Genomic DNA, 70,935 nt, shown 5'->3' on the forward strand with positions numbered 1-70,935 from the left:
AATGGTAAGTTTTTTTAAAAGATTTATTTTTTTAATTTTATTTATTTATTTATTTATTTTGACAGGCAGAGTGGACAGTGAGAGAGAGAGATAGAGAGAAAGATCTTCCTTTTTGCCGTTGGTTCATCCTCCAATGGCCGCCGCGGTAGGTGCACTGCGCTGATCCGATGGCAGGAGCCAGGTGCTTCTCCTGGTCTCCCATGGGGTGCAGGGCCCAAGAACTTGGGCCATCCTCCACTGCACTCCCGGGCCATAGCAGAGAGCTGGCCTGGAAGAGGGGCAACCGGGACAGGATCGGTGCCCCGACCGGGATTAGAACCCGGTGTGCCGGCGCTGCAAGGCGGAGGATTAGCCTATTGAGCCGCGGTGCAGGCCTTTAAAGATTTATTTTATTTATTTGAAAGACAGAGTTACAGAAAGAGGCAGAGATAGACAGAGAGGTCTTCCATCCGCTGGTTCACTCCCCAGATGGCCACAATGGCTGGAGCTGTGCTGATCCGAAGCCAGGAGCCTGGAGCTTCCTCCAGGTCTCCCGCTGGTGTAGGGGCCCAAGAACTTGGGCCATCTTGTACTGCTTTCCCAGGCCAGAGCAGAGAGCTGGATCGTAAGTGGAGTAGCCAGAACTCGAACTGCTGCCTATATGGGATGCAGGCACTTGCAGGCGGTGGCTTTACCCGCTATGCCACAGTGTCGGCCCCCAGACTACTACACTTCTGATCCAGCTTCCTGCTAATGCACACTTTGGGAGGTAGCTCAAGTTCTTAGGTTCTTGCCACTCACATAGGAGACCTGGATGAAGTTCTAGCCTCCTTGCTTTGGCCTGCCCAAGCCCTGGCTGCTGTGGGCATTTGAGGAGCGAACCAGTGGATAGAAGAATTCTCTGTCTCTGCCTTTCAAATAAAATGAAGTAAATAAAAATTTAAAAATCAATAGGGATTCATGGAATTATCAACAAAACCCTTTGTTCTCCTGTCACATGACCTGTGTATTCCTTAACCAGGATTTGAAGAGTAAAAATTCACACAGAATGGGTCTGGTCATTGTGTGATGGTGTGATAGTCACAATGCAGCCAGCCGGTAATCTAGGCTAGTTTCTACTATTCTGTCTGACAAATATACTGACTAGACATCTGAAAGCAGGTTCAGGTAAATAACTTACTAGCACCTATTCCAAGGGGAATGATAGTAGTGGCAGGAAATACTTCAGTATTTTAGTTCTTCAGTATTTATGCCTAGGGTAAATAAGCCTACTTTGTTTATTTGCAATGTGCACTTAAAAAGATGTTTATTTTCAAAGTCAGAGTTACAGAGATGGAGAGACAGAGAGCGGGATCTTCAATCTGCTGGTTCACTCTCCCAGATGGCTGCAGTGGGCTAGCACTGGGCCAGGAGCCAGGAGCCAGGAGCTTCATCCTGGTCTTCCGCTGGTTTTCCTAGGCTATTAGCAGGGAGCTGGACTGGAAGTGGAGCAGCTGGTACTTGAGGTACTTGAATCGGACCCCATATGGGATGCTGATGTTACATGTAGTGGCTTTACCCGCTATGCCACGTGGGCCCTAATGTGTACTTTTAAAAATCAGCCCATTTGTATCTGTGGCCCACTTCTTTAGTTTTATATGACTTGTAAACAAATGGGGTGGACATTTGCTGTAGTGGTAAGATGGTACTTAGGATGCTCACAAGCCATATCAGAGTGCTTAGATTCAAGTTCTGGCACCACTCCCAATTTCAGCTTCCTGCTCATGCACATTCTGGGGGGGCAACAGGTGAAGGTTAAGTAATTGAGTTCCTGCCATCCGCATGGGGAGACACGGATTGAGTTCCAGCCATCTTCTGCTTTGCCAGGCATGTTAGCAGGGAGCTGGAGGGGAAGCAGAACAGCTGGGACTCGAACCAGCACCCATATGGGATGCCAGCACTATAGATGGAGGCTTAACCTGTTGTGCCACGGTGCCAGCCCCAAGAGTATTATTTTTTAAGATTTATTGTTTATTCGAAAGGCAGAGTGACACAGAGAGGGAAAGAGATCTTTTTCATCTGCTGGTTCACTCCTCAAATGCCAACAAGAGCCAGGGCTGGACTAGGGCAAAGCCAGGAGCCAGGAACTCCATCTGGGTCTCCCACCTGGGCATCATCCACTGCCCACCCAGATGCACCAGAAAGAAGCTGGATTGGAAGTTGTGCAGCTGGGACTTGACTGGACTCTAGTATGGAATGCCAGGGTTGTAAGTGGTAACTAACCTCACTGCGCCACAATGCTGGCGCTGAAAGGGTACCATCTAAATAACAAATTTTATTATGTGGCAACTCCTTAATTCTCTTTTTCAAAATTTTCCTATTTTCACTGTCATTTAAATGTAAGCTTGTTTTTATTAAGTTTGAACTTCCTTTGACAGTCTGGAGAGAGAACTAGAGAACTGTATATGTAATCTGATTTCAATTTGTAAAAAATAAAGTGTGATAGGGGCTGCCACTGTGGTGTAGCAGGTTAAAGCCCTGGCCTGAAGCGCCGGCATCCCATATGGACACCGGTTCTAGTCCCGGCTCCTCTTCTGGTCTAGATCTCTGCTATGGCCTGGGAAAGCAGTAGAGGATGGCCCAAGTCGTTGGGCCCCTGCACTCACATGTGAGACCTGGAGGAAGCTCCTGGCTTTGGATCGGCGCAGCTCCAGCCATTGTGGCCATCTGGGGAGTGAACCAGCAGATGGAAAACCTCTGTCTCTACCTCTCTTTCAAATAAAAATAAATATTAAAAAAATAAAGTGTGATCTTCACCACAAATGTGTAAACATATACTTAACCCTAAAATACATGGCCAAATATTAACTGGTTATTTCACGTATGTGTATGCTAGATACCTCCCAGGAACTTTACTCTCTGCTCTGTCCCGCAGATTTACCCCGAATAGACTACCTTGCAGGTCTTCCTTGTTCTCTGCCTTCCAGTTTGGTCAAAGGGAAATGCCCAGCAGGAGATAGAAGACTCAGGTACCTACTCCCCCTCATCCTGGCTTCTTTTTCAGGCCTTTGTGAGGCAACTCCATCTTGAAGATCACAGCTGCTGTGAAGTAACCCTTTCCACATAGCCATAGACCATTGCAGGACAGCCCCCCCCCGTCCCTTCCCCTCCCCAGCTCTCCACACCTTTCCCCTTCCCTCACCCCTCCTCTTCCCCCACCCTTTTGCTTCCTCTGCCATGCCTAAGGGTAATGACACCATTATAGCTTGATTATGTTCCTCTCACAAGGCCCTGAGTAGAATGCCTAACTCCCAGTACCTCAGAATGTGGTTGTATCTGGAAATAGGGTCTTTACAGAGATAACAGCTAAGTTAAAAATGAGGTCACTGGGGTGGGCCTGTACCTAATGATTTGTGTCCTTATATTGGTAATTTGGGGGGAAAAATCCTTTATTAATAAACTCTTCAAACCACCCATTCTGAGTCTTTATTTTTTTGGGTGGGGGGGCTGGGACTTGAATTGATAGGATTTTATGTGATTCTTATTTCCATATTTGTTCTTAATGTATTTTCTAAAATTTTTACAATAGCTATGGTTACTTTTCTAGTTGATCTGAAAAATAGTCATAAAAAATATGTAGTTTGACTAGGAAATCCCCATGTTTAGATGAACTTACAAGTACAGCTATGCAATACCATGGCACATCTCCATATATTCCCTATGCTAGGATTAAAGAGAAGGAACTTGACTTCTGCTGGGGAATCAGGGAAGTCTAGGTCAACGATCTAGGAGTCACAAATCTGTGATACCACCAAGATCTTTCCTGAGCAAGGTGAGTCTGTCAGCTTTGGTGACATTAAAGGCACAGCCCATATTTCTTGCTTTGAAACTTAGAAACAATTTTTATTTGAGATCTGAAATACAATTCCTAAAATATCAACTTCTCCAGAAAACCGTGGCTACACAATAATGCATTGCCTCTATCATGTTAGAACGTGCATTAGACTCAAATACAAAAACCATGAAACAAATCACCATCCTTCAACAATTTGAGCAAAGATAGGATGCCTAAGGAACAACATAGATGGATTTGCAGAGGATGGGCGGTTTTTACTTCAAGCACCATAAAAAAAAAAGAGCACAAATGCATGGGTTTTCGGGTATATACATTAAGTTGAACCTTTGGCACTAGGAATCAGGGCATTTTTTTTTATCACATAGCATTAACACAGATTAGAAAATTGTGTAGTGTCAAAGGGATGGAACCACCAGCGTTCAAGCAATGTTGTCAACTATGCAATAAAATGTTCTACTGAATTTTTCTTCTTTTTCTAATTACTGCATACACTGGCAGCAACTCTGAAATGAGAAAAGGAGCTTGTACTCCTTTTATTTTCTGTTTAATATAGAACAGAAAACAAATTGAAACATAAGCCCTGTTATACATTAACAATTTTAAAGAACATCAATTATACAAGAAAAAGACTAAGAACAAAAAAAAAGTGTTTTACAGATACCAGACATTAATGGTGAGTGGTCAGTAGACCCTCACAGGGCTTTGCGGTGGTACTCAGCAGAAGCCACTTTGTAATCACTGGCAGTAAACAGAGAAGCAGAATTCTTTGCCAGATATTTTAGGAAATCATGCAAATAGCCCAACAACAGAGCAAGGCTCTTCTCATCAAGGGGCGTATAAGCCAACATTGCTCCAATTCTCACAAATAATCTCAGTAGGTGTGGTGCTCCATAAACCTGGGACATCGGCGCATCAGGGTGAGCCAACAGGATTTCAGCATACTGGGGCCTCTCAAACTTATAGAGCAGCTGAGTGCCCAACATCACATTGAAATACTCTTTTATACCTCCCACAACTTCATTGACGGCATATTCCTTGTTGTCGATGTTTCCCTGTGACTTCTTGCAATTGGCGTACTCTTCCAGAATAGCATCTACATTCTTCTTGGCAGGGAGCTGAAAGAGCTGTTTCTGCCTGGTTACTAAGTCCCAGTCCTCAACAAGCCATGGTTTTAATTCTTCAGGGATCTTCACCTTCACTTCCATCCTATTCTTGAACGCATCCTCACTTTCGACAGTGGGATCAGCCCGGGCCCTCTTCTTCCGAGGGGGCTGGGGTGCTTCGCTGGTACTGCCACCATCTCCGTTCCCAGGAGTCTTCTGCTTGTTCTTCCTTGTCTTCCTCACAGATCCTGAAGGGGGGTTCTCAGCCGAGCGACCCCCCCATCTTCCTGGGAGAGCTTGTTCAACATTCTTCGGTTGTTGGCCAGCTGTCTTCTTTCCTGAGGAGGCGCCTCTCATCTTACTTCTCTGCATGTTGCCTCTAGTTGGCTTTTTGAAGTTGTCTTCTTCCGCAGATTGTTGTCCACGAGTTTGAGAACCCTGCTTTCTGGAACTCATTCAACCCTGTTTTTATTCCAACCACTGTAATACATAAAGTATTTTACATGTTTGTTTTCTACAGCGATCTTAAACTATGGTTCATAAAGGCCCATTAGGCCACAACATATGCTAACTCCTACTACCCACTACTGTCATCCCACCCAGGCTTCCTCAGACTGCCTTACAGTTTATGTCACTAACAAGTATAGATGTGCAATTTTAGAGAAAGAAGGAACTAAAATGAGAAAGTAATGATAAAAGGCAGTGGAGTTGAAATGCAAGACTTTGGAACAGAACAGAAGGAATGACAATGTGAAAGAAATCAGGAACATCAATTTAGCCAAAGAGAGGCAAAATGAGCAACAGTAAAACAAGTAACCGGAAAGGTTCTTGTCTCTGTCCAGGTAGGTCGGAAATAGGGTGAGGACAGTAAAGAGAAACTGAGCGACATGCTGAAGGAGACCAGGAGTCAAAGGGGCTCTGAAATGTCAAACGTGGGGAGCTAATGAGTTAACAGAAGTAACTTTTTAAGGGTTACTTTGGAATCAGCAATAAAAATGAACGAATGGAGGTAAATCATCCATCTATTTGGTTTGTCATCATCTATTGCTGTATTTTTGCTTCCAGATAGGCACTATGGTAGGTGTTAGGGATTCAAACATCTAAAGTGACAATTATAAAACAAGGTTAGTATGTGATGGTTTACAGGCACAGAATACTTTGGTAGCAGACAAGAAATGGCATGGAACAAAATCTCCAATTATCATTGGTTGGGGGGGCGTAAAAAGTTGGTGAGGGAGGAGTCAGTGAGGACTCCCAGTTTGAGGAGTGATTAGGTCATTAGTATTATCACAAAATAATACTGCATCTACAGGAGAAGAAATTGTTGTTCAGTATCAGCCTTCTTGCATGTGTGGTGTGCATTTCAACATAGCATTTTAGAGTTTAGGTGAGAGAAGTCAGAACTAGAAATGAAATCTGAGAGTAATCATCATATAGCTGGCAATGGACACTATGAGGGAGACCAGAGGAAGAATTTCCAGCATTAAAATCTGGGAAACCTGAGGAAGAGATATATAAGGGGTGAGCAGAAAGGCCAAATGAAACAAATAGCCAGAGCAGTCATAGGAAAATTAGGAGACTATTAATTTGGAAGCCCAAGTTGAGAATTTCAAGAAGCGACAGGAATAATCGACAGTAAGGGAGGGCTAGAAAGGATGCAAAAATAATCCTATGGTGTGAGAGGTCAAACAATTCTTTTCACTTACACAATCTTCCTTCTTTCCTTTCCAAGAATGCCTAGTGAGTTCCCAGATTTTACAGATCTTCTGAGTTGGTCTGTAAGAATGGAGTAGGAAACACAGCCTAGAAAATAAAGCAGGTATCTACAATCAAAGTGAACTTCGGTAAAGTCACCTAGGAAAAAATAATTTATAGACATGTATTTCACAACTGCTGTGAGAAAATACTTGGGGTCTCACATGATAAAGATCTTTACTTTGAACAGGACCTAGCATTTATGAGCTGTGCATCCCTGGGCCTCTCTTTTTCTTGTCTATATAACGTGGCAAGTTATTCCCAGCCTTCACAAGCTCCTTAAAGAATTTCTGAAATGTGATGTGGCTCAGTAGCTTGCAGGAACACCTGTACATGTGAATGCAAAGATGTTCACTGTAGTTTTTGTAGTGTTTGTAATACTGAGGAACTGGAAACTACATATTCTTCACCAGGGAAATGTATACATCTTAAACATAAATTATATAAGCACAGAACAGAAGAGCATTCAAATGAACTAAACAGAATCCCAGGTACTGACATGGGAAGTTTTCAATATGGTTAGATAAATAAGCAGGTTGCAAAATACTAGGTACAACACAATCCCAAAGGAACAGACAGCCCAGGCAGAGAAATAAGCATCAATCTCAGTTCTCTTGAGTGTGATCTTGTTTCTGTGTATTTTGAACAGGTACCTATCAATGCATAGGGAAATATAAACACCAGCCTGGTAAAGTCAGTGGTAAGCTCTGAGAAAGGGGCAAGGGTAGATCAGTTTCACAGCAGGTTTCCATAGTAACTGTAACTTGCATATACAGCGATGTTCTACCAGTCAATTCCTAACCCTTAAGTATATGTGGACAGATGCCTAGGAAGCCCCAAGGCAGAATTCAGAGGTTACCAAGCAGACAATATCCTCTAACTGAAAGGTCCGAAGCTCTGAGCAAGAATTAAAAAGCAAAGCTAATCTTCAGAACATCAAAAGCTGTGACTAAGATGACTGATCCTAAGGGAACCAGAAAGCTGCTGGCGCAGAGGGTTACAGATACATCCTGTGAAAACAGTGGCTATCATGCTTACAAAATCTCTTAAAAAAAAAAAAAGGAATTCATTGTGTCTGGGACAGAAGGAATTAAGTAAAATCCAGAAAGCCTATCTTAAGGCTTGCTCATATAGTGCACAAATGCAAAACAAGGCAATGCTAGTAAAAAATACTAAAGAATGCAAGATGGCTTAGTGCCAACTAGACCACAAAACATATAGAGCCAGCCTGGGCAAGAGCTATTCTGAAAGACACATTTGGGGAAGCCAGTGCTGTGGTATAGCGGGGTAAAGCTGCTGCCTGCAGTGCCAGCATCCCATATGGGCACTGGTTCCAGTCCCGGCTGCTCTACTTCCAATCCAGTTCTCTGGTATAGCCTGGGAAAATAGTGGAAGAGGCCCAAGTCCTTGGGCCCTTGCACCTGCGTGGGAGACCCAGAAGCTCCTGGCTCCAGATCGGTGCAGCTCTGGCCATTGCAGCCATTTGTGGGAGTGAACCAGCGGATGGAAGACCTCTCTCTCTGCTTCCCTGTAACTCTGCTTTTCAAATTAATCAATAAATCTTTAAAAGACACATCTGGGTTATCAGCAATTTGCTAGTGTTCCTCTCTAGGGGAACTCCAGAGTGATAGCTGAACCTCTTGTATATCCCTTGGTAGCAGATGCCTGCCTAAGAAAATTGCAAAGAATTCAACCTGGTTCCCATTACAGTGGATGAATTTAGTTATTCTGCAAATTCTTTAGTTCCAAGTCAATGGAATATCTAACATTGCTATAGAATACCTGCACCATTAGTCAAGGCTTATGTAGCCAGTGTGGGTACAGCCAGGATGAAACCTTTTATTTTCATCTGGGTGCCCTACACAACAAACAAGTAACCACTACTTGGGAGTCAGGAACCAGACATCATCCACTCAACCTTTGGCTCCTCCTTTATGGTATGGTGTCTCTACCACATAGCCCCTTTCCCAGCAGCTTAACAGTGCTGTAAGGATGCACCGACTAATGTGCTTTGCACATTCTTTGCCAAAAACAAAGCTCTTACATATTGCTGAGCTGTTTTAATCTGCTACTTTCCACTAACACATACCCACTGCTTCTGATAGCCTTTCTCCAATCTCACAGTGAAAGGTCCCTAAACCCTCTTTGATCTTTAAGCCTTTCCTAGCTATTCTAGGCCACGTTTCTGATACTAGTACCCCAGAGCTGCTTAACAAGTGGTGGTGGTGGGGAGGGGGTGTTTTCAGCACACGGAGAAAATGAAAGCACCATTAGGGATAGCAGCTTCTATTTTCCTACTGGTTTTCTACAAGTCAGCTTTAAGGCAAAGCAGAAATTAAGGAAACACACTTATATGTCTTAGCTTTCTATCTTTAACGTTGCCAAGTTTATTTAAAATATCTAAATATACATTTAAACAGAAAGAAGCTCACTCTGGCTATCAAATCTTGAAAACTACAACTTATTACTGTTATTTGAGAGCTATAAGTATGACCCATCAAGTGGCCTACCTTAGACTTAACCACTCCCTCTAGAAACATCTGGTACATTCCCTCACTGCTTGTCTTCTCTAATAACCAATTATTAAACATTCTGTGTAAATTTTTTTTGCCCTCATTTCCTCCTACTTTGGTACCTCCAAGAAGTAGATTTAGTGGCAAAGAGGCTTTTAACACTTCTACAGCCAAGTTACCCCCACTCCCCAAGTTTTAACAATCCCAGAAGTAGTGTGGAAAAGTGCTGATCACTCATACTCTGGTCAGCACTGGGAATCTTTAAAAATATTTGTGAATTTGTTAAGGAGATAGGTTGTTTTAGTTTCCAGTTTGTATTTGTTAGTGATGGTTTAACACTGAAAAAATGTGCCCACTGCCCATTCATTTTGAATTGGTCTTTAGCGCTTTTAATATCCAATGAGCTCTTTATACTGTCATTTTCCACAAATATTTCTCCTAAGGTGTTCTTTTAGTGTATGACATCAATATTTTTCAAGTCTTGTGATCAAATGTATAATTTTCCCTTCCATTTTTAAGTTTAAAAACTAAGAACAAATGATGACATCTTTCTATACATTTAATGCCTTAACCCACCTAGGATTTACTTGTAAATTATGAACTGAAAATCTATATGTATTTTCCACCAATAAACTAAATTTTTACTACCACTTACAGTTCCTTTGTAAACCTATACATATTATACTATATAAAAATGTGAAGTTGCTACCTTATCTCCCTACCCCCAGGAATAACCGCTGAAGGACTATGTATGCCTTCGAATATTTTTATGTATACATTCAAATAAAGCATAATTTAAAAGGTCAATATGTACACTATACATAGCATGCATTTACTCAGTTCTAAAAAAGCTGAGCTGCATACTGCTCTGCCCCTTGCTCCCCGCCCCCTTATCATGGGTATCCTTCCATGTCAGTACATACCTACCTCTTTAGTATCCACACCACATTCTGTAATCTGTTATGTACCAGAATTTACCCAGCTTCATATTAATGAATATTTAGGTTCGTTCTAGTATTTCATCATCACAAAAACAATGTTATAGACATTGATTCATAGATATATTAGAACATAAGTATTTCTGAAGGGCATGTTCCAAGGGAAACTACTCAGTGGAAGGATTTGTCTATTTACAACCCTGCTAAGAGCCAAATTAACTTCATCAAGAACTGGTTTTAATTTGTACTCAGCAAATATGCCCAAGTTCATTCTTCTACACCTTCAGCAACACTAGATAAACATCTTTTTGAAAAAGTAGCTTTTTTTGTGCCAATTTAACATGTAATGATGTAGTTCCATTTGAATTTGTGTGATATCAAGCATCTTTTTGTACATTCATTGGTCAGGTATCTGTTTCTTACAAAGATATTTTCGTTTGCTTTTCTACTAGGTTTGCTGCTTTTTATTGATTTCTAGTGAATTTTTTCCAAAATGTCACCTTTACTAAAGTGTATCTAATGGTATGTCACTATAAGATAACATGTATTTGTGTAGATCTCAGTATCACAAATATGTCAATCTTTATCTTTGTGACTTTTGGTCTTTATGTCATGCTTGGGAAGGATGCCCCCAGACCATTATGGTAAAAATGATTTAATGCATCATTTCTTGGTGTTTTCAATTTTTTCCATCGTAACTAACTTTTCCAAATATTCATTGATGAATATTTATTAATAATAATGAAGGATATACCCTTTCCCCACTGATTTGAAATGCTATAACATTCTAAATTCCCAGGTATATGGGTCCCTTAAGGTACTGTACCCTCAATTATTTAGGATTACTTCATTTTTACAGTTATCACTGTCCCTAGGCCATCTGTTCTGTCAGAGTGGTATGTCTGTCCTACCACCTTCACACTGGTCTAATTATTAGTTTAGCAGCTTAAACAACGCCCTTGACTAACATTTGTAAGCAGGCATTAAGGATGTTTGATGCAGCACTATCTGAAACAGCAAAACACTGGAGTCAACCTAAAAGGCTGTCAATGGTGATTTGGCAAAATAAACCGTGGTGCATAACCTAACAAGGAGTACGTTGCTAATTAAAGGACTGCAACTTTGCAAGGGGTAAGATAGAACTTTTAGACATTAAGGAAGCCAAGACAATTTGTTGAATAAAATTAAAAATAGTCAGTTGCAAAACAATATCAAGAGTATAACACCATATTTGCATAAAGAAAAACACAAAATATTATATATATATATCTCCATATACATTTTAGACAGGTACATAACTTAGCGATCTAGAAGGAAATAGGGCAAACTGGTAAGAGTGATTAACTCCAGGGAGGGAAAGAGAATTGGGAGTGGCAAGAAAAGGGAACCAGAACCTATTCTAATGTTTAAACATTTTACAAGGACATTATTCTTATTTCAATTATGTGATTAAAAATTTATTAAAAACAACACATGTATTTAAAAATACACACTTACTTTCTGATCCATTCTTGTCCATGGAAACCTTATATAACCTGATTTTTAAGTTCACCTCACCACATATTTTATACTTCGCAGCCATACCATTCAGACTAGATCCCCTCCCTCTTAGGGTCTACCCATCCTTGAAAGGACAGGTCAAGGTCCTTTCCCTTTTCCAGGTCACCCTGACCCTTGCTTTCTCTGAACATGTACTGGCCCGATACTCTACCTCCCTACTTTTGTTCTTAATCATTTTCTAAATGGTCTCATGTAACGGTGTTTTGTGCCTATCCATCTAATGTATCTCTTTCATGGCAGTGCCCTCTTCTAAAGTCTGGATTTCAGCAGGGAGAATACGACTCCATGAGAAATACAGCTTTGAAGAGACTGAAAAATCTTCTTTCAACTCTTTATGCAAGCAATAGGCCATCTGGGAAGCAAGACTCCAAATGCTAACATTTTTTGTGTATGTATGTGTCGCAAACAAGGCTGAAAACATCTCCTCCAGTTTGTTTAGAATAAACCTTAAAGTGCACATATATCATGTCAGTTACATTTATATCAATTTCCTGTTTGGATCTTGGAACATTTTCTTTATGCTTAACAGGTTTTGTGTGTGTGTGTGTGTGTGTTAGTCTGAACAAAGGAGGAATGATATAAAATTTGTTAGCAGGCTGAATATGGTAAGATGTTAAAATTACAGCACCCGGAAATTTCCCCATAGAAAATATGACCAATGTACTTAAAACCTTTTGAGATTGTTAGAATTAGCCAGAAATCCTAATTTCAGTCCTAGTGGTAACTGCTGCTTCTGGAAAATGAGGAGAGAAATCAATAGCATTAATTTTTCCCCTTATAACTGCAAAAAGGGGATCCACTGCTTTCAGAAGTGTGTGCTAGATGTACATGTGTAAAACAGGATGCATCAAGACTAGCAGAGCAACAATTATTATTAAAGCAAACACTTATTTGGGCTAGGCATTGTCCTGAAGCAAGAACTGCTATGTTAGAATCTCCATTTTTACAGATAAGGACACTTGGGCACAAAGTGAATTAAGTATCTTACCCAAGATCACACAGTGGCAGAGTTAGGATTTCAATTCAGAAAGTTGCTATTTGCTCCTCCACATTGAATTATACTGCATGTGGGATGCCATCCCCCCCAAATAAAATCTGGATTTGTGGATCTAACATAGGGAATCAGTCTTAGCAGTATACTTTACTAACGCACAGAAGACTGTAAAGCCCTCTGTCACCTATCCTTTTTCTCTACTGGAAGCATGAGTGGACTCAGCATTGAAGAGTACTTTCTCAGATAGGAGCTTACTAATTCTGCAAACATTCCTGTAAGCTTAGGTAGTAGTATGTTGTGTGAGAACTAAGGTCAGAAGGGAGGCACTTACCCAAGATTCTGTAAACAGGGATGGTTCTGCTATCAGGATCAGACCTCCTGACCCTTTACTGTACAGTAAACTTAAGCTTTTCAGACGGTGACCTAGAAGGTCAAACAAAGGGACAAGAAAGGACATTAAAAAAAGGTATGAGAGGATGATTTTCTTCTCCACCAGTATAAGCAATTTTACTACACACAAAGGACACCAAAGCTGATAAATAATGTACAAGTGCTTCATTTTCCTTTCTTGTGGTTATATTTTCAAATTTACTTTATTGTATGTTTATCCAACCTTTGACAAATTAATTTGTTTCCCCCCCTACTTTTTATTAAGGATAGTAGCAAATGGATAAAAATGTAGAAGGAATCCATCATGCAGCTTCAACAATTACTAACTGAAGGCCATCTTGTTTCATCTATAACCCCACCCACTGCTCCCTCCCCCCTCCCCCGAGTTTTTAAAGCTCACCGAATAGCTGACTTGTGTATTTTATTATGGAAAATTTCAAGTATATATCAAGAGAAAGAGATTAACAGAAGAAACCCACATGCCTATAATTCAGCTTAAACAATTAATAATTTACGGTTAATTTTCTCCCCTCTGTTCCCCTCCCCCTTCTCCCCTACCGCTGAGATTATTTTGAAGGAAATGCTAGTCACCAACGTGTTTTGAAGACAATCCCGGACATTATATTATTTAACCCACAAATATTTTTGTAAAAATTCGTATGAAATAAAGACAATCTGAGAACATAACCACAATAGGACTACAACGGCTAAAAAAATCGCTATCAATTCCTTGAAAACCTCCAAATATCGAAATCTGTGACCAAATTTTTCTGACGCATCTTAAATAGATTTTTACAGTCGGCGTGCTTTTGAATCAGGATCCAAACAAGGCCTACGCATCGCATGTGGCTCATCGTTCTCCATCCCCCTCCTCTTTAACTTTTTAATAGGGGAAAATTCCAATCCCCGCTATTTTGAGGCAATTCCCAGATAGTAAAATTATTTAATTGGTAAAAATTCACGTTATCTTGTTTTATCTTTAATTTCTCCCAGGGAGGAGGCTGAGGCGCAGAAAAGCCACTGTGACGAGCGAATTTACGTAATTTGTATTTTTCTCTCATTCTGCTACGTGGATATTTATCTCCGTAACAATAGTGAACCTCTCGAGAAAGCCGGTTTCCTCTCCAGTGCCTTATACGCAGTACTAGAGCACACATCTCTGAACACACGTCTCTGAGGTAGATACTATTATTATCACCATTTTACAAACATGGAAACCGAGACACAGAAAGAACAGGAGCCTTGCCCAAGCGGGGCGTTGGCGAGCAGGAATCAGAATCCGGCTCTGCCCGACTGTGAAGCAATTAGCTAATCCTATCTATAAAAACGCCGAAAAGGGGAAATCATCGACCCTTTTTCCCCACCCCCCACCCCGAAACCTGAAACGAGAATCCAGTTCTTCCCAGCAGCCGACGTGTGATCACTGCCGTTCCTCCAACCGCCATAGTAAAGCCAGGTTTCTCTGGCAACTGATATCCATACGCAGACACGTCACCCGGGAGGCGGGCTTAAGCCGTTCAACCAATCACGATCGTCTTGTCTAAGTTTTAGAATGTTCCATAACCAAATGATTGGACAACGACTCCGACGTCAGTAATGACACTCCGCCGCAGTAAAGGCGGGCGTAGCAACCTGCTTCTTCATGGTTAGAGCCTAAAAGGAACCAATCGGCTTCCTCCTTTCGCGCGGCTTCTGGCCAATGACGCTCGCGCTCTTAGATTCTGAACCCGCCCTCCAAAAGCGCGACAGCCGTTGGGTCATAAGTCTATAGGGCAGAGTGCTCACGTGGCCTATTTTCACGACCCAGAGTTCCTCTGACCAGAGAATTTTTTTCCTTTCTGCAGGGAGGCATTATGGGTTTGTGGTTTTTTTTTTTTTTTCCACTGGGAAAGGAAGTGTCTACGTGGCCTGCGGAAATAGGATAGGCGGAAATGAGCTAAGGTTCCCGCGAGTGGGGAAGCGCGAGGTCAAATCCAGGGCCACGCCCCCGAGCCTGTTGCGCAACTCTCGGAGCAGGGGGAAAAAAAAGGCGCAGTGAGAGGGTTTGGATGTGCGCGCAAGTTGGCGTGGTGAGTGGCGCCAGCGCAGGGCGTTAGGGGTAGCGTGTGTGTGTGTGTGTGTGTGTGTGCGCTCGCGCGCGCGTTTGCGCGCGCACGCGTTAACTAGTTGGCCTTGGGGCGTGAGCGCGCGCAAGCCCTCGTGGCGCCGGCAGTGGTGGGTGTGCGCAGGCGCGCACCCTTGGCCTGGAGGGGAGGGGGCAGAGGGTGTGGAGCTGAGGCGCTCTATACAGGTTCTTTACTTCTGTGTATGGTTTGAAGAGCCGTTTTACTGAAAAAGAAAATAATAACCAAGAATACGCGCTGCAACCAAAGGCGTCTGTTAAGAAATATTTGTTTTCTTTACCGATTTCATTTTAGACCCCCCCCCCCAACACTTTCTTCCCACGTTTACTACCGTTCTTCTAATCCGTGAACGGTCTTTTAATGGTTAAGAGCCAAATCCTCCCACTCCCTTATTAGCAACTCCAAGGGGCAGCTTCTGTTAACTTCCTTAATTATCCTCCTCCCTTCTTCCCCCTTCCCCGCCCCGCGCCCCTTTTCGCAGTTCTCCTGGCACAAATTAAATTTTCTCATAAAAATATCTACATAGGACAGCCTTCCCCTCCGCTAGCGACTCTGAATTTCTGTGAAGGATGAAGCCCTCTTACCTGTTTGTCAGGATCTCCAAGTACAGCGCCCTTCTTAAGGCAAATGCGCATTCAATTAATTTTCCAGAAAGTTCTCTGGCTGAGGTTGCTACCTCTGGAGCCTGCCGCTAGATGCCGCCAAATCCCAGTAAAGGATCGGTCCCTGGGATTATGGGATAGTATTCCCCCTTTTCTTGTTTGCTGAACTCTCCACACAAGCTATAGGGATCATATAGGCACTATATCTTTAATCTTTAGGGAGAAATAAAATCAACTTTCATAAATAGCCCTGTTATGACACTATGACCCATGAGCCAGATGTTTTTGCTGATTTTGTATTTTCTCCATGGGAAAAAAGTCACCTTCTCCGTTCTTGTAACCCTAGGTGCTGAAGCTGATGCAAACCCTTACCCCTCTTACTCACCAATGCTCTCGATTCCCCTAAATGCATAATGCAGTTGACTGTTTATTCAGTCAGTAAAGAAAGATAAGAACTTCGAGATAAAACTTGGACATTGGTATTGAAAACCAATCTTTCCCCTTTGAATTTTTTAAATGTTATGTATATTCCTCCCCACCTCCTTCTGCACTGATTCCGCTTAACTTTGTTGTGCCTTTGACGTCAGAGACTTAATTTTAAACCCTGTTTCACCACTCAGTAGCCCTGTGACCCTGGGCAAATGATTTCTGTCCTGTGATCCTCAGTTTGTTGCATGCTTTCTTATGTTTTAGATGCTGTGTTAAATGTTTCACATATATATCTTATTGTTCCCTAAATCCTTATTAGATGGCTACTGCCAAAGCAAAATCCTAACTAACCTATAGTTATCCATCACATATATCTGTACATACACGGAAGGGATTTTGAGGGCAGTGGTTCTCAAAATGTGTTTCCCACAAGTCTCAGCATCCTCTGGGGAGTTGTCAGCATTTCGCATTCTCAGGTTTCACCTTGAACCTAATGAGTTAGAAATTCTCTGTGTGTGGTTTAGCAATCTGTTATTGCAAACTTCAATGATTCAGTGCACCCTGAAGTTTGAGGACCAGGGCTTTGTAGGGCTGAAATACAGTGCTTGCTTTTGCAGGCACCACTAGAGGGTGCTACAGAATAGAAAGCCAAACAGTAAATGATGAGTATGTTTTGAAGCGAGCTGTATTATCAGACACATTTTACACATTAAAATCAAATATGAAGAGGTGTGGAATTATTTTCCTTGTGCACTCAATTAGTATGGAACCAGGATTTGAACTTTACTTGCCTCTCCAGTCCAACTTCTTAATGGTGCTGTGTTGTGCAACCACATCAACTTGTCTCAAAAAAAAAAAAGTATCTTTTTTCCTCTGATTTGGATAATGTTGACTGGAGTATGAGGGAGAGGGCAGTAAAGCAAAAACAATTAAGTGGAAGTATTTTGATGATTTTCATACCCTTCCCCAGCTCCATTCTGCAATAGGAGGTCACAGAAAAGCCCATGAGCGTCCTTTCTGTTTTTTCTTTCTCTAGTGTTCAATGTACTCTGCACTTGTCTTCTGTGTGTGATGAAATAATTAGGGTGGTGAAGAAACACAGTTGCTGAAGACCTATTATGGGCCACACTGTAAGACCGTATACCCATGTATCCCAACAATAAGGCCTATAGATTAGGTGATAGTTATCATGATTGCATAGATTTTGGAAGTGAGTTGCAGAGTCTGTAATTCTTTTTCTTTGGTCATGTAACTTATAAATCGTGAAGCCCAGATAATCCCTGGAATATCTGATCCTATTACTCTCCTAAGCCTCCTACTCTCAGATTTGAATCTGATTTACTTCCTATTTAAGTGATTTCAAACAAGTTCTTTTTTTTTTTTTATTTGACAGGTAGAGTTATAGACAGAGAGAGAGAGAGAGAGAGAGAGAGACAGAGAGAAAGGTCTTCCCTCCACCGGTTCACTCCCCAAATGGCTGCTATGGCCAGCACTGCGCCAATCCGAAGCCAGGAGCCAGGTACTTCTTCCTGGTTCTCCATGCGGGTGCAGGGGCCCAAGCACTTGGGCCATCCTCCACTGCCCTCCTGGGCCACAGCAGAGAGCTGGACTGGAAGAGGAACAACTGGGACTAGAACCAGCGCCCACATGGGATGCTAGTGCTGCAGGCAGAGGATTAACCAAGTGAGCCTCGGCGCTGGTCCCTTAACTTGTTTAAGCATCAGTGTCACAATATATTAAATGAGAGCAAATATTTCTGCTTCATAACCTTACAGCCACACTTCCTAATATAGTGTCCAGCCTAACATGTGGCTATTTAAATTAAGATGAACAAAAATTAGAAATTCAGTTCCTCAGTTGCACTAGCCACATTTCCAGGGCTCAGTAGGTACTTATGGCTAGCAACTCTCATATTAGCACAGATACACAACAGTCCCCTGACCTCTGAAAGTTCTTCTGGACTGTGCTGATTCAGAGAATGTAAGGTATGAAAAAGGACCTAGTATAGCCCATGTCTCATGGCAGATGCCCAAGAAAAGTCATTTCTTGTGCTCTCTCAGCATCAGGTCTCAGGTTCTCCCATTTTCTATATGGGGTCAGGGCAGGAAACAACTAAGGTACTATTGTAACAAGAGTCATTGCGATCTACGTCTCCTGACTCTTGCTTCAATATTCTGTCTTGTGGACCTGTGGATACACTTGATTGAATGAGGTTTCAAGGACAAGCGTGTGAAGAATGTGAATTAGCTTTGCAGTCTGGGTGGTAGCAGAAAAAGGCATAGGAAGTGAATACCTCTGATGTGCAGGGCAGCACAATGCCCAGCTCTTTTACATCTGTTATCTTAGTAAATCCTCACTGAGGCCCAGAGAAGTCAAACTCTCTCCCCAATTTACTCAGCAAGTAAATGGTAGAGTGAGGATTGAGGCTTTTCTCTTACTCTGAAGCCCAACCTTTCCCCCGGTTATGTCATACTACCCTCCAAAATATGAAAGACCCTCTGCTGCCTTCACTTACTGGTGAGATTAGGCTTCAGAAGATTTCTGATGGGTAGTGGGTCCTTGGAAAATGCAAGTTACTCTTCATTCAGATTCACAGATGAATTGCTGTCTTCACAATCTGTTTCAACTGGAAGGGAAAGATAGCTTAGGTTTGTTTGGCTCCAAGGCCCAAGGCCAGACAGAGACTATTTATGGTCCTAGCCTTCACAGGACATAGAATAGCTCTGACAACCCTGTGTTAATTCGCAAGGGCACCATTAGCTCATAAATGCCTTTGTGCAGATTAGAAACCTGTGCCACCTGGAGGCAGACACATTGCACCACAGAAGTGTCCACATCAGTGGAACAATGAGAAAAATTTTCATTCTCTAGGCTGCTACAGTTTCACCAGGGTAGTTGAAGAATGAATTTCAGCCCAGATTTGTGCTCCCTTGGTTGGGCACCCTTAGGCAAATTGCCCAGGGTGGTCTTCTGTCCTTGCTTGTCTCACCCTGTGGCTAAGGGAGCCTTCCTAGGTCTGGAAGGTAGTGATCAGTCTGTTCGGGAGGGTGTCCTATGGCTTCTGGGTAGTAGATGAAATGGCTGTATCCTAGGGTTAATTTTGGCACTAAAAATTTTGTTCTGACTAGCTTGTTGAATGTCTTGTAAAGGAATACTTGGTTACTGTAAAAGATGAAAAACAAAACCAAGTATTTAGCAAAAATGGTATTTCTTTCATGAAGATGTTTTACTGTGCATTTGTCCTTGCCTCATTCAATAGGGATTTCATTAAACCAGACCAGATCAGTCTGGTTCAATCTAGTTGCTTAGCCTATGACAAATAAGAAAAAAGATGGAAAATATCATGGGAAAGTTCATCCTTTGTGGGTAATCTCTTCTCTTGTAGCTCCTCTTTCATATTTAATTCACAACCCAACTGACCCGTCCATTTGACAGAAAGAGGACCTTGCAAATAGCTGAAAGCCTGAAGGTAATCTATACAGTCCTTGAGTGACCTTGGGATATCAGAGTTGCACGTAATCTCTTGTTTTCCCCTCCCTAAGTTAATAGTTGATCATGTAGTTTGCAAAGCTTTGTGGTCTTGTGAACCACAGATTTCACTGGGAATAATCATGTGAAGTTCTACCTTGAGCCATTATTCTCGAGTTTAAGTTTGCTTATGCTTACAATCTCTGCCTATAGGCCACCTTTCTTTCTTTCTTTCTTTCTTTTTTTTTTTTTTTGACAGGCAGAGTGGACAGTGAGAGAGAGAGACAGAGAGAAAGGTCTTCCTTTTGCCATTGGTTCACCCTCCAATGGCCACCGTGGCCGACGCACTGCAGCCGGCGCACCGCGCTGATCCGAAGGCAGGAGCCAGGTGCTTCTCCTGGTCTCCCATGGGGTGCAGGGCCCAAGCACTTTGGGCCATCCTCCACTGCACTCCCTGGTATAGGCCACCTTTCAATGGGTATGATAAAAGCTATGCCTTTTGTAAATATCAGGTGTCATATTAAAAGAGGATGAGGCCTAAATCTGTACATATGAAATACACGAAACTTGAATAACTTAAGTAAAGAGTTTTTAAAAGAGGATGAGGTAGTAATACTACACTTGATGTTAGCCAAAAGGCTGAGAAGCGATGAGGTAGTAATACTTAAAGTGTTGCATCTGAGTTGCTGAAGCTTAGTGATGGGCACATGGGGGTTCATTATACTAGTTTTCCTCCTCTTGTGGTATTTTTGAAAGTTTCCACAGTAAAGCGTTTTAAAAAGACGAAAAAGGTGTTAAAAGCTGCTCCACCAGTCCGGGGGAAGAGAACTCGCATGGGTTTCTGTTTGGAAGAGTACGCATTGACCAAGGGATTAGGTAGAATGCACACTCTTTGGTAGGGAGGCACCATGTAAAAAATCTCAGGAGGGGGGGTTTTAGATGGAAAAAGACTCTTGGCCAGAAGACCCGATGAAGTCTCGGAGCAGGAGACTCTCCTGCCTGCGGTGGCGCTCCACCAGGCCTTGAAAGAAGCATTGCTACAAGAGCAAGTGGGGGTCAAAGAAGTGTATCATATCCCTCAGGCGTTTGGGAGTGGGGGAGGCTGACACCCAGGGGAGGAGGCCTCAGCTAATTGGCGGGAGCTGTGTTAGCCAGCAGGCAAAGGGAATGTGGGGGCAAGAGAGAGAACTGGGAGAACCAGGGCTTCATTCTCAGCGCGTATGAACGCTGAAGAGGGCAAAGCTGCTAAGGAAGAGATGCCCGGGAGCAGCGTATGTGACAAAGAGGACCTCTTTGTCGCTCAGGACCTCATGAGTAGTATGGTGGAAGCTCCAGGCCCCAACTGATTTGTAGTTTTTAAAAGAGTGGGAAATCCATCTGAAGGTGAAGAAAACACACACACACGTGTGCACACACTTTCAAAAACCTGCAATATGGCCGCTCAGCTTGGAAAGACAGATTCCAAAGAGTATACGTTGAAAGCTGTGTGGTTTAGTTCTTGGTTTGGTGGCGGTTGTGTTTTTACTGTGTAATTGAGCACACAAGAGTTGTAGGTACATTGTTGGGAGATAGCAGATATGGTTGGAGAGAAGGGGCACTGTTTAGGGCAAGAGGTCCTCAGAACATGCTCTTTCGAGGCCCAGAGGTTGAGATAAGCCGATTTGCAAGCAGGGACAGAGAGGAGAGCAAGGGCAGTTCCTAAAAGGTACAAAGCTGAGATTCACCCAGCTACTCCCAGGCTCGAGTTGTGGGTGGGACATCAGTGAGCCCAGGCGGGTGCAGCCAGCTTTCAATAAAGCTGGTCTGTGAGACTTGGCTGAGAGGACAGAGGAAGATTGATGTTTGCCCCAGAGTGGGGCTGTCAGCTGTGCTCACCGCCTCGCCATGCTCCCAGCTGTAAACAAAAGTCCTGGCCCTTCATGGCACTGCAGAGCAGCCCAGGCTGGCGTAAGTCTCTGAGGACAGCTTGACCATTTTCTCATCCTGGCTGACAACCAGAAGACAGAAGAAACAATAGAAGGTTGGGGGGGTGCTGGGGTGGGGACCAGGATTGCAAGGGGGTGAGAAGCAGTGACCAGTGGGAAGGAATAGCCAATTTCAGATCTCAGGTCTTTGCATGCAAGTTGTAGGAATCTTTTACACAAAGTACACCCCTTTCCTATCAGCTTCACGGATAATAGTGAATATCTAAAGGAGGTCTGCAGAGACTCTAGTGCCTCATTCATTCATTCATTCAATGAATATGTTGCACAGTCCCTCATTGTGTTAGATACCCTGGATGATGCTAAAGTAATAGAAAAGAGTTTGCAAATCCAAGGAGCTTACATGGCGTTTGAGAATCTGTGTGAAGTTAAGTAACTACCCTAAATAGTAGATCTTTAAATGCTCAGCAACACGCATGGAACAGTAAGTCGTATTGGGGTGTCAACAGTGGACCTGGCCCTGGGGAGGGCTGTAGAAACATAGGCACTGTTCGGCTAGGAAGAAAAGGTACCAGGCATTCCAGACCAGGACGAGGTCCTTAGTGAAAATGAGACCTGCTTTGGTTAAAGGAGAAGGTTAGTGTCCGGGCCTCTCTTCACTCCTCACTCCCTCACATCCCTCACCATGGCGAACCCAGCCTGCAAGTCTCACTTGGAATGTTACTTCCTTACGGAGCCCTTCCCTGATGACCAGCCTCTGGTTAAGTGCTTTTGCTTTCTGTTCCCTCAGCACCTGTGACACGCCTCTTTGCAAGACACCACTGTTTTCACCTGCTGACCTACTGTGGTTTCCCTACAATCTGTTCTCCACACTGTGGTCAGATTTTTTTTTTCAAATGAGAATCTATTACACCACTTCCCTCTTCAAAGCTCTCTTATACTTTGCACTTTCCTTCTCCTTTGTCTCCTTGGTCCTTCCTGATTCTTTGCTTCTTCCTTTTCTTTCAGGTCACATCTGAAATGTGTCTGCCTCAGGGAAGCCTTTCTAGACATTCCCTCCCCAACTTGGGCCACGACTAGGTCAGTGTCCCTCTTACATATTTCCACAACACCCCCCACCCCGTTTTCTCTACCTCGCTATCATCCAGGAACTTAGTCCATGTCTGTCTTCCCTGCTAGAATACAAGATCTATGAGGCTAAGTGCTAAGTTTCTTCTTAACTGTGTATACTGAGTGTTTAGCACAGTGCCTATTGTGGTAGCTACTCCACCATAATTTGTGAATGAATCCAAGGGAGATGACGCACCTGCAGGTGAAAGCTGGTCTCAAGGACTGGTCCTCCACCTATATGTGAAGGGAAAACATTAAAAGTTTTCAATTTTGAGAGGAAGAACTCATGAGAGAACACTGACTTCTGAAAACACAAAACAAAATGAATGATCAAGCAAAACCCAGATAGTTCTAACCTTAGCTTTCCCCAAACCCTAGCCTTCTCATTATCTTGTGGACTCATGTACTCTCCCTCCCCGATTCTTCCCCTCTCCAACCCCCTCTGAAAACAGAAGAAATTTGCTTATTGGTTCTTCAAACCAGAATTTTGACATTGTGGCCAAATGTGCTTATGTCCACATGTAAAATTGTTCATTTGGTTGGAAGATGTCATAGAGGCAGTGTGCACCCACCCGTACCCCACAGAAAGACAAAGGGAGGAAATGGAGATGATTTTGTAGCTACAGTCCTCACTGGATATTTCTTGCTTGAGGAATACCATCCGGATGGAATCAGTGACATCTTAAAGCTATAACAATTTGTTTCTACCTTTCCTTTCTCTCTTTAACCGTTTACCCTAAACATGAATCCACCACTAAGATATTAGAAAGGTTACATAAGTAGCAGAAAGAAGATAATGGGTTCATTTCCATAATCTGTTGTTCTTGTCTCTTGAGGGCCCTGGATGAAGAGGGTTATATACCTGGAATTTGAAATCTTAATGAGATAGGATAGGAAAGGTTGAACTCCAAAATCAGTGTAGTACATTTCATTAGAATAGTGGATTATAATTATAAGATATAATTAATTATAAATATAGAAAAAATGATAATTAATGAGAAACCGCATTTTCTTCTTTCTGAAAGAACCAACCTGCAGCTTAGGTCAATGAAATGATGATACCAGCTAGGGCTAAAGGAAGTATAAGTCAAAGGAATTCACAAAGAAACTCTAGTGGAGGAAACTCTGAATTTATAGGATATGGAGCTAGGCATGACCATTTTATTTTTGTAATATGATCCTGCTGCCAAGATTTGGCTATCCCCTTCCTATGGGGACTATGATAATTGAACCTGGGTATCAGTCAAAAGACAAACAAGGAAGAGGTTCAGGACTGAATAGTCATTATAGAAACAGTTTCCTCTGATGAAGATTACCTTTAGCCTTGAATCTCGGTTCAGGAAGTCGAAGAAGTGAGCCTCTGGAGCTAATAAGTGATAACACTCTAGTCTTGCCCTTTCTATTCTATTTTTCCTTTCACAGCTACAGTTAATGGAAAAAGGGAGTTACAAGTAGGGTCTGGGCTTTGCCCATTCGGACCCTCTGTACCCCATGTTGTCTGATGAAGCGACAAGACTGAAATGATCTGGGAAGGCCCTCCCAGCTCTGTTATGCCAGGTTCTGGAATTCTGGGACATTGTGACCCACTGACCCACTTACCTTATGGGAAATCCCATGATTCATTAGGTTTCTAAAAGGGCCACCTCTTTATTTCTATATAGAAGAATTAGTGCTGAAAGTTAAATGCAGTCAAGATACCAAATGTGTTGCTGTGACCAGTGGTCCCAAGCATTCTTGTGCTTTGATGGTCAGGACTGTCTTTAGCATTAAACTGAGAACTGATAAGCCTAGAGGCCTCAGCCAGGCATTGATAGTAAGTATAAGGAGAGGTAGGGTGACAAGTATTTCATGTTTCTGTAGGTTGATAATTTGAAGAGGGTCTTAGACCTAGACATGATATCCAATTATTAGATTCCTTTGTCATGGCTGTCCTTCAGTTTAGTCTGTTCTCAAACAGCAAGGTCCTCTTAGAATACTAGCTGTAACATCCCTTGACTGGTTAAATGGCTTACCTGTGACAGTTACAGATGGTACAGAGTTTTGTTGTTGTTGTTGTTGAAGATTTATTTATTTATTTGAAAGGCAGAAGGGCTTACAGACAGGGAGGGAGAGGCAGAGAGAGATCTTGCATCTGCTGGTTCACTCCCTAGATGGCTGCCACTGTCAGTGCTGAGCCAGGCTGAAGCCAGGAGCCAGGAGCTTCCTCCAGGCCTCCCACATGGGTACAGGGACCCAAAGTCTTGGGACTTCCTCTATTGCCCTCCTGTGTGCATTAGCAGGGAGCTGGATTGGAAGTGGAGCAGCCAGGACTTGAACCAGTGCTCATATGAGATGCCAGCACTGTAGATGGTGGCTTTACCTGCTGCACCATAATGCCAGCCCCGATGGTAGTTTCATTTCTCAATTTTTTTAAAGCAGCAATAAGCTCTTCCCTTGCTTCCCCTCCATACCCCAAATAAAATATTATGGTGTTGTGAATATATAAGGTGAAAGTGGAGTTACTCTTACTGAAATGTGTGTGTGTTTGTGTGTGTGTGCGTGTGTGTGTTGCTACCTGTGTTTTTTTTTTTTTCCCTTAAAAGCCTAGGACTCCTTGAAGATGACTTTGAGATTCTTTGCCTAATAGATAAGGCATTGTACTGAGAAATAGGAAACCTGGGTTTTGCTTTTGTTGTGAGACTTGGATGAGTCCATTAACCTCTCCCAGCCTCATTTCCTCACCCCTTGCATGGATACATGGTTATCTTACCTGAAAGCTTTGCTCTGAGGATGATACACCACTTCAATGCTTTGAAAAAGAAAAATATAAATAAGGATGCTTGTTGCCTTGAAAGTACTGTCCTTTATGACACAAGCCTTACAAAGAAAATAGAGTTGGTAAGAACTAGCACGGAAACAGGGTGGTTGAAAAAAACTTTTTTAAGAACTACAGTGTTAGCAAATACTAATCCATTTCACGTTCTCACCCTGGTACAGAGAACATAAAAATAAATGCATTATAATTCCTGACCTCAAACTTATATTTATGTGTGAGAGAAACAGTTAAAAGAACACTATATGGGGCTGGTGTGGCAGAACACTACATGGTTGTGGCAGGGCAGGTTAAGCTGCCACCTGTGATGCCGGCATCTCATTTGAGCGCTGGTTTGAGTCCTGGTAACTCCACTTCCCATCCAGCTCCCTGCTAATGCTTCTGAGAAAACAGTGGAACATGACCCAAATGCTTGGCCCCTGCCACCCATGTGGGAGACCCAGATGGAGTTTGAGGCTCCTGGCTTCAGCTTGGCCCAGCTCCAGCTATTGTGGCCATTTGGGGAGTGAACGAGTAGATGGAAGACCTCTCTTTCAGTCTCTCCTTCTCTCTGTAACTACCTTTCATGTAAATCTTTAGAAAATTTTAAAAAATATTTTAAAGTCCTTTTTTAAAAAAGCTATCCTCTATGTGACTTTGAATTTCTCTCTAGCTATTGATCTGTTGCCCTCTTTCCATTCACTGCCATATCCCTTAAAAGGAATATCGTTATTAGTCATCTTCACACCCTCATCTTTGCCCTTACTTACTCCTTAAGCCACTGTAATCTATGTTCTGCTTTCTTTCCCCTACTTCCCCCCTAATGTGTTTCTTGTGTTTCTCACGCTGCCTTCTTCTTGCTCTATGAAATCAACACTGTCCTCATCTTTCCTGATTTCTCTCTTACATTTGTCAGTACTGTCACACCTTTTGGAAATTCTCTTCTCCCATGGCTTTCATTTTCTACGTTCTTCTCTTGCCCCTCTGACGATTCCTTCTTGTCCTTATTCTCCAGCTTTCACCTCTCCTGCTGTACACATACTGCTTGGCTATTCCGGACTAGTTCCATGGCTGGGGCAATCTGCAAGCTGATGATTCTCAAATTTCTACCCTTGTACCATGAGTACCTCACAAACTCAACATATTTAGAGTCAGAAAAGTCACAATCTCCTTAAAACATTCTCTTCCCAGTCAGTGTGGTGGTATAACAGGTTAAGCTGCTGCCTGCAACACCAGCATCCCATACGGGCACTGGTTCGAGTCCTAGCTGCTCCACTTCTGATCCAGCTCCCTGCTAGTGGCCTGGGAAAGCAGTGGAAGATGGCCCAAGTGCTTGGGCCCCTGCACCCACGTGGGAGACCAGGATAAAGCTCCTGGCTGTTGGCTTCTGCTTTGCCCAATCCTGGCTGTTGCCACCATTTGGGGTGTGAACCAGCGGATGGAAGGTCTCTTCCTTTTCCTCTTCCTCTTCCTCCTCCCCCTCTCTTCTCTTCTCTTCTCTTCTCTTCTCTCTCTCTCTCTCTCTCTCTCTCTCTCTGCCTTTCAAATAAAATAAATCTTAAAATATTCTCTTCCACCCATCTTCCAATATTCACAATCTTTTTAAAAAGATTTATTTATTTCTTTGAAAGGCAGAGTTACAGAGAGAGAGGGAGAGAGCGAGGGAACGATCTTCCATCTACTGGTTCACTCCCAAAATGACTGCCATGACCAGACCTGGACCAGGCTAAATCCAGGAGCCTGGAACTCCATCTGGGTCTCCCACATAGGTGGCAGGGGCCCAAGCACTTGAGCTATCTTCTGCTGCCTTTCCAGGTGCATTAGCAGGGAGCTGGATTGGAAATGAAGCAGCCAGGACTCAAACCAGTGCACATACGGGATGCCAGTGTTGCAGGCAGTGCCTTAACCCACTGTGCTGCAACCCTGGCCACCCAGTGTTACCAAAGGTGAAGAGTGGTACTTTTTGCCCAGTTACCCAAGCCACAAACCTAGGAGTCATCTTTGACAACAACTTTTCCACAGCCCACAGATAAAATCAATGACCAAGTCTTGTTGAGTATACCTTTAAAGTATTTCTGAAGTCTCTCCCTCCTTCTCCGTCCTCCCTGACTTCATCTTTTTTTTTTTTTGACAGGCAGAGTGGATAGTGAGAGAGAGAGAGAGAGACAGAGAGGAAGGTCTGCCTTTTTGCCGTTGGTTCACCCTCCAATGGCCACTGCGGCTGGCGCATCTCGCTGATCCAAAGCCAGGATCCAGGTGCTTCTCCTGGTCTCCCATGCAGGTGCAGGGCCCAAGCACTTGGGCCGTCCTCCACTGCCTTCCTGGGCCATAGCAGAGAGCTGGCCTGGAAGAGGGGCAACCGGGATAGAATGCGGCGCCCCAACCGGGACTAGAACCCGGTGTGCCGGCGCCGCAAGGCGGAGGATTAGCCTGTTAAGCCACGGTGCCGGCCTCCTGACTTCATCTTACTTCAACCTTTGATTCCAGTATGGTTTCCTACCTCTACACTATTGCCAATATAACCTTTCTACACTTGGTCTTAGCCAAAAGGCTGAGAAGTGATGCCAATGTAACCTTTCTAAAATAGTCTTTTTATGACCGTCCCTTGCTTTTAATCTTTTGATAGCTCCCTATTGCCTCAGCAAAAAGCCCAGGTTCCTCCTTAAATTGACCTATAGGAAATCTGATCAGGCCCCTTACAGTACCTCCTACGCTGATCCACTCTGACCCTAGCAACTCATTCTGTCTCGTTCTCTGTGCCTTTGCACATGCTGTTCCCTAGACGTTAAATGCCTCTCCCTGACTTCTACCACGTGAAGTATTTCTACTCACCTTTCAAGACTCTAACCAGATACCACATTTTTTTGAAGTAGTTTTGAAACCTGTTACTTCAGCATACAGACAGATTTAGGTTCTGCAATAATGCCTTGTACAGAACTATATTTGTAAGTTTATATAGTATTCCTTTTTCATTTTTTAAAAAATTATTTATTTGAAAGGCAGAGTTAGAGATGTATTAGCAGGGAGCTGGATCGTAATTGCAGCTGCTGGAACCTGGGATGCTGGTCGAGCCACAACACCAGTCCCAAAATTTATTTATTTGAAAAGCACACACACACACACACACAGAGAAAGAGAGAGAGAGAGAGAGGAAGAGAGACAGAGACAGAGAGAAAGACAGAGAGAGCGAGCTGCTGGTTCACCCCTCAAATGCCTGCAGTAGCCAGAGATGGGCCAGGTTGAAGTCAGAAGCCAAGAACTCAATTAAAATTTCCCATGAGTGTAGCAGGGACCCAAGTACTTGAACACCTGCTGCCGCCCAGGGTGTGTATTAGCAGGAAATTAGAATTGAGAGCAAAGCTAGGACTTGAACCCAGACATTCCAATATGGTGTGCAGGCATCCTTCTAAGTGGTATATTAACTGCTGCTCCAAATGCAAAGCTTGAATGGTCGTTTCTAGTTTTTCTTTCATTTTGAATGGGAGATACTTTTCTCCACCCCAGCTAAAAAAGATGAGACTCAGAGATTTAGCAATTTTCTGTTACATAGTTTGTCAGCATGTTCTATACCAGCAGGAAGAACCCAGTGCCTGTGGATAGACTGAAAACATAAAAGATAAGTGATTTTTGCTTGACCGTTTTTTTGAGTGTAGACTCAGGAAGGTGAGTCACACAAATGGAAATTTGAAGTAGTAACCAGGCCAGAAATTTGAGAGGTGTAGAAAAGACCCTATGATGATAATGGATGTGGTCAAGTAACGGCTAAGTTTTATTGAGCATTTACTATGTGCCAAGCACTGAGGTAAACATTACCTGCATTATCTTGCTTAATACTCACAAAAATCCCCATGAGGTAGTTATTGTTATCACCTTCATTTTAATTTATTTTTTTAAATTTTTAAACAATTTATTTTTATTTATTTGAAAAGCCAGCTGACAGAGAGAAGACCTTCCAACCACTGGTTCACTCCCAAATGGCTGTGATGTACAGGGTTGGGCCAGGCTGAAACCAGGAGCCTGGAACTCCATCTTGGTCTCCCACGTGGGTGGCAGGGTTTCTGTGGCTTTCCCAGGCACATTGTTAGCAGTGAGTTGATTGGATAGTGGAGCAGCCGGGACTAGAACTGGTGCCCATGTGGGATGCTGGCATTGCAGACAGAAGCTTAACTCGCTGTACCATAGCACTGGCCCCATCACCTTCATTTTACACATGTGGAAACTGAAGCATAGAAAGGATCAATGATTTGCTTAAGATCGCATAGTTACTGTGTGCTGGGTCTTTCAGAGCCTTCAAATGACCCAGTAGAGGAGGAAATTGAATCTAAGAGAGGTGACGTCATTTGTGTAAGAACCCTGGTATGCTAAGTGCTGGAATTGTAATTCCAACCCAGGCTGTGTCTGGTACCAAAGGCACCACGCTGTCTTAGACATTATGCTGTCATGAATGCACACCAGGAAAATACCCACTATCTGTATATTTTTCTAGCTCCAGCTCTGTAAGACAACATGTTCCCTGAATTTAGGTGATGGTAAGAACTTGCCCTTACTGTGGGGAATTGAGATTGAAAGCATTTGCTTCCTTGGTAACACACCACCCAGTATCGTGCGGCCAGGGCACTTGTGGAAAGCCTCGTGTTGAAAGCAGAGGCAGGAGGACAGAGTGGGTCAGGTGGGGTGGCAATGGCCGAGTTCTCAGGGGACCTCTTTAGGTGGCTCCATGATGGCGCACTTACTCCGTCGTCCTTCCGTGAAGAGAATGCCCTGCGAGCGTGCCTTGGCACAGATGCTCTTGTCCTCTTGGCCTAACCAGCATCGCTAACTGACTCTAGCAGGCAAGTTTGGAAACATTCTAATCGACGTGAAGTGTGATGCAGCAAAGGATGCGAGGCTGGGAAGAACAGCTTAACCGCGAATCCTTCAGAGATGCCCGACTTTGCAGCGGGGACAATACACAGAGCGTGTGGTTCGGATGGTTGTATCACTGTACTTGCCCCTGCCAGGCTTTTCATGTGCTGATTGATTTCTAAATATACCTCAGTACTTGTCTTCATGTATGGAGTATTACAGAGTTTAATCAGAATATTATCATTCTTAAATCAGTAATGCGATTTACAAAGTTTTGCAACCTTTCTTAACTTTGAATCAGTTACACCTAAAGATCAACCTGTGTGTGTATGTGTGTGTATGTGTGTGTGTGTGTGTGAACCCCATCTGATTGTGTAAGATGTCTTCCAGATCTATTGTTTTGTGATTAATTAAATTCATGGAGAAACAATGAACAGAAATTTGGTATATGTTAAAGCAAGTGAAAAGTCACTTTCACAATACGTGCCCATATGTAGTGTCGCTAAGCAGCAGTCCCTGCTATTTCTTGCACTGAACAAATGATAATACTTCCTGGCTTCCCAATCCCTTGGTGGCACCCTTGCTTGGTTGATTTGTCTTCCATCAACAGAGCAACCTAGCAGATCTTCAATCCCAATGTAGTGAAATCAACTTTAAGATTTTGATAACCGGAAATGATGAGAGAATAATAACTATAATAGTAAATTGGGAGATGCAAGTGGGAACATATATATAATCCCACAGGTGATACATTTTGGACAAAGCTGAGCCGTTTGCATGGCTCAGTAAGAGAAAATATCTTCAAGATTCAACCTCACATTTCAGCTAGAAGACTGTTTTGGGCTAATAGGTGGAGAAAAATGTGTATGGAGAGAGTGAGAAGAATGAATTCTAATCACTATATTTCTTCCATATAGAAAGCTCTTTTGGCTTTGTGGTTTTGTAGATAGCAAGAGACCCTGCTAGTGGATTGAAGGGTAAAAGGAAGATAGACCACAGTTTTTCAAAAAGCAGAGCAAACTGAAAGGAAGATGGAGGTTCTGATAGCCCCAACAAGGGAATAAATGAAGTGTTTTTCTCTGGAAAAACATATGTATAAAATATTTAACTGACATTAAATGTTAACAATGAATTAATGAAAACACGAAACCATTTTATCTATGTAGGAAGCTTTTCCCCTTCTTAAAAAAATGACCTTTTAAATCCCCAAATCACTTCAGATGAGATCAGGGCAGAAAGTAGTGTGGGTCTGTGGAGGGGTGAAGTGACCTCCGAACGAGCCTCTTACATCACCCCCTGCTAATTCAGTGTGGTAAGAAGGGCCTGCATTTACGAATTCTGTGATGGAATGGATTGCTAGGTATCCGATGCTCCCAGTGAGCCCCAGCATTCCCTCAACCCCTGTACATATGTGAGATGGGTGAGGAAAATGAAAGCTATTTGCACCTGCTTCTGGCAGCATGCGTCTCCCTTCTCTGCATGGGAGCTGGGATGGGGAGGGATCGTACCTTCCACCTGGCATTGCCTCTGAGTAGCTTTGTGAGCTCCTTTGGGCTATTATGTTGGTTGGTACTTTGGCTTCCTTGACTCCCAGCACCAGCTGATGCCCTGATCTGAGTCCCAGTTGGGCAGGCTCTATTGCTCAGTACTGTAGCTGTCTCCAGGGCATTGTTCTTGAGACTTCCAACAGGGCAGATTTGTGCAGTTGGCCCATCTGGACAAGATCTCTAACAAGTAGAGCTCTGTGCAATAAGCTCATCTCCATAGTCCACCCCCCGCACCCCCCGCCCTCGGGCTGCAGCAGCCTGACACCCCAGCCCCACCATGGAGAGTATCAAAGAGATACTCTCTGCTCCTTTCAAAGGGGTATTGCTGTGGCCTCTCATTGATTGGCACTACCTGGGCAGAAATAGGAAAACAGACTTTCTGCCCTTCTCAGTTCAATGTCCTCACTTCAGCCAGTTCTTTAGTTTTGAATCTTTGTGTTGTGAGACTGATAATATTACCAGTAAAAGGAATTTCTGGTTCAGCGACCCTGGTCAGCCCAGAATGCTCTCCTTGAAACCAAAGGACAGGAAAGAGGCATGTGTAGAGAGCAGGAAATAGCAGCCAAGCTCAAGGGGAACAAGGGGAAAGAGCCACACTCTGGGTTTGACTCTAGACATTGCTTTGACTATTGGATTTATTGACTTTCAATTTAGAACACCGTGTAGAGGGAGGCAGGGAGGAGGAAAGGGGGAGAGAGAGAGAGAGAGAGAGAGAGAGAGAGAGAGAGAGAGAAAGAAATTGGGCATACATAGTTAATTATTCCAGGGCTAGAAAAAAGAACATGATGTCTAAGAGATCATTTGGTCACCTCTGTCTTTCTGCTGTTAACCCCCCACTTTGTTCTCTGCTATTTCTGTTCCCCACAGTGAGGTCACTTCGAAGGACCCAGTGTACCAGGCCCATGATTCCCCATGTCCCGATAGTATGTCAAGCCTGAAATTGGGCTCTTCCACACCAAGTCTGTATTCTGACATTTACGACAGCTTCAACCAACTACTCTACTTCCTCCCTGCTCCTCATCGTGGAAGCAGAAGAGAAGCAAGAGAAGGGTGAAGAAACAACTCAGACTCGTGGCTCTCTAACTGCTTTAGCTACCACCCCGGCAGTGGCCCAGCGTAAGTGTCCTCTGTGTGTCTACCTCCTTCCCAGGTGCCTCGGAGCCCATGCTATTCTGAACAGCGTTGCATGGCACCATTATTTGCTTGCCAAAATGAGATGGAAGGGCAGGTTATAAATGAGGGGCCCTAGAAAACAGACTTTGGAGAAAAGGAAGAAGTAAATGAAAGCCCAGCCAACAGCAGATTATCTGAGGATAGGTTCTGTAGTCTAGTACTCCTGGATCCTCCTACCTTGGCTCTTACTTTTCCTGAGAGTTTTCTAGCGTCATCAAGTAAGCATCTCTTCTCTTTGTATAGTCCCCAGCAAACCCTACCACCATGCTAGTTAGGGAACAGGAAGAGAAATTCTGAAATCAGAAAGTTTGATAGGATCTGAAGCTCTTCCTGAGAATTCAAGATTCCTGCCCCAATTCTGACACTTTGGGGCTACCCAAGAAGACTCAAACACCGCTCTGTTGGCACATACAGCACAGTCCTAGCCCATTACTGTTCCAGCGGAAGGTGTGGAACCTGTGACTTTGCCCTCCTGTCACCCCGAAGAAGCCTGACAGGGTCACACTGGGCTGCCCTTGTGGATGGGAAAGATGCCCTATTTGATCCTGCCATAGGAGGGACCGAAGACAGGGCAAAATGCAGACCCTGAGTCGGAGGTGGCAGGGTGAGAAGCAGTGCAGATTAAGATGACAAATGTCAGAATCTAGTAGCAGTTGGTCTGACTATTCTCTGGAGGATTGGAAAACAGAGAGGCATCAAAAGTTATCCTGGCCCCAGGGACATGGTCAAAGCTTAGTCTCATGAGCTATGGCAAAGTACGGAGAAAACCCAGATTAGGGTAAATGAGCCGTCTTTATAAGGACAGCCATCATGGCACCATGCAGTATAGGCCCACATAGCTCTGGGACTGGTAGTGTACGTTTTGAGTGGGAGATTGGGAAGGAACTGTCCAAGCCCCTGAGGGAGTCTAGGGGAAGAAGAGAGCCCACCCAGGAGGAAGCAGGAAGCCTGCAGCTGGATGTGATAGCCCCCACCCTATTCACAGTGCCTGGTGGATATCTTCGGACCGTAGCACTTTATATACAACCCAGTAGAAGACATTGAAGATGAGGAAAGTGAAAGGGAAGACAGCCCGGGATATGGTGTCAATTCTTTTGGCTCGGTCCACATAGAGTTTCCGCATGGTTTCTCTCTCCCTAAGAAGAGGGGCTGGAGGTTGGGGGCTATACATGCCAGAACCTTCCATCGGACCTCCATCCCTTGCCTGCAGGCAGTGGCCCAGGCCATAGCCACGGAAATAGAAGCGACTTTCTCGGATGATATCTTCCTCCTGGAATAACAAGGAAGACAAGGCAGAATTTGAGGTCAAAGTTCTAAGGAAATGAGACAAAGAACACACCAAACAAAACATCTCATAGGTGGAGCTGTGCAGGTAAGTTGGCTTGGTACACAGACCTCCTGTGCTCTTAGTTATGTTCACAAAACTACTCATGAGATAGATAGATACCAAGCAGTTATTTGTGGTGTGTATACTATATGTTATGATTCCATTTGCAGATAGACCCTGAGCTGCAGTTTTTCTTTTTTATTATGTACTTGAAAGTCAGAGTTACGCAGAGAGAGGAGAGGCAGAGAGAGAAAGGTCTTCCATCCGATGGTTCACTCCCCAATTGGCCGCAATGGCTGGAGCTGTGCCAATCCAAGCTAGAAGCCAGGAGCTTCCTCCCGGTCTCCCACGTGGGTGCAGGGGCCCAAGGACTTGGACCATCTTCCACTGCTATCCCAGGCCATAGCAGAGAGCTGAATGGGAAGTGGAGCAGGCGCAACTCATAGCAGAGAGCTGAATGGGAAGTGGAGCAGGCGCAACTCAAACCGGTGCCCATATGGGATGCTGGTGCTTCAGGCCAGGGCGTTAATCTGCTGCGCCACAGCGCTGGCCCCCTGAGCTGAATTTTTAAAAAAGATTATTTGTAAGGGGGAGGATGAGAGAGTGAGAGTGAGAGTAATAGAGCACTTCCATTCACTGGTTCACTTCTCAAATGCCTCCAGCAGTCAGAGCTGAGCCAGGCCGAAGTCGGAAGTCAAGAACTCCATCCAGGTCCCCTGAGTGGGTGGCAGGAACCCAAGGATTTGGGTCATCCTTCTTTGCCTTACAAGGCACATAGCAGAAAGCTGGATCAGAAGTGGAGCAGCTGGGACTAAGACCAGCATTCTGATATGGAATATGGACATCCCAAGTGGCAGCTAACCTGCTGTGTCACAACGCCAGCCCACTGAGCTGCCTTTTTGGTTTTGTTTTATTTTTTAAAAGATTTATTATTTGTTTATTTTGATGAGATTTATTTATGTATTTGAAATGCAGAGTGACAGAGAAAGGGGACAGTGAGGGAGGGAGGGAGGGAGGGAGGGAGAGAGAGAGAGAGAGGGAGAGAGAGAGAGAGGGAGAGAGAGAGAGAATCTCTCATCTGTTGGTTCATATCGCAAATGGCAGCAGCAACAGCCATGTCTGGGCCAGGCTGAAGCCAGGAGCCAGGAACTCATCCTGGTCTGCCACATGCATAGCAGAGGCCAAAGTGCTTGGGTCACCATCAGCTGCTTCACAAGCACGTTGGCCGGAAGCTCAATTGGAAGCTCAGAGACGCGGGGCCTCAATGGGGCACTCCTATACAGAATCCAGGTGTTTCAAGCGTTGGCTTACTCCGCTGAACCATAATGCCTATTCCATGAGCTGCCTTTTTGAAATGCGTACAATAATTTAGAGCAATCTAAAACCCAGTGAAGTGCTATCCACTGTGAGAGGGACATCTGAATGTCAAATTGTCCCTGACTGGTAACAAACAGAACACGGAAACCATAACACAGTGAAGCTAAGATATTTAGATTTGATTAATTTGGATTTTAATGATTTTCAAAAGCTTTAGATAGAATGAGTTTTCTTTGAATATAGTATCTTTTCAAAGTTATCTTGACTCAAAGCTGAAAATTCTCAAAGTTTAAAATAACCTAGTGTGTGATCCAAATTAGAATAAGATGATCCCTCCATTGCAAACATATGTGCTTCTCAGCAAACCAGCAGATTTGACACAAGGGTCAGTATATCCAGAGAAATGCACCTTTCATTCATGTACAATATGTACGTTATAATAAACACTAACACCAAAGAGGTATATTTTATATAAGTACTGTGCAAAAGGTCTATTTATCCAGTAGTTGGTTGACAACCTTAACTAGCTGGTAGACAGCTGGGAGCAAAGAAGTAGGGACAGAATGATAGAGATAATAAAGATAGAGACAGAGGGAAGAGAGAGAGAGAGACAGAGAGAGCAAGCCAGAGAGTGAGCCAAAAAAATAGAACATTAACTAAGAGGCTCCAAGGCCCCCACTCAGAGCCCATTTATTCTTTTTATAAAATACAAATAAGTCTCATTTTACCTACTTCTAAAGGCAAGAGTTGAGAAATATTTCCTTCAAGGGTGGTTAGAATTTTTTTTTTCAATATAGGTGGCCTTGGAATGAAATCTTCAGTTACCTAAGGAAACATCTAAAGTGATTTCACCTATAGTGAAATGCCCGTTTGTAGGCTGATGCTGAACTACCAACCTGACACTTGCCCAGGTTTCAGGGGGTACTGAAACTCAGATCTTTCAGTGTTTAAAGTGGGGGAAGTCTAAGGCAAACCAGCAAGAGTTAGTTACCCTATAGCTCTCTGAGGCCTTTACTATTCATTATAAGACCAAGGTACATGTATATTGTATGGCTATGGAATATAGCATGTAGAAAAAGTAGATTTTTACACCCCTGAGTAGTTAGAGGGACCTCCACAGATTTGGCAACATGTCAGAAAGCAGCTTGTAGGCGAGATACTGGGTAAGGAAGGTACCAGTAACCCTTTATTATTACATCATGAGAAGCTGACCTAGCATCTTGCAGGCAGGCCTGTTACCGGGCATCCAGGGCAAAACTGCTCAGGCCAGAGATTGACTGGCAGATCCCATCCATTTCTCTGCTACCTGTGGGCTCAAAGTATAAGCTTGGGAAATGGCAGTGGTCGTGCTCACTGAGATGTGTCCAGTGCCTGGAACCTAATCGGCTCACGGTAGGTAGCTGCTGAATGAATGAATGAATGATCAGCTGATGCTGCCTTTTAGTTTTTGAGAAGCCAGCATTCTCTCAGAGTCTCGGACTGCAGATCCTGCTCAGAAGAGAATCTTACTCAGTAACAAAGTGCTTGGCAGGAAAATGGGTAACTTCTGGCCCCGCCCTGCACACTGGTTCCATGTCCTTCAGCTTCCAGAAAGGGAATTGCACTTTAGGCACAGGAAAGACTCTCTAAGTCCGACCACCTGACGGCTTTGCTGCTCAACCCTTGATTTTTCCAGAGGCTTTGTGGAGACAGTGGTACCCACGCGGGCTGGAGACAATTCACTATTGTAATTGCACTACACCATAGTTGTAGTGGCGGTGATCCGAGCTCTCTGCCCAAAGTTGCTTATTTCCATAGCCTCTTTCATCAAAGGCCCTGGCTTACCTCCCGTGATCCTAATTCACTTGCACACTGTTCCTCTACAGCACAGGCTTTGCCAGGCCCATTTCTGAGATGCAGAACCAGAGGCAAAAAAAAAAAGTCTCCCAGGAGGATGGCCCAAGTGCTTGGGCCCTGCACCCGCATGGGAGACCAGGAGGAAGCTCCTGGCTCCTGGCTTTGGGTCGGCCCAGTGTACTGGCTGTAGCGGCCATTTGGGGGGGTGAACCAACGGAAGGAAGACCTTTCTCTCTGTCTCTCTCTCACTGTCTAACTCTGCCTGTCAAAAAAATAAAAAAAGTCTCCCAGGGAATTTAGAAATGAAGTGGTCTAGAAAATGACTTTCTCTCTTGCTTTCCACTTCAAGGTCTTTCAGATCACACTGTTCCCCACTGCTTGCTCTTATGTCCTCTGCCCCCCCCCCCCCTTTAGAGAATAAAAGCATGGAATGTAGATGTTTGCAAAAAAAAAAAAAAAAAAAAAAAAACCTCTGAAGGAGAAAGTTGGATCCAACTGCTATTTCTGTTTCTGTAGATCCAATTATTTCCCCTTTTCTCCAATCAGCAGGCTCTAGTAAATCTAAAGGGAATTATTTGGAAATCTTTCCCTAGCTGGAAAAAGCCATTTCGCACAGGAGGGAAAATATGGCCAGCAGGGTGAGCCGCTCTTAGTTATTTTTGATTGTAATATATTTTAGCTCTTGTAGTTGGGGGAACAAAGACAAGTAGCGTGAAATCCAGAGGTGAGAGGGTGTTATGGATTTGGTTATCATCTATTTAAACCAAATTCTGAGGGGGGTGTGTGTGCATGCCCGCATAGGCACCTGTCTGTCTTGGGGAGGGACAATGGAGCCTTAAATACCACATTGTGATTTCTGAGGCTGTTTAAATAGAACTCATTTTCCAGCTATCTGGGATGGGGGAGGCAGTGAAAAGGTAGACAGAGAAAATAGTCCAAAACTAAGCTGGGGAGGGAAGGCATAGGGTAGGAAGTGAGGCCTAGAGATGGGGCAAAGTGACATGTATTGAAGTGAGAGAGGCTAGAAGACAGGAGATTGGAGAATAGGGGAGGGTGCACGAAGAAGGAGAAGACACGAGCAGAGTTCTGAGACCAAGCACCTGAGAGCACCTGGCAGTATTTTGACATTTATTCCAGTTCTCAGGTTATTCTGTTGATAAAGGCTGGGTTACATGGCTACTGTGTCCATGTCCTGGGGCTAGTGCCTGCTGAGATGACGGGAAAAAAGACCTTTGCCCTTGCCTGTGACGCCTGTAGATTAGCTGGGAATGCAAAGCAGAACTGTTATGGAAAACATTCAACCACTTTTGACAGTGGAGTGGAAAGAAGAGTGGTTGAGGAGAGAAGAGAGATTAAGCTTAGAGCCCCGTGAAGAGCTGGCTGGCTCCTGGAAGACACCTAACCTGCCCTCTGAAAATCATATAGATTGTCCCTCCTTCCCTGACAGTGCTTCTCTCAGGCTGAAAACTTCTGCTCCTCCAGGTGGAACATTAGATAGGTTTCTAGAATTTAATTGACCAAGAGAGAGGTTTAGAAATGTATTACTTTCCATCAACTATTTTCAGCCTGCTTGGTGCCTCCAAGATTCTGGCTACAGTTCCATTGGGATGGCAATGGCTTTAGGAGACTTGAAAAGGGACATGATTACTGGGACAGGTGTGAATTTCAGGTTTTACTCACATCAACAATAAGCCTCAGCCCACTTTTAGCCAGTCCTTAGGGTCTGAAGCAATAATCAAGCACTAGTTATGACACATCCCACTATGAGCTCAGGATCAACTTAAATATGAGCAGGAGGGGATAGGCTGTGGACAGTTGGAGGTTGGGTGCGTGTAAAGGATTCGTCCTTTTTCTTTCCTTCCTTCCTTCTTTCTTCTTTTAACATTTATTTATTTGAAAGGCAGAGTTACAAAGAGACAGAGAGACATAGATCTTCCATCTGCTGGTTCACTCCCCAGATGGCTACAACAGATGGAGCTGGGCTGATCCAAAGCCAGGAGCCAAGAGCTTCTACTGGGTCTACCACATAGGTGCAGCGCTGGCCCCCTGTTCTTCTTTTTCAAAGTAGGCTTTGAGAAGTCATCATGATCAAAACTCTTATAAGGACAGAATTTTTGGGAGCCTGCACTATGGCATAGAAGGCTAAGCCTCAGCCTGCAGTGCCGGCATCCCATACTGTTGCTGTTTGGAGTCCTGGCTGTCCCACTTCCCATCCAGCTCTCTGCTAATGCGCCTAGGAAAGCAGCTGAAGATGGCCCAAGTGTTTGAGCCCCTGAACCCATGTAGGAGACCCAGATGAAACTCATGGCTCCTGGCTTCTGCCTGGCCTAGCCTCAGCTGTCGCGGGCCATTTGGGGAGTGAACCAGTGGAGCAGATGGAAAATCTCTCTCCTTCTCTCTCTGTATCTCTGCCTTTCAAATAAATAAATAGATCTTAAAAAAGAAGAATTTTGGTACCTACAGGCAGTTTTGACACAACTAAAGAAGAGGTAGGGGACAGTTAGCTTAGAAAAAGGGAGCATCCTTTTTTGTATTTTTCCCTTTCTGCCAAGTCTATATTTCTCTAAATCTGAGAATGAGATAGGAAAAGCTTTAAGGCCCTTTGAAGAATGAGTCCTTCTCAAGGAGATGCAGTTGTAGATCAATCCACTAGAGGGTGTGTTGTCTAGTGCCTAGCTAAAGGAGTAAAGTGAGGCAAGATTTGATAACTTTAGAGAACCCCCTAGATGAGCCAGAAGCCCTGCCTTCAGCAGAAACGGGCCTTAGCCAGGAACATGAAACCATGGAGATAGTTTGTGAGATATTTTTAGTGTGGGCATATGGTAGAGGTGCCCCTGAAGCAGCTGAGGTGGGAAGTGGGATGTTGGGCAGAATGAAGAGTCCTTGTGTTACTGTGGCCCAGACAGGCTAGGGCCGGGGTATTAATAGGGGGTTCAGATCATTGCTTCCTATCCTCCAGAGGCTGTTTAATTCACTTGCTCCTTTGGTTTTAGAGCCTCTGGATTGGGCAGAAAACATGGAGTCAGAGCTCAAGACTCTGATGATTAAGCAACCAGTATGCAGCTCAGCAAAGGCTTTCAGCTTTGCACATAATTGGACACTTGCTACTGTAGGGGCAGCCCAGGCACCTCTGTTGTCATGACAACTTACCTAGCACCTATTGTCTGGGCAATTGAGGGTAAACTGCCTCTGTTGTCATGACGACAAGATTCCTCTTATATTTCCCCAGGTGATCACTCTACTGTAGAAGAAATGGGGTTAACAAACAAGGGTGAGGGAGACCAAAAGCTCATGCCCAACAACTCTGATGCACCCAATGAAGATAACGGAGAAGAAACCCAACAATCCAACAGCCAGAAGAGGCAAGTAGCTGTTTTTCAATTCCAGCTTAGTTACTGGGACCCCCTTCCCCCAACCATGATGCCTCCCTAGAAAAGCACCATTGCCTGACTGTTGAATTCTTAATTACTAATTAGTGTCTGACAACCTAGAGTACCTTCCTCCAGGGTAGGGAGAGAGCCAGGAGCAACCATTACAGCTACTTAAAGGATTCTCAAATTAACTAATTTGATAAGGTTCTAATACCTGCTAATACATTTTCAGTGATTACTTTATGCCAGTCACTGTGTCCGTGCTCTTAAGCATTCTACTGCCTTACAGTGATTAATGTCCCAAAGGACAGAGAAGGAACAAGATTCAAAAAGGTTAAAGCACTTAGCTCAACTGTGACCAGCCTGGGACAAGAATTTGGGGTTCCTGATTGCCTGTCTAGTCCTTGCAGCCCTGGGTTGGGTCCTGGCTCATGGGAGGAGAAGTAGGGAGGAAGGAGTCCAAAGGAGAAAGAAACTGGGCCTGAGCCTAGTTGTACTCACCATGCGTTGGCGCCTCTGCCTTCTTCGAAGTCTCATGAATTCCTTATGCTGACGAGAGACAAAATTGACAGCAGCATACTCCAGCAGGGCAGCAAACACGAAGAGCAGGCACACGGCCATCCAGATGTCGATGGCCTTCACATAGGACACCTACAACATCCATAGACAGAGTAGTCAGCCTTCTTGGATTCCTTCCATGGCCCATCCAGTGGATTTCTAGCCCACATTGATTGCCTGCTGCTCTCCAGCTTGGTCCTGAATTTCTTCTGGTTGTTAAAGATGCTTTCCACAATATGTCCTGTTGTCTGAAGGCCCATGTCAAAGAAGTCGGGCTACACATAATCCTTCAACTCTCTGCACTCTCCACCCTCTATTTCCACCTGCCTTTCCTCTCTACATTTCTTTTCTTTTCTTCCTTTATTCTTCTTGCATTTCTGCTTCTTCCTCTTACTATTCTTTTCATGCTTGTCTTTTCTGATTCCTTTCCTTCAATAAACAGCAATGAACATGAACACTGTGTTCATTTGCCCTCTGTTATCTCCTTGGGTCCTCACAACCTAATTGGGTAGGTAATCTGGCAGACATCATGATTCCCATATAAGACATGTTGAGATGCTTAAGGCTCAGAGAATAAAGGTCTTACCCAAGATCACCCAGTGAGAAGATGGTGTTAGTACTTGGCAGTTCTGGGATTTCAACTCAATGACCTTACAAGTTAACTAGGCTGCCATCTCACCGGCAGACTAGGGACTCCACCTCTGTTCTTCCCTTGACCTTGTATGTTTTTTCCTGCTGCTCTTTGTGAGAGGCCCTGCTGAGGAATTGAGTACAGTCATCAGTTGGGACCTTATCTCACCCTGGAGAGAACAGGGCAGAGATGCTGAAGAGCGCCACATAGCTGCAGTCACGATACTTTGCTAATTGCAAGGCACTATTGGCATCCACCTGGTCAGTGCCTAGTGCTCTCCTTTCATTACCTGCCTCTAAGTACCTTTCTCTCCCTTCTTGTGAAGGTTGAACATCGACTTCTCCTGGAACAAGGTGGCAGCTCGGTAGGGCCAGGAGGGAGGAGGACACAGCTCATATTCGAGCTGTTTTCACCTCTTCAACCAAATTAATTGATTCCCTACATAGTTTTGAGCTCTGGGCCCCAGAGAGCTCGCTCCCCAGCAGAGATAGGGTTCGTGACAGGCAACTTCTTTCACCAGCTTCTGCCATGTTGGGCAGTGGGGTGCTGCAGGCGCCAGGTCAGGAGACGGAGTCAATGGATACATCCTGTACCTCAGTGGGTTTTTTTTTTTTTTGACAGGCAGAGTAGATAGAGAGAGACAGACAGAGAGAAAGGTCTTCCTTTTTGCCGTTGGTTCACCCTCCAATGGCTGCTGTGGCCGGCACATCTCACTGATCCGAAGCCAGGAGCCAGGTGCCTCCCCCCGTCTCCCATGCGGGTGCAGGGCCCAAGCACTTGGGCCATCCTCCACTGCCTTCCCGGGACATAGCAGAGAGCTGGTCTGGAAGAGGGGCAACCGGGATAGAATCCGGCGCCCCGACCGGGACTAGAACCCGGTGTGCTGGCGCCGCAAGGTGGAGGATTAGCCTGTTAAGCCACGGCGCCGGCTACCCTCAGTGGTTCTTAACTGGGAAAACTTTACCCCTCTCCCAGGGGCACTTGGCAATGTTTTGATCACACCGTTTTGGAGCAATGGTGGCTACTTGCATCAAATAGGTAGATGCAAAAGATGCTGCTAAGCATCCTGTAGGGCACACAACAAAGAATTATCTGACCCCCAAGATAATAGTAATAAGGTTGAGACATTCTGCTCTCATTCTTTAAATTTCACCAAGGTGGTGGCACTGGGTTACTGATTAGATATACTTTAGTCAAGTGTCTCCATTTTTCCACCTAATAAAAGGGAATTCTATTTCATTCCCCATTTCCTAGTTCCACTGTGCCCCTAGGAATGTATCTTCTATGAATATTGATAATAAGTTAACCATAAGGGAGGACCACAAGGGCTTTGGATCATCAAAGGAAAGGACAGCTTAAACACTAGGAAAGAAGCCTTGCTAATGATGAATGTGTTAATAATACATCTTTAAAAATCTCAGAAATTAGGGATGACATTGTGGCGTAGTGGGTAAAGCTGCCACCTGCGATGCCAGCATCCCATATGGGCACTGGTTCAAGTCCTGGCTGCTCTGCTTCCAATCCACCTCCATGCTTATGGCCTGGGAAAAACAGTGGAAGATGGCGGAACTACTTGGGCCCCTGCCACTGACATGGGAGATCCGGATGAAGCTCCTGGCTCCTGGCTTCCATCTGGCCCAGCCCTGGTTGTTGTGGCCATCTGGGGGGGGGGGTGAACCAGTAGATGAAAGATATCTATTTTTTTCCTCTGGCTCTCTGTAACTCTGACTTTCAAATAAATAAATAAATCTTGGGGGAAAAAAATCCTCAGAAATCCATCCACTCACTATCATAGCTCAACTGAAAGACTAGAAGAGCTTGCTAAATGATGTCCCTGCATCTACTCTTGCCAGTTGCAATCTATTCTCCAAACAGCAGCCAGAGTTTTCTTTTCAAAATATGCATCTGATTGTATCACTCCCCTGCTTATAATCCTTCAGTGGTCTTCCTCAACCCTTATGACACTTGTTTTCCCTCACTGTAACATCTAACCTCTGCCTACCTCTTCAGCCTCATTGTACCCCTTGCAGTCGATGACACTGTCATGGTGAACTATTTCAGAAGTTACTTCAGGAGTCACTATCTGCTTGTCTTTACTTGGACAAGTTTTCTTTATCCTCCAGCCTGCATTTTAGATACCACATCTTCTGGGAAGCTTGCTCCGATCACCCCAGTCTGTGTTTCTTGTCCTGTTACATGTGTCCAGGTTACCTGTACCTTATAACACCCACTGCATACCTGGCCATTCACTTCACTAGACTGTGGACTCCTTGGCAGAAAGGACTGTTTCTATTTCATTCGCTATTCTGTCCTCAGTGTATAGCTGAGTGCCTGGCATGGAGTAAGTTGTTAAATGAACATATCGATGATTGAGCGATGCATTTGTCTCTGCTAGCGTCTGCTTGCTGTCTTTGCCCTCCTCACCACTATCTGCCCCAAGACCTGTGGGGAATTTAGATTACAGATCTAGAGAGAATTGAATCCTCTCCTATTGCAACTTTAGGTCTAATCTGCCAGTCTTAGAAGCTTCTATTTCACCCTTCCATGCTGCTCTGAACCACTGCAATTGTAGAGCTCAAAGGTCTGGAAAAGAAATGATAATCAGAGCCTTCAGGGTACCTCAAAGGGACCCTGGGGGAATGGCCACTCCAGCTGAGTTCACTTACTCATCCTGGACACTGAAGCCGTACTGGAGGGGGGCTGGTGGTGACATGGGTGTGGTGTTCAGAAGTCCCTGGCCTGGCGCCATGTCTTTCCTTGGGGTTCCCACCAAACCTAATGTTGCACAAACTCAATAGTGTACAGAAGTTTCCTGGCTTACCAAGATCCTTGCTCTGTGGGGTTGGCTAATGAGGCTATTTAGTTTCAGGGTGCATGCCCCAGTATTTTGCTTACTGGCCAATGAGGCCATAAAAAAGTTATCAAATTCGGAGGAGAAAGCACTAAATGCTGTGAACAAACAGCCCTCCAACAAAGTCCATTTTCTCCAAATGAGGAAGCTAAGTGGTTCCTAAGAGCAGATGGATTGTTGTTCGCTCACAGGAGGGGACCAGAAAAGGAAGTTCTTTTGGCAAAAGTAAGAACTAAATTGCAGTAACTTTGTAAGTTAGGGAAGAATCTCCTTGCATGGCAGAGGCAATAAACTGGAGCAGGGTTCTTAGGTCTGAACTACTTTTCTGCCTCTTATCTCCATACCCGGTCACTACCACACACAGCCATCACAGCCCAGCCTGGCCCTATAACCTTTGTCCAAGTCCAGCCTGCCTCTCAGAACCTTGTCAATATCTCTGTCCATCTAGGAAATGTCTTTTTGGGAAGTGACTCTTGACTATTTCTCCTCGGACACTTGATTTTGATCTGAGTTTTGTCACTTTTTATCCCTACAGAGCTCTGAGCTTGATCAAAGGTTTCCCAGCAACTCCAACATAATTGGGAGGGATGGCTATTTGGCCCAGTGATTAAGATGCCAGTTAGGACATCTGTGTCCCACATCGCAGTACGGGATTTCATTCCTGGCCCTAGCTCCTGATTCCAGCCTTCTATTAATGCACACTTTGGGAGGCAGCCATGGTGGCTTCAGTGGTTGGGTTCTTGCCACCCTTGTGGGAGACCTGGATTGAGGTCCCAGCTTCCAGCTTTGGCCCAGCCCAGTTGTGGACATTTGAGGAGAGAATAAGCAGATGGGAGTGCCCTCTCTCTTGCTGGGTCTCTGTCTCTTTATATTTGTCTGTCTCTCTCTGCCTCTAAAAAAATAAATTAAGGCCAGCGCCATGGCTTACTAGGCTAATCCTCCGCCTGTGGCGCTGACACCCCGGGTTCTAGTCCCAGCTGGGGTGCCGAATTCTATCCCAATTGCTCCTCTTCAGTCCAGCTCTCTGCTGTGGTCCAGGAATGCAGTGGAGGATGGCCCAAGTGCTTGGGCCCTGCACCTGCATGGGAGACCAGGAGAAGCTCCTGGCTTCTCGCTTTGGATCGGTGCTGCGTGCCAGCCATGGTGGCCATTTGGGGGGTGAACCAACGGAAGGAAGACCTTTCTCTCTGTCTCTGTCTCTGTCTCTCTCTCACTAACTCTGCCTGTCAAAAAAATAAGTTAAAAAGTAATTGGGGACCCTAGCCATTTTGGTCCCAGATCCGTCCCTCACTTTTTTCAACCCTGACACCTAATAATGATAAGAGTAGCTAACATTTACTGAGTGACTATGTGCCAAACACTGTCCTGTGTAGTGATACATTATTTATTTTTCACAATAACCCTCTGGAAGAGGTAATATTCTTATCCTGTGTTATGGGTGAAGAAATTGAGAAATTGAGGGATTTACCTAGGGTCACACTAGTAATACGTGGCAAGGCTGAGACTTAAATCCAAAATGTCTGACTCTAATCTCCCACTCTAAACCACTACTTTCTCCATGCGGCAAATTTATAAACTCACCACAGATGCCCCAGATGACCTCTTGTTTACATATCTAGTAAAAAATCGTAGTAGGGACAAGCACTGAGAGATGGGAGATCACAAGGCTTGGTTCCAACAATTCAGAGAAAGAGGGAATATGTTCACCATAAGATCCACAGGAACTTTGTTGCTTTCACTTCCCCCATTTCTCTAGCACTAAATACAGTGCCTGGTACATAGTACCTGCTCAGTAAGTATTTATTGAATGAATTAATGACCTTGCACTATGATTTGCTTAGAGCTTTGCTGACTATAAGGACCTTGAAGTGACCTGTGAATTCCCTAGTTGAAGCTATGAGGCAGGGAGAACCGTGCCCAGTCCCATCAGCACAAATGTTTCTGCATAATGAAAACCTCACCAGGTCCCAGATGATCAGTCTCTACTGACTTTCGTCATTTGCTACCTCAAAACTTTCTCATTTCAAAAGAGCAGACACTGTCTCTAGAGCTCTTTTTAATAGTATCTGATTTCTGACATAGAGGACAGAAATTGGCTTAAAATCCTGGTATTTCTTGGTTGTTTTCCCTGAGGGATGACCTTGAGAAGGTCACTTTGCCTCTCTGGGCTGTATTCTCTTGACCTATTCCAAGACTGTGGACATACAGTATTTAGGGAAGGAATTAAGCCTGTTCTACTCATTCCCTAGTCAGACATCATCCCTAACCCCAGCCTTTGTGATGTTAGGAATGTTATTGGCAATATATTTTTGGGGAGGAGAGAATGCGGAACACCTGCTCAATGACTCTGCACAACCTTAAATCCAAGATAAAGAGTGAGCAGAAGAGCGCATGGGATGAATGGGGGATGGGGAGAGCCTGATGTCAAGCATGTTTCCTTGCATGTCTCTTCACCTTAGGCAAAGAGGCCCGGGAGCCAGAGCTCTGGGTGGTCATGGTGAGCACGGTGGTGATGCCGAGCCCCACACGGGCAGGGGCAGCGTCCATGTTGATCCAGAAGGAGACCCAGGACAGGATGACGATGAGTAGGCTGGGGATATACATCTGAATCAGATAGTAGCCCATCTGCCGTTCCAGGTGAAACTTCACCTCGATGCAAGTGAATTTCCCTGCAAGGAAAGAGGTGAGGTATCAGACCGCAGGTCCTCAGCCTGAGAGTCAGGATTAGGGCAGCCCTATCTCTGTTGCCCAGCCTCTGTGCACCTAAGCTAGGCCAATAAGTGTTTCAAAATGGCCCTAGGTATATGAGGGGACTTCAGAATGTTTGTGGAAAATGGAATTAAAAAGTTTAGGAGCCAGTGTTGTGGTGCAGTGGGTTAAGCCACCATCTGTGAAATTGGCATCCCATATGAGCAGTGGTTAGATTCCCAGCTGCTCCGCATTATTTTAAAAAAGATTTTTATTTATTTATTTGAAAGGCAGAGCCACAGAGAGGCAGAGGCAGAGGGAGGGAGGGGAAGAGAGAGAAAGAGAGAGAGAGAGAACAAGTGAGCTTCCATCTGCTGGTTCACTCCACAGATGACCACAACGGCTGGAGCTGCACTGATCCGAAGCCAGGAGCCAGGAGCTTCTTCCGGGTCTCCTATGTGGGTGCAGGGGCCCAAGGACTTGGACCATCTTCTACTGCTTTCCCAGGCCATAGCAGAGAGCTGGATTGGAAGTGGAGCAGCCGGGACTCAAACCAGCGCCCATATGGGATATTGGCATTGCAGGTGGCGGCTTAACCCGCTACACCACAGCGCTGGCCCAACTTCACTTCTAATCTAGCTCTCTGGTAATGTGCCTGGGGAGACAGTGGAAGATGGCCCAAGTCCTTGGGCCCCTGCTACCCATGCGGCAGACCCAGATAAGGCTCCTGGCTCCTGGCTTTGGCCTCATCCAGCCCTGGCAGTTGTGGCCATTTGGGGAGTGAATCAGTAGATGGAATATCTCTCTCTCTCTCTCTAATTATGCCATTCAAATAATAAATTTTGTTTTGTTTTTGTAACGATTTTTTTTATTTGAAAGGCAGTGATACAGAGAGAAATGGAGAGAGAGAGAGAGAGAAGAGAGAGAGAGAGAGGGAGAGAGAGGGAGAGAGAGATCTTCTATCTGCTGGTTCACTCCGCAAATGGCCCCAATGGTTGGGGCTGGATCAGGCCAAATCCAGGATCCAGGAGCTTTTTCTGGGTCTCCCACATGGGTGCAGAGGCCCAAGGACTTGGTCCATCTTCTACTGCTATCCCAGGCCAGAGCAGAGAGCTGGATCAGAAGAGGAGCAGCTGGGACTAGAACCAGCGCCCATATGGGATACCGACACTGCAGGTGGAGGCTTAACCTTTTATGCCACAGTGCCAGCCTCAAAATAAATTTTTTAAAAAAGTTTAGGGGCCAGAATTGTGGCATAGCAGGGTAAGCTACCACCTTGACACCAGCATCCATATCAGAGTGCTGATTCAAGTACTGGCTGCTCCACTCCCAATCCAGCTCTCTAACAACGTACCTGGGAAAGCAGTAGAAGCTGGGCCAAGTCCTTGGGCCCCTGCCACCCTTGTGGGAGACCTGGAAGAAGCTCCTGGCTCCTGACTTCAGCCTGGCTCAGCCCTGGCTGTTGTGGCCATTTAGGGAGTAAACCAATGGACAGACGATCTCTTTCTCTGTCTCTTCCACTCTGTCACTCTGCCTTTCAAATAAATAAATAAATCTTAAAAAACAGACAAGTGTATTTGGGTGCAAAATTTTTGAAATCCATGCATATGAAGGAGTCTTCAAAAAGTTCATAGAAAAAAGTATTATGGAAAGCTATGTATGGGTTTTAATTTTTTTGTACCAAAATAACTTTATCTTTGAATTCCATTTTCCATGAACTTTTTGAAGTACCTGGCAGCACTTTCATTTCCAGCAGAAGGCCTTTGTAGTTAGTGACATCACAAGAAGATAAAGAGCAGGAGAGTTTCAGAGTCAAAGACTGCCTGCATATGATTCCTAAACTTTCCACTTATTAGCTACGTGACCCTGGGCAAAACACTCAAGCCTTTTGAGCTTTACTTCACTTGTCTGCAAAACAGAACAAAACCAATATTGACACCATCACTGGGCTATTGGAAAAATTAAAAGGGATAATGTTTTTCAGGGGTTGCACACAAAGGTAGCAGTTACTAAAGCATTAGTTTAGGGACTGGTGTTGTGACTCTCTGGGTTCAGCCATTGCCTGCAACACCGGCATCCCATGTGAACATGGGTTCCAGTCTCAGCTGCTCCACATCTGATGTAGCTCCCTGCTAAAGTGCCTAGGAAAGCAGCAGCAAAGGATGGTCTGAGTCCTTGGGCCCCTATCACCCACATGGGAGACCTTGATGGAGTTCCAGGCTCCTGGCTTCAGCCTGGCCCAGCCCTGGCTGTTGTGACCATTTAGCAAGTGAACCAGCGGGGATGGAAGATCTTTTTCTCCCCTACCCCTGCCACCTCCCCACTCTCTGTAACTCTGCCTTTCACATCAATCAATCTTAAAAAAGAAAAAAAGCTTTAGTTTAGACTTCATTCTGCTCTCAGCAGCCTTTCTTGTGCTTGCTAGTACCCCAGAAGCCTTGGTAGCAAAGCGCCGGCATCCCATATGGGCACCGGTTCTAGTCCTGGCTGCTCCTCCTCCAATCTGACTCTCTGCTATGGCCTGGGAAAGCAGTAGAAGATGGCCCAAGTCCTTGCGCCCCTGCACCCATGTGGAAGACCCGGAAGAAGAAGCTCCTGGCTCCTGGCTTCAGATCGGTGCAGCTCCATCCGTTGCGGCCAATTGACACCATCACCAAGTGAACCAGCAGATGGAAGACATCTCTCTCTCTGCCTCTCCTCTTGGTGTAACACTGACTTTAAAATAAATAAATAAATCTTTTTAAAAAAGCAACAATTCACTGGGGATGAACGCTACCTGTGTGTTAAGCAAGTGAGGAGAGCCATATATCAAACATTTGGAAATAATGCCTGGCAGAGAGCAGCTCTGGACAGCAGGCAGCAGGTTCTCCAAGAGCGTCAGGCAGTGACATTCGATTCCACTAACAAAGTGTGCTGGCCCCAGGTGCATGGACTGGTGCTCTGCCACTCCTGCCAACCACCTTTCTTTTATCCTCTTCGCATGGCCCCAAGTCTAAGAAAACACTGGTTCAGAAGCAGAGGCTTAGGGTAAGCTAAGTGAGAACAAGAGGATGTACATATAGTTATTTTATTCTAGCGTACACTTAGGCTAATGAGGCCTACCTGATTCCTTATGGCCAGTCGTTTCATCAGTGACCCCAGGCTTGGAAAAGCCCTGTGACCCTGTGACTTCCCGCTGTTTCCTGAGTCTACCTCACCTTACCCCACCCCCAGTTTCCTGCCATGACATGCCCCTACTAGGTACCCATATTTTCTTTTCTTTGTTTTTTTCTTTGTTTCATTTATGTATATTTTTAAGGCACAGTGAGAGAAAGAGAGAGAGAGAGAGGAGAGAGAGAGAGAGGGGGAGAGAGAGAGAGAGAGAGAGAGAGAGAGAGAGAGAGAGAGAGATGGAGAGACAGACAGACAGACACACAGATCTTCTGTCCACTGGTTCACTCCCCCAAACAGCCACAATGGCCAGAGCTGGATACTTGGAATAGTTCCAAGCTTTTGCTAGTATAAAACAGTGATTCGGGAGCCCTCTTGGTTCCAAAGCTAATGTCATATTTTGGAATGTTCCCTTATTAATGCATTCCAAGGTGTGGTATTCCTAGATAAACAACTAGGGAAATTTTTGTTTTAAGCTTCTTGAGTAAAGTTTCTCAAATTGTGTCCCCTGGATCACATGCATCAGGATCCTCAAGATGTTTGTTAGAATATAGATTTCTGGGCCTCTCTCCAAGTATATGTGGTTAGAACCTCTGAGAAGTAGAGTCCAGGGGGCTATATGGCACACCAAAGTTTGAAAGCCATTGATCTACATAAAAATAGCCAAGTTTTTACCAATAAGGAGCATACCAATTTCCGTTCTCAACTGCATTTTTAAAACTCAGTGACCTGTTCCTCTCTCTACTCCCCAACATTCCCCCACACACTTGCACATACATGTCCACTGGGCACATGTGCATGTTCATGTACTCAGTGCATATCAGCATATTATAGGATGGGTCCAGGGTCACCCTCTTCAGCCTGTTGCCTCTATCTTAGGGTTTGAGCCATGTTTCCCGGGATGTTAGAAAACAGCAACTCTCCCTAGGGAGATTACTGACGCCATAAACAAGAGTGTCAAATTGTTAAATCAACAACAGGAGTCACTGTGTACTTACTCCTCATGTAGGATCTCTGTCCTTAAGGTGTTGTTCAATGTGAATTAATGCTATAACTAGTATTCAAACAGTATTTTTACACTTTGTGTTTCTGTGTGGGTGCAAACTGATGAAATCTTTACTTAGTATATACTGAATCAATCTTCTGTATATAAAGAATTGAATATGAAAAAAAAACCTGGTGTTAAATTGGAAATTGCATAGAAAATTAATCAATTTTTAAAAAATATCATGTAGGATCTCTGTTTTTAATGTGCTGTACACTGTTATTTAATGCTATAACTAGTATTCCAACAGTATTTTTCACTGTGTGTTGCTATGTGGGGGCAAACTGTTGAAATCTTTACTTAATATATACTAAACTGATCTTCTGTATATAAAGAGAATTGAAAATGAATCTTGATGTGAATGGAAGGGGAGAGGGAGCAGGAAAGGGGAGGGTTGCGGGTGGGAGGGAAGTTATGGGGGGGGAGCCATTATAATCCATAAGCTGTACTTTGGAAATTTATATTCATTAAATAAAAGTTAAAAAAAAAGAAAACAGCAACGCTCAAGGAAGATTCAAAAGGCAAATACTCAGGCTGGAAAAGCAGCCTCTGTCCACTTGTTTACCTATTTTTTTATTTGAAAGACAGAGTTATAGAGAGGGAGATACACACACACACACACACACCATCTGCTGATTCACTCCCCAAATGGCTGCAATATCTAGGGATGGGCCAGGCCAAAGCCAGGAGCCAAGAGCTTCATTTGGGTCTCCCATGTGTGTGCAGGGGCCCAAGTACCTGGACCATCTTCTGCTGCTTTCCCAGACCATTAACAGGAAGTTGGATGGGAAGTGGAGCAGCTGGGATTTAAAGCTGGCACCCCCCATGGGATGCTGGCGCTGCAAGCAGTGGCTTTACCCACTATGCCACAGCACCAGCCCCTTGCCCATATTTTATACCTGAGAAACCAAGTCAATTTAGGAGAGCTGGAGGCGGGTGGCAGCAGTGGCAGCTGTGGCCTATTCACTCTGAGTTCAAGATGGCCATTAACTGCTTCCAAATGGAAGTTCCCCAGCTTTCACACAAAGTTAGCCACAGGCAAAGTGGAACACCCTTGCCACTCAGTGTCATAGGCCCATTGGCTCTGCAGCACATCATGGGGATGGAGTTAGATGTATCTGGATTTGAGTTCAAAACATGCTATTTGCTATCCATATAGCTTGGACAATTCATTTAACCTCTTAGAACTTCAGTTTTCCTTTACTGAAAAGCCATGTTGATAATTGCTACCACAAAGAGTTAAAGTATACAAAGCACTTAACACCGTATCTAGCCTAGATTGGGCCTTCAAGAGAGGCTGGCCACCTTGTCCCCTGGAGGCCTTCTGTGGCTCACAGCCAGTAAACAGCCTCTTTCTTACCTGTGTTGTAGTGCTTGGTACAATAGCCTAGATCCTTCTCATCTCGCAAGATGAACTGGGGCAGGGTCAGCCCCTCAGCCACTTGGACAGCAGGAGCATCTTCTAGCCACTCAAACACGAGATCATTCATGGTGTAGCCAACTACAAGTGGAAGAAATGGCAGAGGGCCTCAGAGTGTGAATGATGGGTGAAGGCAGAGGTAGGGCTAGAACTAGCAGGAGAGAACAGATGAGGAGTAAGACCTGCGCTTTAGGAACTTCATGCTCATATTGGAAAGGGAAACTTTTCTGAAGCTGGTACTTGGGCAGTTATCCCACGCACCCATCCGAACTGGGTAAATCAGCAAGATTTCAGGCGCCTTTACTACCCATTTCTCAAGCTTGAGAAAGGTCCAAAGAAAAATTATTCTGGCAGATCTAGAATGCAGGTCAATAGGATTGGAAAGATGTCAAGGACCCCAGCTGGGAACCTCCTGCCTTATCTCATGCCCAGGGGATTAAGCATGTGTACTGAACACATGTCTTGAGCTGAGCCAGCCTCAGAGCCAGGACTTCTGCCACTTCACCTCAGGGAGGAGAGAGCTATTTATATTCTGCCAGTCATGCATGGGACAATGTACATACCACAGACTCCTAGCCAGAGCCTTAAATTGGGGCAAATGGAGAGCTAATAGCTGAGCATGCCAAGTTGTTCACGGTTAGCTAGCAGTTAATGAAGGTTCAGGCCACATATAAGGCCATATTCACACAGGTCTGGTAGAAATGGGAGCAGAGCACCGAGCTCAGAGATACCCAGTGTAGGACTCTGGCCCAGAGTAACTGTGTGACTTTGGGAAACTTCCTTTTCTTTTAAATGGGGATAACTGTAGTTGCTCTACCCATTTTTCAGAGTTGTTGTGAAGGGGTAATGAGAACCTGGATGTGAAAGTGGCTTATACGCCTTCTTCTCGGAGGACCAGATGGGTGTCTCCTGATCCCACAGTCTCACCTCATCTACGAGATGGGGAAGGAGCGGAAATGAGGGATGTTTCACCCTTGCCATGCTTCTTTGGGCAGCTGTGCAGGCTGGTGTCCCTGCCAAGGATGAGCACTGTCTTTTCCTGGAACTGTTCTCCCCAACCTCTCACAAAGGCCCTCTGTGGAGATGGAAAAAGCATGGTCCAAAGAGTACTCTCCCACTCTGCCTACAATGCAATTTTTATAGGCATCTTCAAGGTCTTGGGATGGGCATCAAGGTAGAACTGCTTCAGACCCTGTGATAAGGAGCATACTTTTGGGCAAAGGAAGTGCCCTCAAATCTCCCCAGCAACCAGCATAGGCACTTTTGTACATAATGCTGGGGCCTTCCCACTCCCTGGCCCTGTGGAACAGCCAGAGCAGCAAATAGTACTGGGATGAAAAGCACATTGGACTGTTAGGGCTCCCTGGCTTCTATTTCATTTGGGCCAAGAATGGACTGCATGGGCTTGGATAAGTCCCTCCCTAGTCTGGAATATCGTGGAATGGGGTGAACTGGCTGCTATTCCAGGCATTGAAGTGTGACTCTCTTAGAAACACTTACAGCTCTCCAGCTGCATCGTGCAGGTCTGGATGTCCATCGGGAAGTTCTTGAGGTCCATTGGGCAGGACAAAATGAGGGTCAATCTGTTAGAGACAGGAAGAAAGACATTATGTCGGCTTCCTGGGCTCTAACACAGTACAGGGGAATCCCCCTCCTGCCCCTTATCCGTTTAGCTTCTTTCCCTTGACACACATTCTCCCAGCCATCCATCAGGTGCACCTGATGCTGTAGAGCACATTCCCATTCTTGAAGATGCGCAGTAACTTGTTGTCTGTGGTCACCTCATGGAAGTTGGCCCCTTTCTCATTGGCGAAGAACAGATCTGGCTTCCAGATAGAGTCCAGCATGGAAGGATCAAGGTCCAGAGAGTCATCAGGATATTCTCTGTAGGCCAGACGTGGGTCATTCCACTGCTGCCGCAAGAAGACATTCACCCTGTAGTCCTGGAAGGATGCAGAGATGGGCCCATCAGAGGCCATGTGAGTCACAGGGGCCCAACAAGCCTACGTGGGAGGAAGAGCAGGAGGAAGCGCTGGGGCCACACCTCAGGGCCAGTGGTCAGTTTCCACTGGAGAAAGAACCTGCCTTAGGCTGATAATGGCAAAGCCAGGTGGGGAAAAGGCTTACTTAAACACTTAGTTACTTAAACACTTACTGTGTGCCAGGCTTTTTGGTAAGTGCTTTATCTGTATGCATCCTGTCACCTAAATCTCACACCAACCTTGTGAGGAAGGTGCTGTGACTATCTCCACTTTATAGATGAGAAACCGAGATGAAGAGAGATTTTTAGTAATCTGCCTAAGTCAGTACAGCTATTAGATGGTAGAGTCAGGATTGGAATCAAGGTTTGTCTGGTTCCGAGGTGTGTGCTCTGCACCAAACTACTGAACACCTGCTGCTTAGGCGAGGCGGTCTTTAGTCACGGAAATGCAGCGATAGGGAAAACTGCCCTCCTAATGACCAACCTTGGATATCCCATGGCTTTAGGCACGATCATGTAACAGAGAAAGGATGGAGGAGGCAGGAAACGTCTGCTCTCGGGTGGGCTTCTCCCATTCACACTAGATTGGGAGCAGGGAACAGGGAGACCCCCTTACCATAGTGGTCTCAGTGACGGAGCCGAAACTGTTGATGAAGATGTTGCAGGTCACGTTCACAGGTGGGCCTGAGGGTAGCAAAGCACAGCCCATTGGCAGGGCATTCCAGACTTGGAGCAGGGTCCAGGACTTCCTCCTGGAGCTTTGTACCAGGGCACTCCTGGCAGGAGCTCCTGGGCAACAGTGTGGGGATGCTCCTTCTCAGCTGGCAGAACTAGCATGGGCTCCCAGCCTCCTTTCCTTGGGCAGGGCACACGGACTGGCTGGGTAGTATGCCATCAGAAGTGATGGGGAGGGAGGGAGTTTTATAGGATCTATGTTTCCTACCTTTAAAATTGGGCCGAATCCTGGCATCGTAACCAGATGTGCGCCCCATAAGCTTGTCCAAGAAATCAGAAGGTGACATGGGCTGGGGCCCCTTGCTCCCAGATTTGACATCATCTTTCGCCAAGGCCACCCTGGACAGGAGAGATAAAGAAGTCAGAGACCAGTTGTATTCTTCAGTTATCACAGACTCTATCCATTCTTGTCCTCCCCACCCCCTGCCTCTGGCTGCTCTCCCCATCAGGTAGGATAGGTGAGGTGGGTCTCGGGTACCCTCTTGCCAAATGAAGAGACCAGAAATAGCCATAAGCCCACATGACAGCTCACCAGCTAGTCCTAGAAAGCAGCTTTCATAGATTGTATACTTTTCCTTTCACCACTCTCAGTGAGATGAGGGGAGGGGGGAAGAGGTGAGGACTATTATTTCCACTTTACAGCTAAGAAAAGTGAGGCTTCAAAAGGAGTGACTTTTCCAAAGTCTTAGTGTTAGCGAGTGACAAGGTCACAGTTCAAACCCTGGTCTACCTCAGCCAGTGTTCTCTTCCTGAAGGGTTTTTGAAAGCGCTCAAAGAACAGTGTCTCCCTGGAGATCATATGGCCACTGCAAAGTTTTGCCCATCTGGCTTCGCCAGGGATGGGAAGGTCCCAAGAAGACGACTTGGTTTCTGACGCTTGGGCTTCATGCCGGGCTGCTCAGAATCCAGGAAGATATCTGTGCGGGGAGGCTTGGTTTCAGGAAGTGATGGTTGGAGCTATGTTTTAGTTCAGGGAGGTGGCTGCTGTAGGCAGGTGAACTTGCTTTGAGAACCATGGTGGGAATCTGGATTCTAGTAGTGTGGGCATGCTTCCTGGCAAGGTAATGTTGAGAAGGTCAAATTCCATTGTCCGCCCTAACAGCTTGGTTTTGGGGAAGGGATCAAGGTGCTTTGGCCTAGCCTGAACGCCAGCCCTCTTCTCTACAAGCCACTCCCCTAACAGCAGCAAAGCACTTTGTACTTGCCTGCTTACCAGCTTATCTGCCAACAGAGAGACTAGGGATCAGGATCTCAGCAGAGGCTTGGGTGCAGGGACACAGCTCAGGGCCAGGTGCTTCCTGCTCCATCATGCTGTCATCAGTGTGTCAGGCACTACAGCCAGTTCCTCCACTGCTGCTGCTGTGCTGTGCGATTGGGTGGCAAACTCACTGCTGTCCTTTTGGGTGCTAGTCTGCTTGGAGCCAGTGAGCTCCTTTTTCTCAGTAAATCCGTGTACCAGCCAGTGACGGATAACATAGTAAAAATAGCTAAGGCGCCCTATGGAAGATGTTACACACCTCATCTAGATACGTTCTCACATCAGTCTTCTGTGACCATCCTTATTGCAGTCATGCCTCAGCATCCACAGGGGGTTGGTTCCAGGACCCCTAAGGATACCAAGATCCATGGATATTCAAGTCCCTTATATAAAATGGTGGAATATTTGCATAGAACCTAAACACATCCTCTTGTACACTTTAAATCAGTTCTAGATTGCCTATCGTTCCAAATACACTATACTGTACTGCTTAGGGAATAATGACAAGGAAAACAACTCTAGGCAGCTTCAGTACAGATGCAAATTGTTTTTTTTTTTCAAATATTTCCCATCTGTGGTTGGCAGAATCTGGGGAGGTGGAACCCACAGATCCAGAGGGCTGGTGGCTGATCAGTGAGGTGGAGTGAATGGTAAAGCCAAGATTTGAACCAGAGCTATTGACTTCAAAACTAAATCTGTGGACCACAATACAGGATGCAGGAAGGTCAGTGGCAGCCCCGCTCTGACCGCCCAGAGTCCTGCCTTCTTGAATGTCCCAAGCAGGAGGAAGTCTTTACCCTGGGGACAGAGGCCACTCTGTCTGCCCTCCCTACCCCTCATCCCCATCGCCCCCTGCCTCCAGTAGGGCCAGTCAAAGCAGGTGGCCTAAGCAGGCTGTGCAAATCCAAAGAGGCTAGAGTGGTGCTGGAGTGAGCAGAAGTCTGTGGCTTCACCGCAGGATGTCCACGCTGGCCAGGTGCTGCTGAGACTGCTGCTGCTGCTGGCCATCTGCCGTCAGCCTGCTGGGAGGCCTCATGGCCCGGCACATGGAGCAACTGGACCCTCCCCACCATCCTTAGCCCCACTTTCAGGTCACCCCTCCACTAGCCCCAGTCCTAGCACCCTGGGCCAGACTTCAGGCCCAGCTGTCTACAGCCTCAACCCCTGTTGCAGCCCCCTCTTCTGAAAGCAGAGTCACTGTGTGCAGCCACTCCTTCCTCCCTTTCATTCCTGGAAAGTCCCATACACTGGCAAGACCCAGAAAGACACACTGCTGACTGTCCTTCTCAGGTAATGGCCTGGGTGGGGTGGGGGGAACGCTGATTCAGCCGATGGGCACCTATGTGACCTTGGACAAGTCACCACCCCCCTTCCCTAGGCCTTAGTTTCCATGAATAAAGCAAAGGACTTGGACCCAAGACTCTGAGGGCCCATCTTGCTCTAATTGCTTATGGACTCCAAGCATGAGTGGGAACACAGCCACTGGAGCTGGAGCCGTGGGGCAGCCTCCCCTCCAGGAGAGCCTGCAAGGGCCAGCAGGGTACTGTTTTCTGCTAGAGCCCTCCTGTCAACTCCAGCTAAGCTGCCTTTGCATTCTGAGCTGCTCTGCCCTCTTAAGATGTTTACTGCTCTGCCCCACATCCTTGTCTACCTGCCGGCCAATGTATCTCCTATCACTGGGGCAGGAGGTTCCACAGAGGAAGCAGTTCTGGGGTGCTCCTTGGAGGAAGAGGAAGAAGAGGATGCTGCAGTGGGCACTCACCCCCTGCACCTCGAGAGGCACCCCTCTTATGACCAGTTCAGCACAAACCACAAATCTTTCCTGCTCAGCTCACCCTGCCAACCTAGACTGGCTTCTGGTTTACTGAAAACAGGGCAGTCGCCGGGAAAGAGGACATTTCTAAGGACTCCCAAACATATCTTGCCTGCAAGCCCAGGAAATTAGTGCTACTCGGTGCTGCTGGAACGACAGTGAGCAGCCATGTGCACAGGGGGCAGGGTAACTGCAGAGGGCCAGGGCATGAGGAGCCCAGCCTCACCCTGCTGTGGTCTTGGGGCGAGACCCCGCTCCATGAAGCCCCTTGCACAGGCAGCTGACAGAAGTTGCTGTCATTTTTAGGGATCTGGGCCGTGCGTGGTCCAGCATGTCGGGAGCCAGGCTTGGATGGCAGGACAGCTGGTCTCCATCCTGGGGCTCAGCGACCTAATCTCTGCCCAGGACCAGGAAACGCCCCTCATGCAGAAGCCTTCCCACCAGCACCGGGGCCTTGACGTTTCAGAAAAGCTACTGCATCCTGATTGGGGCTGGATGTGTCCTCCCCTGGAACCCTCCAGACTGTGGACTTTTGGCAAAGTTAGAGGAAACTGCCAGCTGCCCTGGCTGCCCCTCGCCAGAGTTTGCATGCACCTCCTTCTCCCCCGCACTCAGCTCACCTGAGGAGGATCTGCCCTGGCAGGATCCAGAGGAGAAGGAAGGAGAGGTTTGCAGGACCAAGAGTTGTCATTTCCGCGGGCCACCTTGGCGCCCTTTCTCAGCCTGGCTGCCAAGGTGAGAGGGGATATCCCTGTGGGAATGCCCAGAGAACGGCGCCTTCCTCCAACTTGGGCTGCTTGCAAGGAGCCCGTGGGGCTGGGCTAGGAGTTGTGGTCTTTTTCCTCTTCTGCCTCTTCTCCTCTGCCCTGTCTTTATCGGTCACGGGCCAGAACTAGTCCCCTGGAAATGATCTTGACACAGACAACCCTCCTGGCTCCTGCCTGGGCTCGCTCTGGGCTCTGGAAGGGGCCTCAGCCTGCCGGCCAGCATGCCAGCAAAGGTTCTCTTTGGGCAGCAATCACTCTCCAAACCCTGCCTGGAGAGTCTTGGAGGGGAGGGAGGAGGGAGACCGGTAGAAGATGTTTCCCTCCCTCCCACCTCCCCCCTGCATGCACCCTCCGAAAGCAGCAATTTAAAGGCACAGTCGCCAGCAGCTGGAGGGGGGTTCAGAGCAGTGGCCGCGTGCCGGGGAGGAGCCTGGGCTGCCGCCGCTGCTGATCCCCCGGAGAGGCAGAGGTGCCCTGGCCAGCCTCTAACTCTCCAGCTGGAAGAGTGCAAGCAGGCAGCCTGCTCCCCACCCCCCCCCGCCCCACCCCCACAACAGCTTTTCTTTCAGCCTGGAGTCAAGCCGGGGCTGCACGAGAAAGTCTGTATGATGTTTTCAGGGGGGCGGGAAGGGTCTGAGAGGGTTTAGGTGGAGCCATTGGGTGTTCTCAAGCTCACAGCTTCAGGTCCCAGAGGAGGCGAGAAGGAGGCTGAGGGCGGGGGTGGCTTTCCCCCAATCCTCTATATAGGTGGAGGCACAGACTATGAGGAACTTTGGAGCCCTCCTCAGATGTGGCCCTATGTGCCTGCCCCAACCCCTTCAGCGGGTGCTTGTGCGTTCTTTCCCCTGCCCGCCTCGCTCCCTCGCTCCCTGCTCCCTCGCTCCCTCGCTCCCTCGCTCCCTTGCTCCCTAGCTCCCTCCCTCCCTCTCTCCCTCCCTCGCTCCCTCCCTCCCTCAGGTCGTGCCTGCAGAGCTTGGGGCCCTGTCTAGCTCTCAGAATCCCTCCTCTCCAACACCCCTTCCTCAGCCCGGCTTGTGGGAAGGCAGAACTGTCACAGGCAGTGGGTGGGCTGGGACGCAGCAGGCTTGGCACGTGTCAGGGCAATGGCAAGGGGGCCAGGGACAGTGAGTAGCAGCCCTCAGCCCTAGAAGGGGAGAGAAGCCGAGCAGTGGGTTGCCTTCCTCCCCTGCCTTTGCCATCCGCTTCCAGCATCCAGGTGCTCCCACAGCCTCATTTTCTTCTGCCTAGCCCATTCCCAGAGTTCCCAGGAGTGCCTCTTCCTCCCACCCCCCCACTCCATTCCTCTGCTCCCCTTCTCTGCTCCTGCCTCTCTCCCTAAAGTTTTCCTTCACCTATCCCCTCTCCATCTCAATCTCCCTCGAGGTGTCTTCTAGGAATCTTTCCCTCTTCTGGGTCTGTCACCCTCTTCTCTTGCTCCCTCATTTTCTCGCCATTCACGTTTTCTCTCTCAATCTCTCCCCTCTCCCTTCACGGTCACTCTCTCCTCCTAAGTGACAGCAGGGAGGTTTCATTTCTTTTTCAATGAAAAACTCTCTGACCAGCTCTGCTGAGTTTGAATGCATCCTGGGGCAGGGTTCTCTGCCACCTTATGGGGCCAATGTCAGAGCTGACCGCAGCCTCCCCAACCTTGCCAGTGAGTGGTTTGAGGGGACTGGAAGCTCTTCTTTGGGGACCCATTGGTGACACAGAGGACTTAATAACAAGGCAGCTGTGGATGCAACTTGTGTAGCATCTCCTTTTTGACTGTGTTGTTAAGGAGGAGAAATCTTCAAACCACAAATGGAAGGGAAAGGACAGGATTTTGAACAATACACACTAAGATACTGATGAGTAAGCAGAGCTTTTGGAATGGGGACTGAGACCATTACAAGCCTCAAATGAGGCCTAGATGGCCTGTAAATGCAAAGTGCGGATTATCCCAAACACATCTGCAGCTACCCGTTCACCTGCTCCCCTTTCTGCTTTGTCTCCCTTAAGCACACCCATCCCCACTCTGTGGGCAGGGACTGCCCAGGCTCCGGAGCTCGAGGGAGCATTCTCCTCCTCTGTGTAGTTCTCTCTCTCTCTCTCTCTCTCTCTCTCTGATTTATTTGAAAGGCAGATTTACAGAGAGGTAGAAGCAGAGAGGAGAGAGAGAGAAAGAGAGAGAGAGAGAGAGAGAGAGAGAGAGAGAGAGGTCTTCCATCTGCCAGCTCACTCCCCTAATGGCTGGAGCTGGGCTGATCTGAAGCCAGGAGCCAGGAGCCAGGAGCTTCTTCTGGATCTCCCACGTGGGTGCAGGGGCCCAGGCACTTGGGCCATCCTCCAGTACTTTTCAGGGCCATAGCAGAGAGCTGGATTGGAAGAAAAGCAGCCCGGACACAAACTGGTGCCCATATGGGATGCAGGCACTGCAGGCTGTGGCTTTATCTGCTATTTATTTGAAAGGCAGAGTGACACGCAGAGAGTGAGATGCAGAGAGAAAGAGATCTTCCATACCCTGGTTCACTTTCCAAATGGTCTCCACAGCCAGGGCTGGGCCAAGCTGATGATAGGAGATAGGAGCTCCATCTGGGTCTCCGCTGTGGGTGGCAGGGACATGAGGACCTGGGCCATCACCCACTGCCTTCCCACATAAATTAGCAAGAAGTTGGTTGGGGAAATGGAGGAGCCGAGACTCAAACCAGCACTCCAATATGGGATGCAGGTGCCACAACGTTTGCCTCTACCTCTGACAAACCTGATCACATCATCCCACAGCCTCAACAGTTCCCCATCGCTCTCAGGCTGCAGTCCAAGATCCTGTGTGATCTGGCCACTCTTCGCACCCCCCTGATGCACCCAGACGTTCCTGTCATGCCTTGCCATTTCCCGGTATTTTCACATTTGCATGTATTTGCTTTGCTCAGAGCACGCTTGCCTCCACTCTTACCCTTCTGGAATGAGTTATGTTGTCATGTGCTCAAGGAAGGCTTCTTGAGTTGAGCTACCATCAGGAGGTGTGAATTAGAGACCCTCACCATCCTCTGCACAGTGTGCTCCGTCTGCCCTGGTCGCCTGCTTCTTGCCTCTCACCCCTACTATAACATGAGCTCCCCAGAGCACAGGCACAGTCTCCCAGAAAAGCCCCAGCATGGAATCAAGAAGTTAGGGAGCGTCTGGTCAAAGATGTATCCTGGGCACCCAGGGATACTTCCTCGAGTTGAGTGCCTCTGCGTGTTTCTCTGTCAAAGCTGAATGGCGAGTCTCACACACACACACACACACACAGAGAGAGAGAGAGAGAAAGCCAGCATGAGGGACTGGTAATGAGGAGAACGAAGGAAGGAAGCAGTTTTCATTGCTTTGCCCCTTAGGCTTGTGGCCTCACACTCAGTCATCCGGAATTCTTGGCTAATGGAAGGTATAGGCCCTTGAGGACTGCTTCATTGTCTCTGGTCTCACCTCCTGAGTGCCCCCATGGGGTCCCTAAGTGCTGACAGCATAGCAGGGGCAGCTTGCTGGCAGGAAAGAGTCCCTTCTTGTGAGAGGCTGCAGCAATGAGCAAACGTCTGGCTGCCATGAACAAGAGAAGCAGCTTTTCTCAGGTACTGGAAGCACAAGGGAGACCAAGAGCGAGGAGTTGACAAGCAGCAGGGGATGTGCCTATTCAGAGTTCCCCCCAGCGAGTTCTCTAGGTTTCCCTGTACCGAAAGGAAACCACAATCTCTAAAGATGACCTCAGCATCAGTGGCCTGCGCTGTGGCGCAGTGGGTTAAAGCCCCAGTTTGCAGCACCGGCATCCCATATGGGCGCTGGTTGGAGTCCTGGCTGCTCCACTTCCAATCCAGCTCTCTGCTATGGCCTGGGAAAGCAGTGGAAGATGGCCCAAGTGCTTGAGCCCCTGCACCCATGTAGGAGACCTGGAAGAAGCTCCTGGCTCCTGGCTTCAGATCGGCTCAGCTCCGGCCGTTGCGGTCATTTGGGGAGTGAACCAGCGGAGGGAAGACCTCTCTCTCTCTCTCTCTGGCTCTGCCTCTCTGTAATTGTGTCTTTCAAATAATAATAATTTTTTTTGACAGGCAGAGTGGACAGTGAGAGAGAGAGACAGAGAGAAAGGTCTTCCTTTTGCCGTTGGTTCACCCTCCAATGGCCGCCGCGGTAGCGCGCTGCGGCCGGCGCACCGCGCTGATCCGATGGCAGGAGCCAGGTGCTTCTCCTGGTCTCCCATGGGGTGCAGGGCCCAAGGACTTGGGCCATCCTCCACTGCACTCCCTGGCCATAGCAGAGAGCTGGCCTGGAAGAGGGGCAACCGGGACAGGATCGGTGCCCCGACCGGGACTAGAACCCGGTGTGCCGGCGCCAAATAATAATAATTTAAAAAGATGGCCTCAGCATCTTCTGCTGTGGAAAGGGTACAGAATTGGGCCCATCTTTGCCACCGTAACTTTTTCTTGTCTCATCACCAAACTACAGCCTCTGGGAATCTCCATGTTCCAAAATCTCCGTGTTCTACTTCCTGCTTCACAATTGGCTGCCACGCTGGCCCCCAGAACTGGCTTGATTACAGTGTTGGAGGTGGTGTCAGAACTACAACAGGCAACATGGTTTTCAGGATCCAAGATTTTATTGCATCATGGAAAAAAAAAAAAACCACTACTGAGTTGCTAAAAATGGATTAAGCCCATTTTCATAAATGTTTCATTCCAGGGAAGAATCTGTCACATTTCAGCCCTATGCAGGGAAAATGGCAACTGCACCCTGCTGACAAGCAGTCTTCCTAAACCCTGTCCAAGGAGCAGCTTATGTGTGCTGGGATGGGCATTGTTTGGTAAATGCCCTGATGTCTAGAGCCCTAGGGCTGCACTGGGGCAGGAGGCAAAGTTGGAGAAGCATTTGGCACGCCTTCCTGGACCCAGTTCCAATGGCCTGGGCAGCATGGCCCCCTTCCAGCCAATCTCACCTATTGCTGACGGGTTTGAAAGGTAGGCTGTGTCTCCAATCTGAGGAAGCTCTCAGAGCTTTAGCTCCTTTTTAGAGGCGTCGTGATGAGAAGTTGGAGGGGATTTGAAATAAAGGACAGATGCCTTTTTAAAAAATCTGCTGACGATGACCCGGTGTTTCAGTTGGATCTCTAAGGAGCAAAGCTGCATCTTTTTGCTGCGTGTGGATTTTTCTTTTCAGGGTCATTTTCAGCTTCCAAGGATGTGGTCGTTTGCTTGCAAGCAGGGGCTCCCCTTCTGGTGTTCAGGAGCGTGGGTGACAGAGACAGAAAGGTTTTTCAGCCTCCAAGGTTAAGGAGATGAGGCGGCTGTGTGATGGGGCCAGTAAAGGTGTAGGAGTTGCTCAGCCCTACAGTCAGCCGGAGTAAGGAAGAAGGACAAAAAGGCAGATGTGTGAGGCATGTTCTGTATTTTCCTCACTTTCCTGGTTCAAGTACCAGGCTTCCTTCTTCTTTATAGAATGTTTCAGGCCTGAGTTTTGCCAACAAATCCTGAGGCATCTGAACTTGGAAGAGGCACAAGATGTTACCTGAGCTTCTCCTAGTCCCTCAAGACAAACCAAGTGTCAGCAGTATGTTAGTACCTGTGAACCATGGGCCTTGCCTCTGTGGCTGGGCTGTCTGTTCTATGTCCAGGAGCAAATGGGAGCATGGGGCTCTGGCTAGGGCAGGTGTATTGACTGGACCCTCAGTATCGTTACCCATCTCATCAACCACTTCACAGCAATTCACTAGTCGTGCAGAAGAGTTTCATTAAGGTTTCCACAACGTTTGCATGGACTTGTCTCTTGGCTCTCATAACTGCAATATTCTTGTTTGGAGATGACAGCACCATGTCACGCCTCTTCTCAAAGGTAAATTGGTTTTTGCTTGTGATCATGCTCATGAATATTTTATTTCACTCATTTGGGGATTGCGATAATCCATGCTGTGTAAGGCGTGAAATTCTTGCATAACGTAAAAGCAAAAGAATTCAGGAAAATGAATAAATATTTGCTGTGTGGAATGGATGTCATTCCCACCAATTCACGCATGCATTCAACAAATGTTTATTGAGTGAAAATTAGACACCAGATGTTCTAGGTGCTGCAGATATATTTTGTGAATAAAGCAGATAAAATCCAGGCCCTCAGGGAGCTTACACTCTCCTCAGTTAGTAATAGAATTCCTTCCCAAAGAAGGCTTCTGCATGGGTCATCAACAGCACCCCAGGGCCCAAGAGCCTCTCGCAGCATTTGAACAGGGCATTTATTACAGAGCCTAGCAAACAGACCACTTTTCAGCAGGTGGTAATAGGCGTCATTTCCATCCTTCCCAGAATCTGGCTGCTAGTCACCACTCAGAGGTCATCACACCCTCCCACAACAGTTTTCTTCCAATAATCCAACCCTACATTATCCATGAGTTGGAGTCCTATTGTCAGCAATGTTAATATGTGCATTCCTCACTAGGAGAGTTAGGTGGCATTAACAGTACTCCTAGCTGTGATGGTTTCCAATTATTTGGGATTTTTTTCCTCTCTCTCTCTCTCTTTCTCTCTCTCTCTCATTCTCCTTCTCTCCTCCCTCCCTTTTTTTATTTTTTTCTTCCCTTTCTTTTTTTTGAAAAAACTTATTTGAAACACACAGACACACATAGATAGATAGATAGATAGATAGATAGATAGATAGATAGACGATAGATAGATAGAGCGAGAGAGTGAGTGAGTGAGCAAGAGAGAGATATCTTTCATCTGCTGGCTCACTCCCCAAATGGACACAATTGCTGGGGCAGGGCCAGGCTGCAGCCACAAGCCAGGAACTCCACCAGGGTCTTCCACCTGGATTGCAGGAGCCCAAGTACTCAGGCCATCTGCTGCTGCTTTCCCAGGTGCATTAGCAGGTATGTTGATCAGAAGTGGAGCAGTCGAGACTTCTGCTGGCACTCATATGGGATGCTGGCATCACAGGCAGTGGCTTAACCCACTGTACCAGACACCAGTCTCTTTTTTTTCCAGTCTGTATTTTTGTCTGTTCTCCTGTCTTGTCTTCTTTCTTTTTGATTTTGCCATGAGTAGATTAAAGTCAGCTGCACTAGGACACGGGACACTTACCTAAGAAAAAGTTTGGTTGGTGACTATGTAGAATTATGCAGAGGAGTGAGTGTTTGTCTTAGCAGTTAAGATGCTGGTTAAGATGCCTGTATTCCACACCAGAGCGGCTGGGTGTGAGTCCTGGTTCTGGCTTCTGATTCCAGCTTCCTGCTAATGTGCGCCTGTGAAGCAATGATAATGGCTCAAGTACTTGGGTTCCTGCCACCCATACAGTATCTGCACTGAGTTCCTGGCTCCTGCCTTTGGCCTGGCTAAGCTCTGGCCATTATAACCATTTCTGGAAAGAATCACTGGATAGGAACAATCTCTCTCTGTCTCTGTCTCTTGTCATCTCAAATAAATAAATAAATAAAATTATTAAGGAAAATAACAGCACAGCAAGCTGAATTTGTATTAATAAAATCAGTCATCTACATATAGTTAAGTTAGCACATTCTATATACCATTATTTACCATTATAAATGATGCATTAGCTTTTTCAAAATATTTATTTATTTATTTGAAAATCAGTTATAGTGAGAGAAGGAGACAGAAAGAGAGAGAGAGAGAGAGAGAGAGATCTTCCATCTGCTTGTTCACTCCCCAAATGACCACAACGATTGGAGCTGGGCCAGGCCGAAGCCAGGAGCCAAGAGCTTCCTCTGGGTCTCCCACGTAGGTGGCAGGGGCCAAGAGACTTGGATCATCCTCCACTGCTTTCCCAGGCACATTAGCAAAAAGCTGAATCAGAAGTGGAGAAGCCAGGACTCGGATCAGCACCCGTATGGGATGCCAGCACTGTAGGCAGAGGCTTAACATGTTGTGTCAGAGCGCCGACCCTGATGCACTAGCTTAACCTTGGATACTTGCATGGTTCATTGCCTATGCACGTGTGTGCATGCAAACACACAGAGTTCTGTTTGATAATCTGAAGGCAGTGTCCCTGCGGCTAGCAATTATTATATTATTATCCAAGAGTGTGACTGTGGCCACAAAGTTAGGGTATGATGAGTAATCCTTTTCTTCCTGAGTGCAAGTGGACCTTGTTCTTTGATTTGTGGCTGTGGCTTCTACCTATACTGTACTAATGAAGCCCCTCTAGCCACAGTCACTTAGTCAGAATAACTGGAATCCCTAGCTCAGGTACCAAATTGAGCTGCTTCTTTTTGGACCGGGGGATGGGCAGGGGGAGAAGGATAGGTATTCGTTTTGCAAAATTATGCTGCATATAGCCCAAAGCGACAGATTCTAATAATGACAGGCACTCCGAAAGAGCCACCAGAGACGCTAATCAGACAACAGGCCACTCCAGACCTCAGCATGTCAGACACACCAGCTTTTTCTGCCACCCGCTCCTGCACTGTCAGCAGCAGTGCCGTCAGACGCCGGCTGGCGCTTTGAGGATTCTGACTTCTCTTTTCTGCCCATTCCCAGTTTCTTTCTGTAACCTTCACACTGCCTTTCTCCCATGCGTTACTTCCCACGTGTTCTCTAATCCCCTCACTTTCCACAGCCGTGTGCCCACTGCTGAGTCAAAGGCACGTGCCGCTTCACAACTGCAGACCCGGTGCAACTAGCCTCAGTTATGGTCCGCTTTCAAGGAAGACAAATAGGATGCTGAGGTCTTGACATTTTCAGGCAAGCAGTGGTAGCAGCCAGGAAGTCTGCTCAGTTGCAGCACCTTAAGGAAAAGCACGCAGGATGTCAAATCATTCTCCATGTAGACAACCTGGTCTATAACAGTAGAATAGAGTAGAAGAGGACCACTGAGAAGGCTCACTGAGTGGGGATGAGCGTTTTAGCACCTCGGACGAGTGCCCAGGAAGAAACTGGAAGTGAGGACAGGGGAGCGCAGTTCATCCTGAGCTGCTGGCGGGGGAGGATTTGAAGTGGCTCCTTTTTTTTTTTTTTATGGCTCGGTTTCTGGTAGAAAGTTTGTTGAGATTCAATATCAAGTAACAACCGGCAGTAGTCAGAAGATTCCCAGGGAATATTAGAGATAAACCTCAGATCAGAGACCAAATCCTGGATAAGCTGATATTCAGTGCTAAGAAGGCAAGTGCCTGGGGAGTTGTAGCTCATGTTAATTGCGTTAACCGAATCTGGTATAGAACCGAGTCCATCACAGACTCTGATGGCCTCCAAACCCACTCTCTCACCCCTTTACATTAAGAGAATTCTCAAGATTCAGTTACTATTTTTTGTAAAGATTTATTTATTTCTTTGAAAGGCAGAGTCAGTGAGAGAGAGAGGGAGACACACAGAGAGAATCTTCCATCCACTGGTTCAATCCCCAAATGACCACGATGGTTGGAGCTGGGCTGATCCTAAGCCAGGAGCCAAAAGCTTTTTCTGAGTCTCCCACATGGCTGCAGAGGCCCAAGGTCTTGGGCCATCTTCTATGGCTTTCCCAGGCCACAGCAGAGAGCTGGATCGGAAGAGGAGCAACCGGGTCTCGAACTGGTGCCCATATGGGATGACGATGCCACAACAGGCAGCTTTTACCCACTATGCCACAGCGCCAGCCCAGATCTACTTACTGCTAATGAACAGTTTCTGGCATTCAGGTGAGTCCAAATTGTTGGAGGTGGGGAAGATTCTTTGTTCCAAGTTGTGGGATACATAACAATTATTAGACACATTTCAGTATCTTTAACCATTCATGTTAATCTGATTTGCTTTTATTTGTTCCTTATTAGATTCATTTTATAGATGGGAACATGAAGACCCATAACGCTATGCTTTTGTATCTTCTGTACCCCGCATTTTGTACCTCCGTTCTCATCACACCTCTACTTGCTCACATATAATTATATCATGTTTACATGTTGGTAAGAATTAAGCCAACCAATAAGATAGGCTAAATCAAAAGTGATACCAGGCTCCATTTTTCAGTTAATGCCCAGGAAATATTTAGGCGTCTGTGTCTTGTGCAATTCCACACTCACTTTGCACTTACTTAGACCTCTACTCACCAGCACATTCAGAGTGTCATCTTCCAAAGATGACCTGAGCCCCCCTGAGACCCAGCAAGGGTAAAGGTTGCTGTCTTCCTTCACAATGAATACTGCCCAGTGGGACAACAGGAAGTTCAGGCTGATTAATTCATTATGGAACTTGATTCTGCCATACAGTTCTTCCTGGTTTCAGGAGGTGAGCGGAGAGTGTAGAAAGAACAAGCATTCCGCTTTCCTAGGAATTCAAAGCACCCTGGAGACATTTTGCAATAAGAAACTACTCTTTCTCCAGCCTGCATTCCACACAGCATGGTCACAGAATAGGCCTTTTTTTTTTTTTTTAACAAAGGTCAGACAAGTTGGCTATCAAGTCAGGAGACAAAGCCAGCTGGGGCTTATCCCCCAAGTGGCTGCTCTAGTCAACAAAGAAGGAACTGGATCCTTAAAATGTTAAGGGACAGTGAATAGACATCATCAATATCTCCTTCCAAATCAAACTTCATCCTCTCAGCCACCAGACTGAATGGATGAACTAACTGCTCATGGTGGATATTTGTTTCCTAAAGGGCTTGCTTCCTCCTTGCTCCATGGCCTCCTGCTCTGTTGCCAACCCATTTCACTCCTGCTCTGTAGCTTGGCTGACCTCTGCCATGAGCAGAGGTGGCAGCAGCTTTGACTGTTCTCTTACATGATTCAGAACTTCCTTGGGATTTACATTTGGTGCCCAAAACATACTGATCTGATGACCAATGGACGATAAGACTGAAATTCAAGAGCATGGCCTTGCGTGGGGCAAAGAAAGAAGGGCTAGAATTCCCCCTGCCCCGGGAAAATTTCAGACAAACCTGCCAAGTTTGAAGTGGCTGGAAATTAGAGATGAAATCAAAATGACTCTTTTTGCAGGCTTTGGAAAGGACTAGAAGAGACCCTAACAGGCTCGAGATGGTCTAGCGATTTGCTGCAGAACTTGGAATAGGTTTCGGGAACTTTGGCTCCAACTCAGCTGTTCCCCATTACATCGCTGCCTTCCATCCAAAGCCCAAAGTGGTCCTTTGTTTTGTGCTCTGTGATATTTCCCTATGCCCCGCTGCACAAGACACA

At 46.0% G+C, this 70,935-nt stretch overlaps 2 protein-coding genes and 1 long non-coding RNA gene across 4 annotated transcripts; 1 reads left to right on the plus strand and 2 right to left on the minus strand.

Moving 5' to 3' along the window:
* Window positions 1-3,832: 3,832 nt before the first annotated feature.
* Window positions 3,833-14,553, minus strand: MORF4L2 (mortality factor 4 like 2). Its single transcript, XM_062184366.1, has 4 exons — window positions 14,447-14,553; window positions 13,009-13,100; window positions 6,624-6,720; window positions 3,833-5,397 (listed from the first exon to the last, which is right to left on the minus strand). The coding sequence occupies exon 4, from the start codon at window positions 5,371-5,373 to the stop codon at window positions 4,507-4,509; it is 867 nt and encodes a 288-aa protein (XP_062040350.1). The 5' UTR covers window positions 5,374-5,397; window positions 6,624-6,720; window positions 13,009-13,100; window positions 14,447-14,553; the 3' UTR covers window positions 3,833-4,506.
* Window positions 14,554-15,049: 496 nt separating this feature from the next.
* LOC133753679 (uncharacterized) lies at window positions 15,050-40,989 on the plus strand. Its single transcript, XR_009865078.1, has 4 exons — window positions 15,050-15,136; window positions 32,772-33,020; window positions 34,288-34,449; window positions 40,787-40,989. It is a non-coding gene; the product is annotated as an uncharacterized LOC133753679 (long non-coding RNA).
* On the minus strand, window positions 34,057-59,749 carry LOC133753677 (glycine receptor subunit alpha-4). 2 transcript variants are annotated; one of them, XM_062184364.1, is made up of 9 exons: window positions 59,679-59,749; window positions 56,196-56,326; window positions 55,869-55,936; window positions 54,991-55,214; window positions 54,772-54,854; window positions 53,212-53,352; window positions 47,423-47,637; window positions 41,430-41,579; window positions 34,057-34,347 (listed from the first exon to the last, which is right to left on the minus strand). In XM_062184364.1, exons 1-9 carry the CDS (start codon window positions 59,747-59,749, stop codon window positions 34,057-34,059), a joined length of 1,374 nt encoding a protein of 457 aa, XP_062040348.1. The 2 variants fall into 2 exon arrangements, with proteins under 2 accessions (XP_062040348.1, XP_062040349.1); XM_062184365.1 differs by lacking the exons at window positions 55,869-55,936; window positions 59,679-59,749 and having other exon boundaries at window positions 56,196-56,306.
* Between the last annotated feature and the right edge of the window lie 11,186 nt (window positions 59,750-70,935).

This window comes from Lepus europaeus, chromosome X (assembly GCF_033115175.1).
Source record: "Lepus europaeus isolate LE1 chromosome X, mLepTim1.pri, whole genome shotgun sequence".
NCBI lineage: Eukaryota > Metazoa > Chordata > Mammalia > Lagomorpha > Leporidae > Lepus > Lepus europaeus.

Coding starts and splice junctions, on each gene's coding strand:
- LOC133753677 (XM_062184364.1), bottom strand. CDS start 59,749: ATGACAACTCTTGGTCCTGCAAACCTCTCCTTCCTTCTCCTCTGGATC. Junction 54,855..54,990: donor AATGTGCTCTACAGCATCAG/GTGCACCTGATG, acceptor TGTCTCTAACAG/ATTGACCCTCATTTTGTCCT. Junction 47,638..53,211: donor TACCAAGCACTACAACACAG/GTAAGAAAGAGG, acceptor CTTTCCTTGCAG/GGAAATTCACTTGCATCGAG.
- MORF4L2 (XM_062184366.1), bottom strand. CDS start 5,373: ATGAGTTCCAGAAAGCAGGGTTCTCAAACTCGTGGACAACAATCTGCG.